The sequence below is a fragment of the Podarcis muralis genome, chromosome 7 (assembly GCF_964188315.1).
Source record: "Podarcis muralis chromosome 7, rPodMur119.hap1.1, whole genome shotgun sequence".
In the NCBI taxonomy this organism is placed as follows: Eukaryota; Metazoa; Chordata; class Lepidosauria; order Squamata; family Lacertidae; genus Podarcis; species Podarcis muralis.
In genome coordinates this window covers 83,893,217-83,952,769 of record NC_135661.1, presented here as the reverse complement: position 1 = coordinate 83,952,769, position 59,553 = coordinate 83,893,217, and the positions used below count along the sequence as shown (strand labels likewise).

The window sequence follows — 59,553 nt, the reverse complement described above, 5'->3', positions numbered from 1 at the left end:
CTGCCAAGGAGTGTGGTGGAGTCTCCTTCTTTGGAGGTCTTTAAGCAGAGGCTTGACAACCATATGTCAGGAGTGCTCTGATGGTGTTTCCTGCTTGGCAGGGGGTTGGACTCGATGGCCCTTGTGGTCTATTCCAACTCTATGATTCTATGATTCTAAACCTATCCGTTCTGAAGGAAATCAGCCCTGAGTGCTCACTGGAAGGACAGATCCTGAAGCTGATACTTTGGCCACCTCATGAGAAGAGAAAGACTCCCTGGAAAAGACCCTGATGCTGAGAAAGATGGAGGGCACAAGGAGAAGGGGACGACAGAGGACGAGATGGCTGGATAGTGTTCTCGAAGCTACCAGCATGAGTTTGACCAAACTGTGGGAGGCAGTGGAAGACAGGAGTGCTGGCGTGCTCTGGTCCATGGGGTCACAAAGAGTCGGACACGACTAAATGACTAAACAATGTAGTTGCAGCGCTCATCTCGCTTTCAGGCCGAGGGAGCCAGAGTTTGTCCACAGATAGCTTTCTGGTTGATGTGCCCAGCATGACTAAGCCGCTTCTGGCACAATGAAACACCTTGACGGAAACCAGAGCGCATGGAAACATTGTTTACCTTCCCGCCACAGCGGAACCTATTTATCTACTTGCACTGGTGGGCTTTTGAATTGCTAGGTTGACAGGAGCTGTGAGAGAGTAAGAGAGCTCATCCCGTCGTGGGGATTCGAACCGCCGACCTTCTGATTGGCAAGCCCAAGAGGCCCAGTGGTTTAGACCACAGCGCCACCCGCGTCCCACTGCCCATTAAAGTACTGTGCTGAGTTAGATGAACAAATAGACCAGGTGTAAGGCAGGTTCCCATGTTTCCTTCTTCCTAAGGTAGGAAGGCTACCTTAGGGTAGCATCACTTCCACTAAACTCAGGAACTGCAAATAAGAGTTTGGGGGGGGGGGGGAGGAAGAGGACAACCGTGCAGGCAATGGCTTATAAATTTCCCAGAGTCTGTTATTTATTTATCATGTAAGTTCCTGTAATAATAAGACAAAAAAATTGTTGGAACAATTCTCATTTTTAGTAATTTATAAGCCGTTGCTTGCAGTGGACAGCATCACTGGCAGGGGTTGCTTTTGAACTAATGGGCAGAAAAAACTATTGCGGACACCATTCTTACACACCGCCGAAGATTCGATTGACTACAGACAATGCTGCTTTGAAACCTAATTTCATCAGCAGAGGCCTGTGGAAACCTGGGAAGCTGCAGGCAACCTGCTGGCAACTGCTGCGCCACACACTACATCGGGAGCCTCAAGCGTTAAAAGTGATAACGTAATCGCCTTCCGCGGGGGAAGCGCCGCAAAAACGATTTAACATTAATGAAGAAAACAAACCGACACGCATTGCTTCCAAATCTCTTTTTATTATCTTGTGCGATGTGGCAATTGCACATTTCCTCCCCCCACCCCACCCCAAAATGCAGGAAGGAGATTGTGTGCAAATAACCACCAACCTGATTTATCACCCCCCACCCCCCAAAAATCAGTCTCGCCACCACTTTGGGGGGTCGCTAGCTCACCAGAAACACGACATTCCTTGCCTGCATCTTTTTAAGAGCAGCTTGATTTGCAGGTCCAACTTTAAAATCATGGAAAGCAGCAGCTCCCTGCAGATCAGGCTGTTACTAAGAACAGAAGAGCAGGGCATGGTTTGAAGAAATGCAAGCCCACCGCCACCCCTCTGCCCCTGCCAAAGCCCAGCAGGTTCAACATCGGAGAAAAATGCCAGTTGGCCCAACAGCCCACCTGGCTCACCTGTTCTGATATTGGGAAGGAAGTTATCATAACTGCTTCCTAGGGAAGTCAGCTCTTAACCCAGGCATCAAATACGTCCCCGACATACAGAGATGGTGCCATTCTGCACCCCTGTTGACTGTGAAACAGAAGCTAAAGCAACCCAATAACACTTAGTGGTATAGGCAGCCCCCAGGCCAGGCTCTCTTCCGTACAGGATCGGGACTGAGGGCGGGAGAACTGCAACAGCAGCATAAGCAGAAGGAACGACAGAGGGAGGCTGTGCCCATCTCCTGTTTTCACTGAGCAGCTGAGAAGACTTAGCAAGCAGACGATCCTCTCTCTGTGCAAGCAGCAAGACCAGATATCCCCGTAGGCTCCCTTCCCAAATTTTGTGGCTCAGCATCACCGAAGTGTCAGCTGTCATGTGCACCCAAACCCCTTTGCAGATGGGGGCTTAGAGAGCCCCAATGGTCGTCCGCACTTTCCCTCTTTGTGGGTTGAGGGCAATTCTGAACGGCGTTCAGCAACGGAGGGTACTTTTAAGCAACGGGAGGTTGCACCTACAGCTTACCACTTGGAACAATCCACCTGCATTGGCTCTCAACACAGCTTGTACAGTGGTGCCTCGCAAGACGAAATTAATTCGTTTTGCGAGTTTTTTCGTCTTGCGAATTTTTCGTCTTGCGAAGCATGGTCAAGTCGCAACTGCACCTCTTCAAGCGGTTTTAAGAAAAAGGAAACAAACTTGCAAGACGTTTTCATCTTGCGAAGCAAGCCCATAGGGAAATTCGTCTTGCGAAGCAACTCAAAAAACGAAAAACTCTTTCGTCTTGCGAGTTTTTCATCTTCCAAGGCATTCGTCTTGCGAGGTACCACTGTATTAGGAACTGCCACCTCCTGTCAGAATACAGAGGGTGGTATATTTGGCACTAAAACAAAACCCATGTTTATTTTGAAGTGCCAGCTGGATACCAGTCACTGGCATTTGAAGGTTTACCCAAAGTGGAATGTGGAACAAGGGGTACAGGAGCCGGCCTCCTATGATCACCCAAAGGCAGGGAATGCATGCGTTCTGCGCTAAAAGTAAAAAACCATGTACCAAGGAAAACCACATCCTATATATAAATCACGGATAAAACTGGCGCCGTTTCATGTTTTGTACCATTTATTTTGCAGTCTGTGCACAATTTCATTTTGGCTTTGCTAGCCACGGAAAGGAGGAAGACCCTGGAGCCCCACCCCTAAGGGCTGTGAACCTTAACCACTTCTCCGCTTTGAATTGTATCGTTGCAGCAATGAGGGATAGAACACGCAGCTCTTCCAGAAGTCTCTGCTTCTTTCCGCCATCCCAGAGTCCCACACTTTTCTCTCCCCGTTAAGTCACACCTGGACTTGCTAGAACCAAAAGTTCAAACCCTGAAACTTGCAGGCTCCGGGCTTTGATGTAGTACAGCCTGTGCCCCCAAAAGTGAAGGCAGATGTTTCCACCCCTCATCTGGCGATCTGATCTCAACAGGCATTATCATAAAAGTTGCTTTGGCAGGGGAAGCCTTGGCACAAACCCGTGCGGAGGTGCAATCTAGAGAGCTCCCGTTTAATGCCAGCGATCTCCGCCCACTCAGAGAACTTAAAACACCATTCCTGCCCAAACAGGTGAGGAGCTCTGTTGGCACGAAGGGAGAACTCCAGAATTCTCACCAGGAGAACTTTGCACATATTTGGACATTATGTGCTATTGCATGCAGGTGGTGAACCAGTCACAAAAGAGTAGCTTTTATTTGGGAGAAAAAGGAAGTTCCTAACTCTTATTGCTTATACAGTGGTACCTTGGGTTAAGAACTTAATCCGTTCCGGAGGTCCGTTCTTAACCTGAAACTGTTCTTAACCTGAAGCACCACTATAGCTAATGGCTGCCTCCCGCTGCCGCCGCACTACCACTGCACAATTTCTGTTCTCATCCTGAAGCAAAGTTCTTAACCCGAGGTACTATTTCTGGGTTAGCGGAGTCTGTAACCTGAAGCGTATGTAACCCGAGGTACCACTGTATAAGTATTTCAGAATCTACAACTTTCAGCAGTCAGAGGTGAAAATACCTACTTGTGCCGTCCTTGCAACATTATTATGATGTTCACAAAGTAAATACTGTATTTTTTGCTCTATAAGACTCACTTCTTCCCTCCTAAAAAGGGGAAATGTGTGTGCATCTTATGGAGCGAATGCAGGCTGCGCAGCTATCCCAGAAGCCAGAACAGCAAGAGGGATTGCTGCTTTCACTGCACAGCGATCCCTCTTGTTGTTCTGGCTTCTGAGATTCAGAATATTTTTTTCTTGTTTTCCTCCTCCAAAAACTAGGTGCATCTTATGGTCTGCTGTGTCTTATAGAGCGAAAAATATGGTACATTTAATTCACACATCGTCTACCAGTCCAGCATTTTCCGCTGTGCAGAACTGCGTTTCTCTGCAGGGTACACACAACCCTGTTGACCTCTTCCTTAAGTCTCCTTTGCACAACCACAAGAACTTCTAAAGGAGAAAGTTGCTAGATGGAGGAACATAAACCCATCAGAGATTATTACTATTATTTAAATTTGTATACTGCTCTTCATCCAAAGATCACAGGGCGGTTAACAACAGATTGATCAATTTTGCCAACAGATGGCTCTCCCTAACTTCTTATATGCTTTAGAAGAGTAACTAAAGAAGGGGACTAGGCAGCCCTTTCTCTAGCACTTCCATCAAGTAACATTCCAGCAGCAGGAGGATCTTAAAGGATCGGAATATCTGCTTCCAGTACATTGTGAGACCAAAACCTAATTGTCCCATGCAGCAATTGGTGTTTGCCTAGACCTCACTTGAAGCCTACCTCTGAATTTTGACACACAAAGCCTACTAAGGAGTCCTGCATGGCCAAAATGGAAGAGACTGCATCCAAATAATCAATAAGATCTACAGTTCAAAACACTGAAGTCGGATTTAAAAGCTCTGACATTCTACTGATTTTTTTTTTTTAAGACTGCAAAACATCTCCACTGATATGCTTCAGGCAGCTATTGGCCAGGTTATGAGCGCCTGCGGCCAAACCCACATTTTCATCAGCAAAAGGTAGTGGCGCCCGCCCTGTGGAACGCCCTCCCATCAGATGTCAAGGAAATAAACAACTCTCTGACTTTTAGAAGACATCTGAAAGCAGCCCTGTTTAGGGAAGTTTTTAATCTTTGATCTTATATGTGTTTTTAATATTCTGTTGGGAGCTGTCCAGAGTGGCTGGGGTATAAATAATAAATTATTATTAATATAGTATGCATTCTGGATCTGCACAGGGCATTGTGGAGGCATAAGGCACCAGCATCTGGAAGGTATGGCAGTAGATATGCCCCGGTAGAATCCAATGCCAATAATAATAATAATAATAATAATAATAATAATAATAATAATATATTATTTATACCCCACCCATCTTCCTGTGTTTCCCCAGCCACTCTGGGCGGCTTCCAACAGAATATTAAAATACAATAATCTATTAAACATTAAAAGCTTCCCTAAACAGGGCAGCCTTCAGACGTCTTCTAAAGTCTGGTAGTTGTTTTTCTCTTTGACATCTCGTGGTAGGGCGTTCCACAGGGTGGGCGCCACTACAGAGAAGGCCCTCTGCCTGGTTTCTTGTAACTTGGCTTCTCGCAGCGAGGGAACCGCCAGAAGGCCCTTGGCACTGGACCTCAGTGTCCGGGTAGAACAATGGAGGTGGAGACGCTCCTTCAGGTATACTGGACCGAGGCCGTATGGGAGACTCAGACGATTCTCAGCTAAGTTCCCAGTCCTCAAGATTGCAGAGACACTTGAAAAGGTACAAAAGATTCCATTGGTCAAAGTCTAAGCCTGCGTGTGAGACAAGGACAAGGCTGCAGGCCCGGCCACGGTTTCCAAGTGACCCTGTATGTGCATATGCACATATTTGCTTTAAGTTAAGGCCCTGCAGTTCTCGGTGGGGGTGCTGCCAGGCCTTTTTCAGCCACTGCAAGGAAGGCAGAAGGGCCCTGGAGATTTACCTCCTGCACGCACACCTATCCAAAGATTCCACCACTTTTCCTACTCTGTCCCATCGCCGGTGGTACTTCCTCCCTTTCTTCCTCACTGCTAATGTCTGCTTCAGCGTCTGCTGGGCTTTGGACAGGCCAGGCAGCGCTGAAAATTTGGTCCGGGGGGCCACCACTCACCAGCCCCTGCAAAGCCTGCCCACTTGCACAGCAGCGGCTGTTCGGCACAAGACTGGAATAAAGGTGATGGAAAATGGAGCCCCAGATGTTATCTCTCACCTCTGAAGCTACTCCAGTCTCGCTCACTCTCTTTGACCTCCTAACGCTGCCCTGCCCCTTTAATTCCATCGTGGAGAGAAAAAACACCATTCGGATCCTTTCAAGTCCCAGAAATAAATTAAATTGCATCGCAGCTGTTGGAACCAGGAGTTGCCACTTCAAGAGAGCACTGGAGCACTGTCTAGTTTTTGCACATGATGACCCAAGCAGGGAAGAAGGGAGGAAAATACGTAGGTTTTAAGCACTTCAAGGAAAGTTGGCTTTGCAGGGGATGGCAGAAATCCCAGCGACCCAGCGGTGACTCTCAGTGTTCAATTGCACATCGCACAGCCTTGGCATTAGGATTCGCAGAGAAATTGTAAAAGGCAGAAAGGCAGCGAAGAAATTGTAAAAGGCAGAAAGAAATTCTCTCTCCCTCCCCATTCCTGTTTGACGATAGGTATTTATAGGTTCAAGCGGTTCACTGCTCAAGTTATTGAATTGTGGGGTGGGCCAGGGGAGAATAAATCTGTCCGGAAATAAAGCAGACTGCTTCCTCTTCCTGCAATGAAATGTAACTAAAAAGGGGGGTGACGACAATGGGAGGGAGTCAAAGATACTAGACACGGAAATGACAACACCCACCCCCCTTGCTTGGTCCAAAACACAAAATAAAGTAAAAAGCAGCAAAGGTAGCTAGAGATCTGGAAGGAGGAAAAGAGTGATATTAAGAGACCTCCAGAGTCACTGCTACCAGTTTCCACGTTGCAGAGTTAAAAACTTAAGGGTTCAGCCTGGAACGTGCAAAGTATTGTGCCTCTGAGAATATACAGAGTGCCCTTTCTCCTGAGCAACAGCACACCCCACCCTCATCTCCTTAAAGAGGGAGAGGCTTCCAGCCAAGCAGAGCTATTTCCAGGCAGCATCAAGCCCCCCAACGCGACATTTTTCAGGGGGGGAAAGTCCTGTTTGAAATTTTCAAAGCACTGTGTGAAAAATCAGTCATTAAAAAAAGGTGGAAAGGAGTGTGCTGGGTGAAAATCGAAGAAGTTCCCCATCACCAAACCGCCTGCCCTTGCTTCTTATGGGAAACAGAAGTCTTTCAGAGGTGGAGCAGATTCAGGAGCTGTCCTTAAAAATGGAACCCTAACTTTATAAAAAACGAAGTCTAGCCTCTTCGTAGGCTGCTTTACATCACGGATTCTTTTTCGCAGGAGTTGATGCCCTCCAAGGGGGCAGGCCCGTCCCTCTTGATCAGTGGGGAGCCTTCTTCCGCCCCCACTTCCTTGCCGGCGTCCGTCTTGATCTCCATCAGCTCCTCTGCCTCTGCCTTGCCTTCCGTCCTTTCGGTGTACACCTGCAGGAGCCCAGCGCCAAAAGCATCGCCTTCCACGTTTAGGACGGTGCAGGTGCGATCCCTGGTGCAAATGAAAGAGGCAATGACTGAGGTGCTCAGGGTTAAGCGACAAGGGTTGTTAGCAACATTCACTGGACACAGAGCCTCCATGTTCAGGAGCAATCTATCTCTGAGAACCAGACAAACAGCAGGGAATAATAATAATAATAATAATAATAATAATAATAATAATAGAAGAGTTTGGATTTGATATCCCGCCTTTCACTCCCTTTAAGGAGTCTCAAAGCAGCTAACATTCTCCTTTCCCTTCCTCCCCCACAACAAACACTCTGTGAGGTGAGTGGGGCTGAGAGACTTCAGAGAAGTGTGACTGGCCCAAGGTCACCCAGCAGCTGCATGTGGAGGAGCAGGGAATCGAACCCGGTTCCCCAGATTACGAGACTACCGCTCTTAACCACTACACCATTGTTTATACCCCGCCCATCTGGCTGGGCTTCCCCAGCCACTCTGGGCGGCTTCCAAAAAAATATTAAAATACTGTAATACATCAAACATTAAAAGCTTCCCTAAACAGGGCTGCCTGTCTGGTAGTTGTTGTTCTCTTTGACATCTGGTGGGAGGGCGTTCCACAGGCAGGGCGCCACTACTGAGAAGGCCCTCTGCCTGGTTCCCTGTAACTCATGGAACTTTGGAGTGTCAGGCATAGCCCTACTGGCTTTAGCCCAAACGTAGCAGAGTTTTCCTGCACAGCGAAGAAGCTAGTTGCGGCGGTAATGACTAGTCAGCTAGACTCAGAAGAACTATTTACAGGATTTATTAAAAGGAAAAATAAAACCAGCAGAGTTTCTGCATATAAAACAAAGCAAAATAAATCCTCTCTTTCTCTCTCTCAAAACCATACACAGCACTTCTACTCCTAACAACACCTCACCTCAAAACTGAGCTAGCAAACCCTTGATAACAGAATTGAGTGCTGGTCGTTAACCAATCAGAGTAAGTAGTTTCTAGGTCAAGCAGACCTGGGCTTTCTGCCAAGAGTAAATTGACACCAGCTTGAGTTAATTGTGTGAAGCTAGAATCTGCAAGTTTCCCACGAGAACCAATTAACAGAAACTGAACAGTAACTTGGCTTCTCGCAGTGAGGGAAAGGCTGAGACCTTTGTGCCCCGCTTAAGAACACGCAGAGGCATGTGGCTGCTGAACCAGCCAAGACCTTTGGGCCAGATCCAGCCGGGCCCTTCCTGTATTCTTGCGCCATGTGCAGATTCCCCCAAGCGACTGGAGGAAGAGCTAAATACGCAGCTGCTTTTAACCTTTCCTCTGAGGCCCCCCGGGGACCCTCGGCACACCTGGCCCAGCCAGCCATACTGGACAAGTCAGTTGGACAAATACACCCCCTGGCCGCCACGAACAAAACGCACCGCTCAGCGGGGAAATGAGCAGCCCGGGGACATATTGGAGGAGAGTTGGAGGAGAGGCCTGCTTGATTCCTCCCCAGAGGGACTGGGTTAAAAATAAATAAATGCAAGGAAAATGGCTCGGAGTCAGAAGGTTCCCCATTCAACACTGCACCTGTGTGCTTGAAAAGACCTCACCAGGCAGCAAAGCTGGAAAAGACCCCTGCTTGAATCTTTGGAGAGCTGCTACTTCAACTCCGATTACAGGGCTGGACAGACCAACGGCCTGACTCTGGCCACATCTGCACCATCCACTGAAAGCGCAATGATACCACTTTTAAACAGGAATGGCTTCCCCTGAAGAATTCTGGGAGCTTTGGTTTGCACAGAGTGTTGCCAGGAGACTCTGTTCCCCTCCCAGAACTACAATTCCCAGAGTAGTTTAACGATCAGTCCTTCTTTACAGGCAACTCTGGGAATTGTAGCTGTGAAGGGGAATAGGAATGTCTCCTAACAACTCTCTGCACCCTGAATAAATTACGGCTCCCAGGATTTTCCGGGCAAAGCCGTTGTTTAAAGCGGAATCATCACCCTTTAAATGTATTGATTTTTATTATTTCATAAGACCTATACACAGCTTGCTTGTAATTTTTTAAAAAAAACTTCAAAGTGGTTTACAAGAAGAAGGAAACAGTAAAATTAACAGCAAAAACAGTTGAATAAACTATTTAAGAATTAAAATCAGCAATAAACTAAACACAGATCAAAACGCACATCAACGTTCTATGCATCTGGGTAGCCTTGTCTGATCAATGAAACAAAATTCGGAAGGTGACAAAAAGAGAAGAGTGTGGGAGCACGGGTGATGTCAACAGGCAGTGAGTTCAAGTTTAGGTGTTGCCATGCTAAAAGATCGAATTCTTATAAATGCGGAATGGGCATGATTTGGCATCTTTTAACAGTGTATGGTGCAAATGTGGCCTTGGTCCAAGGCAGCTTTGTCCAGCCAAACGCCCCACCCCAAAAAATTGTCCTTGGAGGATTTGCAGAAGATTCAACTGGTTACCTACCACCTCCTTTCAAGGCAATGGTTTCTGCTTTCCTATGTGAACCTGGGGCCTTTTCCTTGAGCCACTTGCTGCAAAAGTCCCTCCTCTAAGCTTGCAGAATGAGGCCAACAGAAGAGGAAGAGGACCTGAAGGGGAACTAGCAAGGAGGCGGGAGGGGAAAAGATCCTGTCTTTTGGTGGGGAAGTTGGGACTAGCCAGCCTGCCAACCCTGCGACGCTATGAACATCAGTCAGGGAAATCGCCGGTCACTCCTGGTCGCTGAGCCTCTCCCTCAAACTTTGCCCCCGCGGTACTTACACAAGCCAGTCCACTGCCAGGATGAGGGAGATGTCGTTGGTGGGCAGCCCGACAGCTTCCAAGATGATGGCGAGGGTGAGGACGCCACCCGCAGGAATCCCAGCAGCTCCGACGCTGGACGCCGTCGCAGTAATTCTGTGGGATGGAAGGGGGCAGGTTAAGAGAAGTGTCCTTCTCGATGCTCAAGTGCAGGATTTGGTCTTTATCTGGAGAGTGTGGGGGAAACCCAATGCAGGGAGAGAGGAGGGCACCATATTTTTGCTCCATAAGACGCACCTGACCATAGGACGCACCTAGTTTTAGAGTAAAACAAGAAAAAAAATATTCTGAACAAAACAATGGTTGTATGATTTTTGCGGTTCATGCTGTGGCCACAGACATGTGATCTGATGGTGAATTTGGGGTGACCCAATGCAAAAATCCTGAGGATCCATGTAGATCCGTGCTTTGTAACCACATTTTTTGCACCATTGCAGCCCCAGGAAACGGTGGATGTGTGATTTTTTTGTTGTTGCAGGCTGTAGCCATGGACATGCTATGTGGTCTGATGGTGAATTTGGGGTGACCCAATGTAAAAATCCTGAGGATCCATGGGCTTTTACCTCCCCCTCCCAGGCAGCCTCTGCTAGTGTCCCTTATCTCTCTTCCGATCCCACCGATCAGCTGTTTCCTTTCAACACTCCCTTTCCTCTTGTTTGCCTTAGTGTCTTTTCCTTAGCTAGAGCAGTTTTTTGCTCCCTTTTCTTCTAATTTCTCTCCTTATTGCTTTAGTCTTCCTGTTTTCCCCCTTTGCAAGTTTGCTGTCTTTACCTCCCCCCTCCTAGGCAGACTCCTTCATCTCTAGCATTCCTTATCTCTCTCCCCAATCGGCAAACGATCAGCGGCTTTGTTTCAACACCCACTCCCCTCTTTCAAAAAAAAAAAAGCATGATCTGCTTTTTGCCCCTGGGCAATTCGGCTCCGACGCGGGTGGCGCTGTGGGTAAAACTTCAGTGCCTAGGACTTGCCGATCGTATGGTCGGCGGTTCGAATCCCCGCGGAGGGGTGAGCTCCCGTCTTTCGGTCCCAGCTCCTGCCCACCTAGCAGTTCAAAAGCACCCCTAAGTGCAAGTAGATAAATAGGTACTGCTTTATAGCGGGAAGGTAAACAGCGTTTCCGTGTGCTGCGCTGGTGCTGGCTCGCCAGAGCAGCTTCGTCACGCTGGCCACGTGACCCGGAAGTGTCTGCGGACAGCACTGGCTCCCGGCCTATAGAGTGAGATGAGCGCACAACCCTAGAGTTGGACACAACTGGCCCGTACGGGTAGGGGTACCTTAATTCGGCTCCAGGGACCATGCATTCGCTCCATAAGACGCACAGACATTTCCCCTTACTTTTTTAGGAAGAAAAAAGTGTGTCTTATGGAGCGAAAAATATGGCATCTTTTGCAAAGCCGAAGGCACCAGCCAAATTTTGTGGCAACCGGTTTGGAAGGACATCAGAGCCCCAAGTGGGCCTGATCACCCTTCCTTCCTTCCTTCCTTCCTTCCTTCCTTCCTTCCTTCCTTCCACAGCTTAGCCAAGAGAGGTCAGAGCTCTAACTGGGAAACCCTTTCTCTAGGAAGTGGCTACTGGTTGAGAACAGGACAAGGTAGCAAGCAGATCCTAGACAGACCAGCATAAATTCAGTCAGTGATGGGTAGGGAGAGATCAGCCAACTTCTGGAAACTCAAGCATTACTCCCAATTTTAGTAACCAGTGGCAACTGGGTGCCTGGGTTTTTGGACCCTTGGCCAAAGATTTCCTCATCTCCCTCCTTCTAGGTTCCTTATTCAAACTATGACCTGTTTGTGCACCCTAGTTCCTCTCTGCACCACCCTAACCCTCACAATTTATCGTTTCTTGGCATTCTGGAGAATCATGCCTAATAATAATAATAATAATAATAATTTATACCCCGCCCATCTGGGCAGCTCCCAACAGAACACTAAAAACAGAATAAAACATCAAACATCAAACACTTCCCGAAACAGGATGTCTTCTAAAAGTCAGATACAGTGGTACCTCGGGTTACAAACGCTTCAGGTTACAGACTCCGCTAACCCAGAAATATTACCTCAGGTTAAGAACTTTGCTTCAGGATGAGAACAGAAATTGTGCTCTGGCAGTGCAGCAGCAGCAGGAGGCCCCGTTAGCTAAAGTGGTGCTTCAGGTTAAAAACAGTTTCAGGTTAAGTACGGACCTTGGGAACGAATTAAGTACTTAACCTGAGGTACCACTGTAGTTGTTTATTTCCTTGATATCTGAAGGGAGGGTGTTCCACAGGGCGGGCGCCACCACCAAGAAGGCCCTCTGCCTGGTCCCCTGTAACCTCACTAGCTCACAGGGAGAGAAACGCCAGAAGGCCCTTGGAGCTGGACCTCAGTGTCTGGGAAGAACAATAGGGGTGGAGACGCTCCTTCAGGTATTAACCAGATTAGCTGGCAATTGGGGAATACAAACACACACCACTAGGCAGGGTCAAGAATGAATCAGGCACCACACCCTGGATTAAAGAGTCCGTCTCTTCACTCTAGGCATGAGAACACCAGTGGCACTGTCTCCCCATAAAGCCACAAGCCTGGCCAAGGCTGCCTTCAGCTCTTCCCTGATGCTGCAACAAGGCAATCTGTTCTGTGGTGCCTCTTGCAGGTCTTCCTACCCAAGCCAGCTGGGTAGCAGTAGTGCGCTCTCACCCCATGCTCAATAGCCACCTTCACCAATTCAGGGCTCTCCAGATGTTATGGACTATGACTGCCATTAGCCCCCTCCAGCACAGCTGTATGATGCAGAGGTGGATGGGGCAGTGGCGTAGCGTGGGTTGTCAGCACCCGGGGCAAGGCAAGTAATTTGCGCCCCCTAACCCGTGGATTTGCGCCCCCTAACCCGTGGATTTGTGCCCCCTAACCCGTGGATTTGCGCCCCCTAACCTGGGGATTTGCCCTAACCCCAGATGTTGCGCCCGGTGCGGCCGGCACCCCCTGCACCCCCCACGCTACGCCACTGGGATGGGGGCATGGCCTTGCTGGATGGGGCTGATGAGAGCTGTAGTCCCAAACATTTGGAGGGCACCAGGTTGGCGAATGGTGACAGCAGCCACGAAATTAAAAGACGCCTGCTTCTTGGGAGAAGGGCAATGACAGGCCTAGACAGCATCTTGAGAAGTAGAGACGTCACCTTGCCAACAAAGGTCTGTATAGTTAAAGCCATGGTTTTCCCAGTAGTGATGTATGGAAGTGAGAGCTGGAGCATAAAGAAGGCTGATCGGCGAAGAATTGATGCTTTTGAATTATGGTGCTGAAGAAGACTCTTGAGAGTCCCATGGACTGCAAGAAGATCAAACATGTCCATTCTGAAGGAAATCAGCCCTGAGTGCTCACTGGAAGGACAGATCCTGAAGCTGAGGCTCCAGTACTTTGGCCACCTCATGAGAAGAGAAGACTCCCTGGAAAAGACCCTGATGCTGGGAAAGATGGAGGGCACAAGGAGAAGGGGGCGACAGAGGACGAGATGGTTGGACAGTGTTCTCGAAGCGACCAGCATGAGTTTGACCAAACTGCAGGAGGCAGTGGAGGACAGAGGTGCCTGGCGTGCTCTGGTCCATGGGGTCACGAAGAGTCGGACACAACTAAACGACTAAACAACAACAACAACAAAGGTTGGCGAAGGCTGCTCTGCAATAGCCAAACCTAAGTCCACAGAGCAGGATAAAGGAGACCCAGAGGCCTCCTCATCACCAATTTGTAATCTGCTTCTGAGAGCACTTTTCCATCCTAACAAAGACCCCTAAAGTAGTCTGCAACACAGATGAAATTTCAGTTTTAACTGCCTGCCTGCCTCAAGACCATCGGTGATGGGGCTAGTCTGGCCTGTTAAGGGAGGGAATTCCACTGCAGTTGTCTCCCTGCATCAAACGACAAATTAAAAGCCTCCCTCCCTGCATTTCTGGCACTGTACAGTGGACGCTCGGGTTGCGAACGTGATCCATGCGGGAAGCACGTTTGCAACCTGCAGCGCTGCATCTGCGCACGTGCGGGTTGCGATTCAGCGCTTCTGTGCATGCGCTGAAACCCAGAAGTAACCCATTCCGGTACTTCCGGGTTTGGCGTGGTGCGCAACCTGAAATCGCGCAACCCGAAGCGTCTGTAACCCAAGGTATGACTGTATAAAGAATGAATGAAAAAGAATGAATGAAAAAGAAAAAAGTTATGGGAAAAGTTATGGACCACCGGTGTGAAGTTTACGACATGTAATGCCTTAAAAGAAAATATTATGAAAATGATATACAGGTGGTACATGACCCCAGTCAAGCTTGCAAAAATATATCACCTGTCTGATAACAAATGTTGGAAATGTAAAGAAACTGAAGGAACGTTCTTTCACCTCTGGTGGACTTGCCCTAGGGTTAAGGCTTTCTGGGAAATGATATACAACGAGTTGAAAAAGGTATTTAAGTATACCTTCCCTAAGAAACCAGAGGCCTTGCTTCTGGGCATTGTTGGCCAGAGGGTGTTAAAGAAAGATCGAACATTTTTTATGTATGCAACAACAGCAGCAAGGATACTGATAGCTAAACATTGGAAAACCCAAGACCTGCCCACGCTGGAAGAATGGCAGACGCAACTGATAGACTATATGGAATTAGCAGAAATGACTGGCAGAATCCGTGATCTGGGAGAAGAAGCAGTGGAAGAGGATTGGAAGAAATTCAAGGACTACTTACAAAAACATTGTAAATTGTATGAGTGTTAAGAAAGATGCAAGAACAAAAATAAATGTGGCATCAGTAAGCTAGTTGAAAGGAATTTGAGAATAGGTGAAATTTGAGAAAAAGTCAAATTTTGAGTTAACATTATGCCTAAGTTAAATATTCAAGCTTTTGGTTAATGTATTTAAAACTAGAGACATAATAGGAGGAGGAGGAGGAGTTTGGATTTGATATCCTGCCTTTCACTCCCTTTAAGGAGTCTCAAAGCGGCTAACATTCTCCTTTTCCTTCCTGCCCAACAAACACTCTGTGAGGTGAGTGGGGCTGAGAGACTTCAGAGAAGTGTGACTGGCCCAAGGTCACCCAGCAGCTGCATGTGGAGGAGCGGAGACGCAAACCCGGTTCCCCAGATTATGAGACTACTGCTCTTAACCACTACACCACACTGGCTCTTTGTATTGGAAAAATACAAAATAAGTATTGAAACAAGGTGATAATTTGCTGTTTAGAACTTTATAAATTTGGAATGCAGGAACAAGAGACGTGAGGAAGTCTAAAAAGGTGAAGAAAGTATGGATATTAAGGATTTGATTTTGATGTTGTATGTTTTTCTTTTTTGTGTGTTTTTCTTTGTGTATTGTATTTTGGGGATGGGTTTATATGTGTTTGGTGATAATGTTTAAAACCTTGAATAAATATTTAAAAAAAAAATGAAAAAGAAAATCACACTGGTCTAGACTCCAAACAACTACTTTAGGGAAACACACACTATTATTATTATTTAATCTCTTAGGTATTGTGTGTCCCCCACCCCTTTCGGACAGCAGTCTTGTTAAGGGGGGGCAATACTGAGAGGCTCATCTGCTGTGGGTTCCTTTGCAATGCAACGGAGGGTGATGAGAGAGGCACAGCTCTCCCTCTACTTCCTCAGCACCCCTTAAAAAAAACACACGGCAGCCCCAAGGAATTGTTTGGGTTCCTCGTGGCTGCCACTCAGTGACACAAGCGTTCTTGAGAATCCCCTCAGGGTCCAAAAGCAGCTTGCCACATCTGCGGCACGTGATGCTGTTGACAGAGACACACAAACTGGACTGGAGCTTGGTTTGCAGAATTCAGAGCTGGATTGGGGTGGGGGGTGGGGCCTGCACTTTTAACCCAAGACAGAGGAACAAACATGGACGGATGACCAGCCAGGAGCAAAAACAGCCCCAGCTGAAATCCTGCCTCCAGCAGAGCAGAGGTCACTTGAGCAGAACCTCCCAGCTCCCTCCCGGACCCCTTCTGGTCGCAAGTTCTGCCTAAGCCTGCAGTTTTCTTACTGCCCTATGCCGCAACAAAGGGCCTCAGACACAGTTGATGATTAAGCACCTCGCGGCCAGGAGGGACAGGTCCACCTCCTGAACTGGAGAAAACAATATTTTACTTGCAATTGCTTTTTTAAAAAAATGCACCCAAAAAAACAGTCTGCAAATGTTTTCTGCCCTCGACACTTCTGCTAAAAAAGCAGAATCTTGTGCCAAGCAAAGTCTCTAGCCTTTCCTTGATCAATCTAACTGCTGACCCCTATATTTTATTCCAACCTAGATAGAGGAGTTTTTAAGAAGAGTTAGCATTCTGATAGGGGGACTGTCTTGCCAGAGTGGTGCATGCTCTAGTTATCTCCCGCTTGGACTACTGCAATGTGCTCTATGTGGGGCTACCTTTGAAGGTGACCCGGAAACTACAACTAATCCCGAATGTGGCAGCTAGACTGGTGACTGGGAGCTGCCGCCAAGACCACATAACACCGGTCTTGAAAGACCTACATTGGCTCCTGGTACGTTTCCGAGCACAATTCAAAGTGTTGGTGCTGACCTTTAAAGCCCTAAAAAGCCTTGGCCCAGTATACCTGAAGGAGCGTCTCCACCCCCATCGTTCTACCCGGACACTGAGGTCCAGCGCCGAGGGCCTTCTGGCGGTTCCCTCATTGCGAGAAGCAAAGCTACAGGGAACCAGGCAGAGGGCCTTCTCGGTAGTGGCGCCCACCCTGAGGAACACCCTCCCTTCAGATGTCAAAGAGATAAACAACTGACATTCAGAAGACATCTTAAGGCAGCCATGTTCAGGGAAGTTTTTAATGTGTGATATTTTAGTGTATTTTTGGTCTTTGTGGAAGCCACCCAGAGTGGCTGGGGAAACCCAGCCAGATGGGCGGGGTACAAATAATACATTATTATTATTATTATTAAGCACATACAGCGAAGGCAGCCTGCCAGCAGCTTGGCAAGGTGGGCTACAGTCTATGGGTGGTGGGCTTCGTCTGTTTGGGGAAAGGGGAGGGAACAGGTTGTGCAAGGTGCGTGGGCTTCTAAGGACCACCATTTGAGCCCGAAGGGAGACTGGTCGGAATACTCACAGGATGGTGATGACTTGGATGAAGTTGAGAGGCTTGTTGTTGAGCTGGGCGATGAAGACGGCAGCCACGCACTGGAAGAGGGCAGCCCCATCCATGTTGACCGTGGCCCCGATGGGCAGGATGAAGCGGCTGATGTGCTTCGAGACGCCGTTCTTCTCCTCGACACACTTCATCATCAGGGGCAGGGTGGCAGAGCTGCCAAGAGGAAGAGGCGGGTTGAGAACGTGGGCAGAGAGAGAGTGCTCCTGAAACAGCCCACAGGCACAGCACAACTCCCACCGGTTCCAACATGGAATAAATCACGGTGGAGGACCCCCTAAGGGCTGCCTCCGTCCACATGCAAAGGTGAGCCTTCTCAGTGGTGGCACCCAAGCTGCACAGTTCCTTGCCTTCAAGAGAGCTCCCACCCACCCACCTCCGTTAATTCTGTGCCCATGAGCTCATGAGCTTTCCAGGGTAGGGTTCACACAGACTTTATATGCCTTTGCTTTTTTATTATTATTGCTGAAACTGTTTCCTGACATTGTTTAGGCAGAGATATCCCAAAAAATATAAGAGAAATCTTCTTATACGGAACAGCCGCCACCCGATTACTAATTGCATCAAACTGGAAAGGGGGGAAAGTACCAACATTAAGGGAATGGCAGAACAAATTACTGGATTACGCAGAAATGGCTCTATTGACAAATAAACTAAGGGGTAATACAAAACAACCATTTATTCAAAAATGGGATATGTTCAAGAGATATTTACAATAATGTAACAGTGATATAATATCTATGGCAGCGTTTGAATGACCCTTGTGTAAAGTAAATATTAAGAAATATGGAAAAATGGTATAACATATTGTAAGAAAGTATTAGAAAATATATTAAGAGTAAGGTGGGAATTATAAGTACATTCAATATTACAAGTGTCAATTACATTGGGAAATAATGGGGTTTACTTTATTTTACTTTAGTTAGAAAATGGAAAGAGTAAATTTATGTAAGGTTATTTTTTTTCCTTTGTATATGTGGATTTAAGATACTGTATGATATCTATGAATTTCAATAAAGGATTTAATGGGGGGGGGGGAGGTGGGAAGGAAGCAGAGATTCAGCCGACCTCCCTGCCTGGCATTTGAGTACCATTCACTCCAAGCAAATCCCCCCCCTTTGGCTATGCCACAGGTGTCCTTTTAAACCCGCACCCCATTCTCCTGGCTTTCTGGAGCCGCAACCAGCTCATAAATACCTGGAGGAAGTGCCGAAGGCGGTGGCCAGGGCAGTGAAGATGCCCCAAAGGAACCGGTAAGGATTCTTGCGGGTGAAGAGGAAGTAGATGGCTGGCAGGACGATGAGACCGTGGATGGCATGGCCCACCAGGCAGCAGCAGATGTACTTGCCCAGGCTGGTGAACAGGACAACCACGTCCTCCATTTCCACAATCTTGCCAGCTACCAGGAACATGATACCCAGGGGGGCATACCTGGAAGGAGAGAGAGAGGAGGGTCAGCAAGAACAACACCGAGACCTCTGATGATGATGATGATGATAAATTTGTACTTATATCCCGCCCTCCCCAGCCAAAGCCAGGCTCAGAGCGGCCAACATCAGTAAAATAATACAACATTCTAAAATCAGTTCATTATAAAATCAGTTCAAATAAAATTAATGGCAACCATTGGGCTAGAGTTCTGTGAGGATTACCGAAAGAGGGAGTCAGGCTGTGCCCTGGCCAAAGGCCTGGTGGAACAGCTCTGTCTTGCAGGCCCTGCGGAAAAATGTCAAGTCCCGCAGGGCCCTAGTCTCTTGTGACAGAGCGTTCCACCAGATCGGAGCCACGGCCGAAAAAGCCCTGGCTCTGGTTGAGGCCAGCCTAACCTCCCTGTGGCCTGGGACCTTCAAGATGTTTTTGTTTGAAGACCGTAAGGTCCTCCGTGGGACATACCAGGAGAGGCGTTCCCGTAGGTATGAGGGTCCTAGGCCGTATAGGGCTTTAAAGGTTAAAACCAGCACCTTAAACATGATCCTGTACTCCACCAGGAGCCAGTGCTGCTGGTATAGCACTGGGTGAACGTGATGCAGAACAGCAGGCAAGACAGAAAAATAAGAAAATCTCCACGCAGCTACAACACTTGACAAGTGGTCTTTATGGCCACAAGCAGCACCTGGTAAGATTTCAGAAGCTGGAGAAGTTCTAGGAGTCATGAGGCAGGACTTCAATGCCTCTCCCTGCACTGCCACTAGCAAATACAGAATAACTGATGCATCTTTCTAATTTCCTTAGTCTGCATAACATATACACAGTCGTACCTTGGTTTTCAAACTGCTAAGCTCCCAAACATTTCGGCTCCCGAACGTCGCAAACCTGGAAGTGACTGTTCCAGTTTGCAAACTATTTTTGGAAGCTGAATATCCAACAGGGCTTCCACAGCTTCTGATTGGCTACAGGAGCTCCCTGCAGCCAATCAGAAGCCGCACTTTGGTTTTCGAACGTTTTGGAAGTGGAATGGACTTCCGGAACGGATTCCGTTCGACTTCCAAGGTATGGCTGTACAGTACAATTGCATCTTACAAGCGTTTAACTCACGAGATTTCAACCATATGCAATTGAGGGTAGACTGTTTGAAATTCCGCAAGTTAAATTCAAGCAAAGCGGAGGGCTTGAAAGTTCTTTTTGTGCCAGGTTTGCTTGGGGTTTCCCGGTGTAAAAAGAGTTTTTTAACAGTCCATCTTGCCTGGAGGGCAAAGCCTGCTTGATGTGCAGACTCTGGGAATACTGGGGCTCCCCCCCCCACCAGCTATGGGGTGGCTCCAAGGCTTTGGGTAGACGCAATTTTCATGTATACATGGAACCCTTAGAAACAAACTTCCGCGTAAGATGTGACTGCACCACATATGTGTACAGTGGTACCTCAGGTTACAGACGCTTCAGGTTACATACTCCACTAAACCAGAACTAGTACCTTGGTTTAAGAACTTTGCTGCAGGATGAGAACAGAAATTGTGTGGCAGCGATCAGATTAAAAACAGACCTCCAGAACGAATTAAGTTCTTAACCTGAGGTACCACTGTATCAGAAATCAGCTTTTGCTACATCAGTTTGGCAGAGAACTTCACAGGAATGCACAAAACCCACACCAGAGAGGCCTTGCAACCAACTCTTCTGTGTTAACATTTTATCTCCACCTCCTGGGGAAATGTGGACCGGACGGCCTCCTTACCACATGATCCAGGAGACGAGAACCATCGTGGCTTCATTGAAGGAGTTGAAGAACTTGATGAGGTTCTCGCCTTCCGGCCCGAGCTTCCGCAGAGCAATCCCAAAGACGATGGCGAAGACCACCAGGCCCAGGATGTTCATCCCTTCCACCTCTGTGCCTGTGGGGATCTAAGGGGACGGCAAGAGGGAGGAAAGGCTTCCGTCACAAAAACAGCCAGGGATTTGAAAAGCGGTCGAGGGTTTCCCTGCCCTCAAGGCAGACGTCTGCACATAACAGCCATATCCTTGAGATTATAGCAAGCGAATAATTTGCCCTTTTGTCCTGAGGATGCAGCGGTTGAGGGAAGGTTTGCAGAAATGGGAAAACAAGACGTTCTTACCAAAGTATTTTATTCAATATTCACAGAGAGATGTAGAGATGTCGCCTCTTGGACAGTGGCGTTGCTCAGAATAAAGTCCCACCCCCTCCATGTCTCTCCTATTATACACCATTCCTACATCGGCTAATCTGTGCTTTCTGCCTCTGAGCTTTCTGCTCTCCTACTCTCAATGCCCGCCAGTCTGGCGCACTTTCCAAAGACACTGAGTCTGTTAGCTGAATTTCCCCTGCTGCTGTTTCTTCCCCCTGCTCCTCTCCCAGTATTTTCCAGCTTCTCCCCTCTGCAGCCTCTGATCTGTGACCTTCTGCAAACCACTGTTCTAAATCTATACTGTCTCCCTCTTCTCTGAGAATTGTGGCAGGAGGGAGAGGCCGGTCTCCACAATTCCTCCTCAGTCCAGTCCCTGACACCGAGTCAGCAACAACTGGGGGAGAGGAGCAACTGTTACCTCCCCCAGCTGCTCCTGCCACCCTTTTCTCTATCTGTGGCACCACCGATTGAGGCGCAACAGCACCAGCTGCCACCTCACCCACAGGGAGTGCCTTTTCTGTATCCTTCCACGACAACTCCCTGGGCCACAGGAAAACAAGGCCCAGCAAGTGCTTTTCAGAAAGGGAATACTTCTCCCGGAAGAGGGAGAGCCTCTTTATTGCTGGTCAACGTCTATATACCTCCTTGCCAGAAAAAAATCTACAATTAAGGCTGCCTGGGCAGATTTAGAGTCCTATATAGTCTCTCTCAAATCCATCCATCCTGCTGCTCTGCTCTGCTCCGCTCCATTATTGGTGGAGATTTCAACATACGCATGGGTGCTAATGATGACAGCTTATACACCGACTACAACCAGTTTCTGGACTCTGACATCCATTTAGATACAGGCACTGCCCGCCTTTCTAAAGATCTTAGATGCAACTACCCAGCGCTTTGCTTAGCCCAGGCCACAAAGCGGAGGGACCTGCTGATATTAAACGACAATATAGAGGGAGATTGTCCTGGGGAATACACCCACTTCACAAAGTTTGGCGGTAGTGTCATAGATTATATCCTAATCTCAAGATTTGTCACGGAGTTCCAAGTGGGCTATAACACTGAAAGCGACCACTTACCCTTAACTCTGGCTTTTGCAGGTCTGCTCCCCAACAATTCTATCATAAAACCGCAATATATCCCTAATGCAAATCTTGGCATATCCGCAGCTAAAAGAATCAAATGGTCCCCCCTACTCAACGCAGCCCTGACTCCCCTTCTTCAAACAGCTGAGCTAAAGGACATCCATACTTCTCCTCAGAGAACCCGGCAGCACTTAAGTCATCAAGCCAGAAGAGGCCCAGTGGCAGCCGAGAGACCCAGTGGCAATGAGGGCGACAGGCCTTTGTGGCTGGCCCCATGGCCAATAGCAAAGAGGAGACCCATAAAAGGGCCTGTGTGGGAAATTCTTGTGCAGTTCAGACAAGCAGGGGTGTCACCTGCTAAAGGCACAGTGGAAACGAAAGCAAGCCAGTGTTCATCGCTAACTTTTGTGAGCCACAGGTAAATAGGAACAAGTGGAACAGCATGGCCCCATTCATACCATACTTTGAAAAGTGCTATGATACCACTTTAAACTGTCATGGTTTCCCCCCAAAGGATTCTGGGAGCTGTTGTTTGCCAAGGATGGTGCTTGAAAATGGGCCCAACATGCTTCAATTTTCTTTTCTGAGGCAACACATCCAAATATATATATATGTTCCAAGTGCATCCCATTCCTCTTACCTTCGTTTCTATGATGGTTTCACCAACTGTGGCGTTTTCACCAAACGTGATATTCTCGCTGAATCCTGTACTGTTCTTCTTCTCTATCACCAGTTTATAACTGGTTGCGTACTGGGGAGAAACACAAAGAGGGAAGGACAATGTCAGCTGTGGCTGAAAATAAATTCACTTCGTACTTATATGTTCAAATATATAAAAGGATGTCACGTAGAGGAGGGAGAAAGGTTGTTTTCTGCTGCTCCAGAGAAGCGGACACGGAGCAATGGATCCAAACTACAAGGAAGAAGATTCCACCTAAACATTAGGAAGAACTTCCTGACAGTAAGAGCTGTTCAACAGTGGAATTTGCTGCCAAGGAGTGTGGTGGAGTCTCCTTCTTTGGAGGTCTTTAAGCAGAGGCTTGACAACCATATGTCAGGAGTGCTCTGATGGTGTTTCCTGCTTGGCAGGGGGTTGGACTCGATGGCCCTTGTGGTCTATTCCAACTCTAGGATTCTATGATTCTACTTGCATGGGGTTCTGTGGATGCTTCCAACACAGACAGGAAAACCTCAGGCTGTTAAGTTCATCCACCTTCCCTTTCAGAAGGTGCAAACTCTGGTCGCTCCCCTGCGGTTGGGGAAGAACAGATTATCAATATATCCCACCGCAATCCCAATCCAACTGGCAAGATGATGGTTCGGTGGTAAGCTTGGCTTGGTAAATCAACCAACAGCGGGTGTTGATTAATTGCTCAGTGGAGCCGAGATATTAAGGGCACCCTTTGGAGACAATGGGACGCAGGTGGCGCTGTGGGTTAAACCACAGAGCCTAGGACTTGCTGATCAGAAGGTTGGCGGTTTGAATCCCCGCGACGGGGTGAGCTCCCGTTGCTCGGTCCCTGCTCCTGCCAACCTAGCAGTTCAAAAGCACCTCAAAGTGCAAGTAGATAAATAGGTACCACTCCAGCAGAAAGGTAAACGGCGTTTCCGTGCGCTGCTCTGGTTTGCCAGAAGCGGCTTAGTCATGCTGGCCACATGACCCGGGAGCTGTACACCGGCTCCCTCGGCCAATAAAGTGAGATGAGCGCCGCAACCCCAGAGTCGGTCACAACTGGACCTAATGGTCAGGGGCCCCTTTACCTTTACTTGGAGACAATGGTTCTGGGAGCGTTACTGTCCTAGGGAGTTTGGAAATGATTTCTTAAAGGGGGCTTCTCATTGAACCATACCGAGGCCACTTGGATAAAGGAGATGAACTGGCCAATTATCTCAAAAAGACACTAGTATGGAGTTTTTTGACAAGTGGGAAGATTAACCGATCAATTTATCTGTTAAGAATTCAGATTATTCATCCACTAGACATTCAGCCGTGGGTAAGCAGACCGTACAGGGATGTGCCAAGAGTTCCAAGCTGAATGGGTGGGAGATGCAGGCAGAAGCCGTCCTTCCGCATGTGCTGCCTGGATCTGTCCCCTGCGATCTGACCTGGGAATCCACCTTTGTTCCTTTAACAAGGCTATTAAAAATTAAGCCAAGCTGGCTTCGCTGCCCATACCCTGCCTGCGTCCTAAAGAGGATTAAAGCATCACAAAGAACAGTCAATAAAAAGCAGGGGAACATTAATGTAGGGTATTGTTTTGTAACCACACACAAAAGGCCTCTCTCTTTTTTTAAGCCTCTGGTAGAAAGGAAGACGTTTAATTAGCACATTGCTAAGACAGTAGCAAGTGAGAGTAAGTAGCAAGGAGCTGCTCACTGCAGCTAGGGAAACTCGTAGCTTCTCGGTCAGTGTCTTCAAAGCAACAAGCAGAGGAGCCAGAGGCATATTGATTTACAAGTCTGGGAGGGACCCCAGAGACCTCCTGCCAGACATACCAATTCTGCAATGCAGCTCGAAACGCATAACCTGCTTGCAGGCTTCCTAGAGGCATCTCCCTGGCCACTGAGAACAGGGGGCTGGACCAGAGGTGGGTTTTTAGGCTGATGTAGCTGTGGGGCTCTACTGGTGTTGTTAAAAGCATCATTGGGAGGAAGGCTAAGCCAGGAGGTAGCGACTAGGACAGATCGTGAAGCTGAGGCTCCAATACTTTGGCCACCTCATGAGAAGAGAAGACTCCCTGGAAAAGACCCTGATGTTGGGAAAGATGGAGGACACCAGGAGAAGGGGACGACAGAGGACAAGATGGTGGGACAGTGTTCTCAAAGCTACCAGCATGAGTCTGACCAAACTGCGGGAGGCAGTGGAGGACAGGAGTGCCTGGCGTGCTCTGGTCCAGGGGGTCACGAAGAGTTGGACACAACTAAATGACTGAATAACAACAACAGCAACAAAGCGACTAGCCCAAGGTCACACAGTGAGATTTGTGGCTGGAGGGGATCTGAACCGGAGTCTCTCCAGACTCACACCTGATGTTCTCTCTCCCCGTTCATGTTCCCTGCTCAAAACGCATTTGCAGTCTCGGGAATTAGGCACTCATTGCAAACCCAGATTTGAAAATCAATGTCCTCCTGCCTGCAGACTGTTTCACCAGAGTGGTCCATGCACTGGTTAGCTCCTGCTTAGACTACTGCCTTGTGCTCTATGTGGGGCTACCTTTGAAGGTGACCCAGAAACTACAACTAATCTGGAACGCGGCTGCCAGACTAGTGACCGGGAGCAGCTGCTGGGACCATTCAATGCCAGTCCTAAAGGATCTACATTGGCTCCCAGTAAGTTTCTGAGCACAATTCAAGGTGTTGGTGCTGATCTTTAAAGCCCTATACAGACTCAAAGGCCCATTATACCTGAAAGAGCGTCTCCATCGTTCAACCCGGACACAGAGGTCCAGCTCCGAGGGCCTTATGGTGGCTCCCTCACTGTGAGAAGTGAAGTTACAGGGAACCAGGCAGAGGGCCTTCTCGGTAGTGGCACCCTCCCTAAGAGTCACCCTCCTATTGGATGTCAAGGAGATAAGAACTACACAACTTTTAGAAGACATCTGAAGCTGTACAGGGAAGTTTTTAATGTTTGATGTTTTACAATGTTTTTATATCTGTTGGAAGCCGCCCAGAGCAGCTAGGGCAACCCAGTCAGATGGGTGGGGTATAAATAATAAAATTATTGCTATTGTTATTTATTATTAGTAGTAGTAGTAGCAGTCAGGGCAAGGTGTTTACAGGGAAATCATAAGAATGCAAGAAGAGTCCAGCGGGATGAGATGAGAAGGTCCATCTAGTCAAGGATACTGTTCCCCAGAGCCAACCAGGTGCCTCTTCCAAACATTAACCCCACATTTCCTGGACGGCTGCTTGCAACAGAAAGCAGTATTGGTTCATCAACCAGCCGCGTTGGCTAGGTCTGTCCGCAGGTTGGGAAAGGTTTGGTTAAGGAGTTTTATAGCTCTGTAGCAATGTCATATTATGCTGAACGCTGGGAAGGGTTCCTTTGAGATCTGGCCAGAACGTTGCACTTCTCCCTGTGGAAATTATTTCAGGTTTCCAAAGCAAAGGTACGCTTTGTGTCCCAAAGTGATTGTGTATCCTGGCAACTGAGCAGCACGGGCTGTTTTGTAACCGAAGCAGTTGCCTGTTCTAGCTTCCTCCACTCTGGAAAGAAGCAACTGCTCCCCGGTTTTCTTAGCCTCCCACTCCCTTTTCTGGAGAATCACAACTCCTGAAAGGGCTCTCTATATGGCTTTAGAAGAGGATTAGACGAATTAAGCTATCTAGGTTGGTCATCACAGAGTCAGTGAGGGCCACCAAGCGGGATGACTCTAGAAGAAGATTTGGCAAATTCATGGAGGGCTACTAGCCATGGCTAGGCTCTGCCTCCACAGCTTCTGAATACCAGTCGCAGGAAACCACCAGACGGAAGAGCGATCTGGTGCTGGAATCCTGTTTCCAGGCATCTTTTTGGCCACTGAGAACAGGATGCGGGCCTAGATGGGCGACTGGCCCCATCCAGCGAGTCCCTCTTAAGTGCTCATAATGCAAATGGTCAAGCTTTGTTAGAAAACGCCAATCAATTGATTGTGAAAGCCCCTTCTGGGATCACAAGTACCCAAATGCTTTGCTTCGTGCAATGTAGTGTTTGGCGCAAAATCCAGCACTGCCTGCCTTGGGTTCAATGGGAAGGGGGGAATTGTGGGGGAGGTTGGGAGGAGTTAAGCAACTCACCGATCGGAATGCAGCTGACACCAAGTTGGAAGGGAAGATGTTCCTGCGTGGAAAAAGAGAAAAACAAACATGAAAAACAGGGTTCCAGAGGGAAATAGCCTCTCTCAATCAACAGGGTACTCTCAACACACCCTCTTCACATTCCCCAAATCCTTGCAGCCCAAGTCCAACCTTCGCCCTCAGCAGTTTCTATTTGCAGTGTCCTGCATACACCCCAAAGTCAGCTAGGGGTTCAAGGGTGGCCCTTCTGCGGTACTCCAGATGTTGCTGGACTCATCATTCTCCCTAGCAACTGGCTATGTTGACTGTGGCTGATGGAAGCATCTGGAGCAGCGGTTCTCAACCTGTGGGTCCCCAGGTGTTGTTGGACTACGACTCCCATCATCCCTGAGCTCTGGCCTTGCTAGCTAGGGGTGATGGGAGTTGTAGTTCAACAATATCTGGGGACCCACAGGTTGAGAAAGGCCAATCTGGAGGGTCCCACAAGTTGGTCCCCCCATGCACTAGTTGCAGACCTCCAAAAATAACTTCTCCCAACTTAAAGGGCAACAGGGTGCTCCCGAAAATTTTACTGAGACCAAAGCACACAAATCAGAAGCTGCAAATCCACACAAACACACAGAAGCGTTGACTAGCTCTTGCGTATCGATGGCAAACCTTGGAAATATTGTGTGTGTGTACTCATGCATGCGTTTGGGCTTGCAGTTTTTGGAGACTCGTTTGCAAGGCTGATTTGCCTGCAAGCAAATTCCAACTCCTCACTAGAAGGTGACCACTTGCGAGCTCGATGATGGTGACAAAAACACCAGCCTCCCACAGAGCTCTCCAGGACGCTACCTCCATAACGCTTCCCAAAATGCATTTATTTTATTTCATTAGCTATATAATGACCCCTTTTCTCCCAAGGAGTTCAAGACGATGTACGTGGTTCTCCCTTCTCCTCAATGAATCCCTACAACAACCCTGTGAGGTAGGTTAGGCTGAGAGACACTGACTGGCCCAAGGTCACCCAGTGAGCTTCATGCCTGAGTGGGGATTCGAACCCTGGCCTCCTAGGTCCTAGCCCAACATTAACCACTACACCACGCTGCCTCTCACAGGAATGTCCAGGCTCCACTGGGTCAAACCAGAGCGGCTCCTTTTATTCCAGTATGCTGTTTTCATTGCTTGTTAACCAGGTCCTTCCAGGTAGCATCCCTCTGTCTTGAGACACAATGGAGTGCGCCTCTGAGGGTGAAGTCAAACTACTGCATTAGCAGCACGGAAGTGACCTCCTTGGGATTCAAGCCTGGGCAGAGTATCTGGAGGTCCTGGGCTGCCCAGACAGCAAGACTCCCCTCTCGGCCTCACTGATGTGGCCAAAGGAAAGCAGAACAAGACGTTTGGCCCCAGCCTGGCTGCACGAATTGCCTGAAGGAGGAATGCAAGGCACCATCCAACTGCCTTAGGGACTCCCCTCCGGATTTGTGCAGGGTTTGCTCCTAAGCCTTTTCTTCTCCCAAAGATTTCCCATAAGGCAGCAAAGGTATGGGATCACAGTTTCTCCTCTGTCCTACGGGACCGCCTCTCCCGGTATGCCCCGCGGAGGACCTTAAGGTCCATAAATAGCAACACCCTGGAGGTCCCAGGCCCTAAGGAAGTCAGATTAGCCTCAACCAGAGCCAGGGCTTTTTGCTACGGGGCATGAGAGATGGGCAGCCATCACTCGAGATCTGATGAGCATAAAAGCGCATCATTACTTCATAAATTGTAGGAACTTAACCCATAATTGAACAACACTGGCTCCGACCTGCTGGAACGCTCTGCCTCATGAGACCAGGGCCCTGCTGGATCTGATTTCTTTCCGCAGGACCTGTAAGACAGAGTTGTTCCGCCTGGCCTTTGGGCTTGGAATCAACTTGATCCCCTTCCCCTCTTTCCTTTCTCCTTCTGTGATGGAACTCCTATTTGGGGACTTCCCTGGCTTTTTTCTGGCCCACGTACGACCAGTCTGGATAGTCGGCCTTGGTGAAGATTTGACATTTTCATCCCCTGAAAGTTTTCGATTTGAGTTTCTACTGAAATGACACTGCATTTTAATGTTGTATTTTAATCTTGTTTTTAAGTTGTATTTCAACGAATTGTTTTTATACCTGGTGTTAGCCGCCCTGAGCCTGGTCTTGGCTGGGGAGGGTGGGGTATAAATAAAATTTATTATTATTATTATGTGCCAGTGTGCTTATTATCCCCACATTTTTTTGCCAGTGTAGGGCTACCCAGAAAGCCCATGCCCCACTTCCAGGCTCCCCACTGCTGAGTCACTCACTTTGCTCACAACCTACAGTTCATTTCAGAGCCTGTGTACCTCCGTTCCTCCCGCCTCGCTGGGTCATCTGAGCCTTGGCCGAGAATAACCTGCTCCGTTGCCGTAACTCCTGGATAGATCGGATATCACAGTCTTCACCTTTGCTCACTAGGCTCCTGAATTTCCCCACACCCTAATCCCCTCTGGTCGCCACCTTTCTCCCCGCGCCATCAATTCAGGGCTTGGAACTGCCAGAGGATTAACTGGGCAGCACAAACAAGGTTAAGACTCCAATCCCGGGAGCGAGTGGCTGGCTCCATAGAGCAGAATACTGACCCACTTTGGAGAGCGGAGACCCCGTCAGCACTTAGGGGGGCAGCCCTACTTTCTCCTCTTGCAGCACAGAAAGGGGTGGCATGCCAGATCAAGGAGAAGCCCCCCAGCCCACAGGGAGCTACGTACGTGCAGACCAGCCCCTCACTTTCCCAACTCATCCTGCAATACTACTACTAATAATAATAATTTTATTTTTTATACCCCACCCATCTGGCTGGGTTTCCCCAGCCACTCTGGGCAGCTTCCAACAGAATATTAAAATACAATAATCTATTAAACATCAAAAGCTTCCCTAAACAGGGCTGACTTCAGACGTCTTCTGCTATTTGAAACAAGTGACTTCGGATGCAGTTATTTGGATGCAGCAAATTGTTCCGTCTCCCTGCACCCCAAATTCTATTTCAGAACAAGCACCACCCCACTCACCCCGGCACAAGGAAAACAAAATCAAGGCGCAGCAATCCACATCGCCAAAATTGTTATTTCTCCGTCGTTTTTCAATAGCCACCCGACAGGCTGGAATTCAACAGGTGCGGCTCACTACAAGGAGCCAAAGCACCAACCCATCAGAAGAGGGAGAGCAATCAAATCAGCGCCCTATAATCAAATCAGGAGCGGTGGAAAGCAAACAGAAGCAGGAAACAATCCAGATCAGGACCAGAGACAGAAATAACAAGGTTAAATAGCCTCCTGTAGCCTCCATAAAGGGGTGGGCTGTTAAACCTGGCGCCCGAAGGCTATTTAGCTGTCTTTTGGGACGCCAGATGCAATAGTGGTTTGCTACGGGGTGTGAGGAGAGCTGGGCAGCCATCACTCGAGATTTGCGGAGCATAAAAGTGCATCATTACTTCATAAATTGAAGGAACCTAACCCATAATTGAACAATATTAGCATAAATTAAATTATCAGCCGTCCACAACGACCGTGCGAGGTACGCCAGGCTGGGAAACAGTGACTGGCTACTGGGGCAGACTAATTTATTGCTTCCCAGGTCAACTATGTTGGTTAAGCCATTATGTCAGATGGCTGTGGCAGTTTCTTTCAAGCTTTTAAGAGTCTCCTTTTCTCCCCCCCCCCCCATTTCCTTCTTTGCTAGATCTCTTCGTTTTCCCTCACACTGCTCTTTCCCAGCGCCAACAATCCTGCTTTTAGTGGACTTTTTCACTCCCGTGCCCTTCCAAATTTACTGCAAGGGAGGAGCAGCCCTTCCCATTTTGGGGGGCCGGTGGGAGCATTTGGAATTTTGAGAAAGTGGCAAAATGGCTGCCATTTGAGGAGGGGGCCGCTGCATGTCACAAAATGGCCACCCCATCTAAAAATGCAAAAAAAGAGGGCCGCAAAAGGATGTGGGTGCGCCCCACGCCCGTATTAAACAGTGAGCGAAACACACTTGCGTGAGCCACTGCCATGTTTGCGCATAGAGAAGCGCTCTGCAACCTCTCCTCAGCTCAGATGGGCGGGTGGGCATGTCAAATCCTGGCCTCCAGAGAAATGTGGGCATGTTTCAGGGAGAGATGTTCCTGAGAAGGAGAGGCCGAACCTCGGGAACTGAGAGGAAAGTGTGATGGACTCTTGCCTGCAGTGGATTTCAAGGGGGAGAATTTACTAAGACCTTTCACAGGACGTTCTGTCGGGTGCGCCACATTGGCGGACCCCACCCCACATGAAAAGAGCATTAGTGGGCCAAGGCCTTGCATCCGAAACATAATTTTTCAATTCTTCATGGCTGTCATGTGTAATAAACAGAAATCTGCCCTTATTTCCTTATGGGGAACACAAGAGCCCTTACAGAGTCCTTTGCAGGTTCTCCATCGGTCGGAGAAAAGAACAGAGGCCAACCAGAGAATACTGAGAAGCAAAGCAGCTCGTAAGCCTGATCTTTATTGAACTGTTGCAACAGGGTGCTCCCCTTGCACTCAGGAAAGAACCAAGGTGTGCCTGCCCTTATATAGACATTTTAAATTCCCTGCCCTGGAGCTCAAGACCACCCCTCCATACATCATACCTACATCACAGAAAAGGCGGTCTACAGCAGAAATCTGAGTGCCTTGTTTATCTCATCTGACAGGTTACCCGTTAATGGTTGGATACCCTGGGGAGCCTGGCCAGTCTTTTGTAATGATAAATACTTATTCCTGAGCCAGGTCACAGGCTCACCCTATTCATACACAGACATACCCTTAAGACAGGATTTGGGAAGGAAAAGACAATGGGGAGGCTTTTCCATTTTCCTTTGACCTAGCAGTGAAATATTTGAGGTCAATGTGGGAGGGACAAAACGCTTTCAGGACTTTTTCTGTGGGGTTTCAGACATGCGGTTTATATATGCAGTTATGAACATATTATATATATATAAAACCATAATTTTTTTTTTATTTCACATAAAAACAGAACTGCAGCATATCAACCACAGGCAAACGGGTTATCAGACTACGATCGGACTTCTCAAAACTCTGTGTACTGTTCTGCGGAACACGCGCCATTCTGTTTCATGCTTGGAAGACATAGGTGGCCACCCATGGGTGCAACACTAGATGCTAAACTTAGAGGAGCAAAAAAATTATGCAGAGAACTGTGCCGTTACATTGACTGAAAGCTGCAAAGATGCCAGGGTGAGATATCACAGTTCCTGCAAAGCACTTGACAGATGCATCCTGTGATAAGATGGATTTATTTTATTTTATTTTATTGGGGGGGGGGATATTACACAAAAGGGGAGAAACTGGATACCAGATCAGAAAGAAAACCATCTTTTGGTATCTTTTGCTGCCTCTGTGCCCAGCACACCAGCTGACTGCAACCAGGCAAAAGGCGACTGCCGCACGGCTAATTTCGAACACTGATATATGTATGTACGTCTAACATAGCTGGATACAACCCACATGGAGATTTCATCTGAACCTCTCTTACAGTGAATCTGAGCCACCACCTAAAGGAATTTGACCTTCCCGACTCATCGCTCCCTTTTATCTCATGCCTCCATTTATGAGAAATTCTTTCTTCGGAAACCCAAGGCGACTGCTCTGCACCAACCAGGCTATTTTCTACTTGCAGGTATGTCAGGTTTGAGAAAAGCAGGTTACGGCCCTGCCCTGCACAGTGCTCATTATTGAATGAAGGGTCGAGTCTCCTCTTATCTCTTTCCGAAAGGAACAATCGTATCTGAAATGTTGTCTGTTATTATAACTGAGCAGCTATTTACCCTGGGATGAAGTCTCCCATTTCCTCTTCCAGCAATCTCCTGAGCTTCTTTCTCCTCCTCAGTTATCACCCTTACAGCTTTAGGGAAGAGGACAAAACTAACTGCATTTGCTCCTGCCTAAGTCTTCCAAGCATCTTAAAAAGTAGAGACATCACCTTGCCAACAAAGGTCTGTATAGTAAAAGCTATGGTTTTCCCAGTAGTGATGTATGGAAGTGAGAGCTGGACCATAAAGAAGGCTGATCGCTGAAGAATTGATGCTTTTGAATTATGATGCTTTTGAATTCTGGTGCTGGAGGAGACTCTTGAGAGTCCCATGGACTGCAAGAAGATCAAACCTCTCCATTCTGAAGGAAATCAGCCCTGAGTGCTCACTGGAAGGACAGATCCTGAAGCTGAGACTCCAAGACTTTGGCCACCTCATGAGAAGAGAAGACTCCCTGGAAAAGACCCTGATGCTGGGAAAGATGCGAGGGCACAAGGAGAAGGGGACGGCAGAGGACGAGATGGTGGGACAGTGTTCTCGAAGCCACCAGCATGAGTCTGACCAAACTGCGGGAGACAGTGGAAGACAGAAGTGCCTGGCGTGCTCTGGTCCATGGGGTCACGAAGAGTCGGAGACGACTAAACGACTAAACAACAACAAGTCTTCCAAATTATTGCTCCCAATGCCTCCATTAACCTTTCCACATGCCTCCCAGATGTTTTAGGCTACAAACCCCTATTGGCCTTACTGACTAGGACTGGTGGGAATGGCAGTTCAAAACGTTTGGAGGGCACCAGGTTGGAGAAAGACGATTTAAAGTAGCGCCACCTGCTCCACCCCCTTTCTGTAGTTTTTATATCCTATTGAATCTCACCCATTCCACATTCTGGGATCTCAGGCATTCCAGCTCCCCCGTCCAGATTTCGACGGTCTCGATCACTAGCAAAACAGACACGGTTCCCCTTGCTTTAACCATGGTTAAGCCGTATGCCTGAACCGTGGCCAAAGGCTGGTGATCAACCGACATGGGGAACCAAAATTAAAAGCGGTTTGCATTTGACCGTGGTTATGCCTGCATAAAGCCAGCAACGTCTGAGGCAGCTTCTCTGAAGAAACTCCTGGCACATGCTCTCCAAAATCACCTCTTCCGCCCCAGCCCAGAACAGGTACATTTTTGTTAGACTGTGGCTACAAAGGACAAACAGCGGAAAGGTTTGAATTCCAAAACCTTCCAAGCACCCTCCCGTATAATGACTATCATTTTAGAAAACTCGGGAACCCAAAGACATCAATCAAGCAAGAGAGCAGAGGTCCTCATTTAAGAACCGCTGGTTTAGATCATAGAATCATCTTCTTTGGCGATCACTTGTAGCTGAGTAAGTTTGTCTTCCATAAACACGGTTTTAACAAGGAGTCCGTGAGTGACTGTAGAGGCCAATTCTGGATCCACACGTCCTTCCACAGTGGGGTCATTGGTTCCCGGGTGGAAGTTGGTCATGGTGTGGATTTGCCAAGCGTGCCTTCCTCTGAGCACGTTTCTCCCTTGCGTTCTGAGTTCGAGTGTCTTCAAAGTCCATGACACCTTTGGTAAAGGCTGTTCTCCAACTGGAGCGCTCGCAGGCCAGTGTTTCCCAGTTGTCGGTGTTTATACAGTACTACATTGTTTTAGATTTGCCTGGAGACAGTCTTTAAACCTCTTTTGTGGACCACCAGCATTACGCTTTCCATAGAATCATAGTTGGAAGGGGTCCCAAGGATCATCTAGTCCAACCCCTTTGCATGAATAAATGTCATAGCCATACTGTAAAACTGGGGTCCATGCAGCCCACAAGATAGCATCCCCCCCCCAATGTCTGTCAAGGCCTCTGTTCCCAGCCACCCCTGTTCATTTTCTTGTAACTGGGAGGTGGTTTTTATCCTAAATGTTTGAGGGTTCCCATCTCCTTTTGCACCAGGGTGGCCAGTGTAAGGCTTTTGCCTTTTTTGGGGGGGGGGGAGTCTCTAAGTCTCAACAGGTATTCATTTGCGCACAGGGTACAGTGATACCTCAGAAGTCAAACAGAATCCATTCCGGAAGTCCGTTCGACTTCCAAAACGTTCGGGAACCAAGGCGCGGCTTCCGATTGGCTGCAGGAAGCTCCTGCAGCCAACCGGAAGCCGCGACGGATGTTCAGGTTCCAAAGAACAGTTGCAAACCGGAAGAATCACTTCCGGGTTTGCGACGTTCAGGAGCCAAAACATTCGACTGGCAAGGTGTTTGACTTCCAAGGTCTGAATGCATTCTGTGGTGCACATGTAAGCTTCTTAGACTTACATATGTCAGCCTGGGGCTCCCAGGATTTTGGACCCCCGATCTAAAAAATAGGGTGCGTGTTCAACTAAATTTTACACAGAGTAAAAGGTAAAGGTAAAGGTACCCCTGCCCGTACGGGCCAGTCGTGTCCGACTCTAGGGTTGTGCACCCATCTCACTCAAGAGGCCGGGGGCCAGCGCTGTCCGGAGACACTTCCGGGTCACGTGGCCAGCGTGACGAAGCTGCTCTGGCGAGCCGGCACCAGCGCAGCACACGGAAACGCCGTTTACCTTCCCGCTATAAAGCGGTACCTATTTATCTACTTGCACTTAGGGGTGCTTTCGAACTGCTAGGTGGGTAGGACCTGGGACCGAACAGCGGGAGCTCACCCCGCCGCGGGGATTCGAACCGCTGACCATGCGATCGGCAAGTCCTAGGCACTGAGGTTTATCCACAGCGCCACCCGCGTCCCTTTACACAGAGTAGACGCTTTTAAATTCATGAGCATGACTAAGTTAGGCCCATTCATTTCAATACATAGTAAGACTTGGCTGAGTGCCACCTGGGGCTCTTGAGGATTTCCACCCACCCCTAATTCTCAGGAATTTGGAATTTTCCTTTTGCTCTCAAGCCCAGAAATAAGTCATCTTTTTAGCCTAAATGAACTGTTCTTTAGCTCTCTTTTTTTTTAGGGAGGAAACACACACAAAAAACCCAACCTCACGACATCAGCAAGGAAACTCAACACCCGACGCATGTTGCATCAGATTTCGGAGGACAAAACCATCCTTGTCCCACCCCCTTTTCAGAAAGAACCGAGTCAAAGAAACAGACGGTGTACAGAAATAACTGCACGAAAGCATCGTGGCAAACTGTCTCTCCTTCCCTACCGCGACAGTGCCCAAGTTCCATTATGAGCAGCCGAATTGCTGGAAGACCCTGCGCAAAATACCCCCTGCACGAAGCTCTCTGAATTAGCTCCTCTCTCCCATCTCTTTTCAAAGCACCTTCCCTCTAACGGCAGGCGTTTAAATGTCGGCTCTCATGACTCAGGATTCCATGCGACTCATAAACTACAGGCGCTTCTGACTCTGCGTGTAAAAATCATCGCCACCGCAAGGATCTCGTGGTAGTGAACTGTCTGCTTGGAAATAAGCAGAGAGGTTTATTCCCAGGGTTGATGAAGTTCACCAACGTGTTCTCTGCCTATCTTTTTTAAAAAGAGCCTGAAGGGCTGAAAAATCAATTTTTTGTGGGGAGGAGAGAAATGAGGGGTGATGACACATTGTGAACAACGAGAGGGAAGTGGACCATTCTGCCTTTCTTGAATTCTCAAGAACCATTTGCTGTTTGTCTAAAAAAACAAAACACCATAGGCAAAGGACGCTAGATTTATTATTGTGTTCGCAGAAGGCTAGCTGAATCTTACAATTCTAAGAAGTGGAATAGCCTGTCCTCCGATGAGCACATGGTCAGCTTCTGACTGCTTCTGTGAATGGGCCGCTATGGCTGTTATGGGCAACATAAACATAGAACTGCAGAGTTGGAAGGGACCACAAATGATCATCTAGACCAACCCCCTGCAATGCAGGAATCTTTTGCCCAACGGGGGGCTCAAACCCACAACCCTGAGACTGACAGCCTCCTGCTCTACTGAATGAGGATTAGGGGGTGCATAAACTCAGCAAGAAGAGACACAGGTGGCACTGTGGGTTAAACCACAAAGCCTAGGACTTGCCAATCAGAAGGTCGGCGGTTCGAATCCCTGCCACGGGGTGAGCTCCCGTTGCTCGGTCCCTGCTCCTGCCAACCTAGCAGTTCAAAAGCACGTCAAAGTGCAAGTAGATAAATAGGTACCGCTATGGCGGGAAGGTAAACGGCGTTTCTGTGCGCTGCTCTGGTTCACCAGAAGCGGCTTAGTCATGCCGGCCACATGACCTGGAAGCTGTACACCGGTTCCCTTGGCCAGTAAAGCGAGATGAGCACCGCAACCCCAGTCGGCCACGACTGGACCTAATGGTCAGGGGTCCCTTTACCTTTACTAAACTCAGCAAGAAAAGGACTTAGCCAATGGGGTTTTCAAAAGTCTAGTGAAATTCTAATGCAACAGATTAGGAGCACCAGCACCTAGCCTCAGACTTCCTGCTGCTCCCTTCACCCCCAAATACACTCCAGTTCAATCCAATTTCTTGGTCCGGGAAGGGAGTTTGCTGCTTGCCTCCCAAATGGAAAACGGAGGCACAATTTGCCAGCTGGAGGCCAGCCAGCTGCTCAGAGCCACTGAAGGTTGCAAGTTCAAGGCTGTTGTGCAAGAGAAGCAGTGGGAGATGCCTCTTTAGGGAAGTCCCAGAGCTCAGTGGGAGAGCAGAGAAATTAAATGCAAAAAGGTCCCAAGGTCAGTCTGTGCTATTTCCATGTAAGGATGGAGAGGGGGAAAGCTGCCAGTCAGAATAAGCAAGATGAACCAATGCCCTGGTTCCGACTTGGAGGGCAAAGCACAGCGTTGTTCGCCCAATTTGGGTGTAACAGTACAGTTTTCCGGGAGAATTGCAGCTCCAGTTCTCTGGAATCAGCTCCCGGCTGAAATTAAGCAAGCCCCAAGCATTCTTGTCTTCAGGCAGCAACCGAAAACTTATCTTCTTAAAGGGCCTTCCTTTGAGCGTGACTCAACAACTTTTGTTGTGTGGTGACTCAGCAACTCTTAAACTGGTGTGTGCATTCCATTTTCTGATACAGTCATACCTCGGGTTACAGATGCTTCAGGTTGCGTTCTTTCGGGTTACAGACCGCCAAAACCCGGAATTACCAGAATGGGTTACTTCCAGGTATCGGCGGTCATACATGTGCAGAAGCGCTAGATCACACTTTGCGCATGCGCAGAAGCGCAACCCACGCGTGCACAGACGCGACGCTGCAGGTTGCGAACGTGCATCCCGCACGGATCACGTTTGCAACCCAAGCATCCACTGTCTTTATTGTATGCAAAAAACAAACAAACCCAAAACCACGACCCTTCCAGAGACATGGGGGGAAAAGAGTTCTATCACAGTCTTCATCAACTTGTTGCTCTGCAGATGTTTTTGGGGTTGTTGTTGTTGTTGTTGTTTAGTCGTTTAGTCGTTTAGTCGTGTCCGACTCTTCGTGACCCCATGGACCAGAGCACGCCAGGCACCTCTTTCCTCCACTACTTCCCGCAGTTTGGTCAAACTCATGCTGGGAGCTTCGAGAACACTGTCCAACCATCTCGTCCTCTGTCGCCCCCTTCTCCTTGTGCCCTCCATCTATCCCAACATCAGGGTCTTTTCCAGGGAGTCTTCTCTTCTCATGAGGTGGCCAAAGTCTTGGAGCCTCAGCTTCACGATCTGTCCTTCCAGTGAGCACTCAGGGCTGATTTCCTTAAAAATGGAGAGGTTTGATCTTCTTGCAGTCCATGGGACTCTCAAGAGTCTCCTCCAGCACCATAATTCAATAGCATCCATTCGTTGGTGATCTTTATGGTCCAGCTCTCACTTCCATACATCACTACTGGGAAAACCATGGCTTTAACAAACTATAATTCTCAGCCAGCTGCGCCAGAGGGCACTAGGCTGCGTTAGGATCTCCAAATAGCATTCCTGCTCCCAGGAATGCCTGGCAAAACCCACCCCTTTCGCTGAGCGGTCTTCTCTGCCCCCGGAAAGATCCTGTTTCTCTGCAGCCAGAGCCTTTACGTAACCACTGCCAGCTTCCTCCATCCATCCACAATGGCTCGATTCAGAGTCGCTCAGCATTACCCCAGGTTCTGGAAGGTCACAGCAGAAAACTGGATTTCCACTGGTAGGTCACAGCGGAAAACTGGATTTCCACCCACAGCAGTAATCAGTCGATACAGCTCCACCCACAAACGGGGAGCCCCAGATTGAGGTCAACCTGAAAGACACCCTCTTTGTTCCCCCAGAGTGGCAGAGGCAGAGGACTAACCTGGCTCAAGCTCAATGTCAGCATTAATAAAAGCTCTCCCTCCCATCTCTGCCTCGTATAGCAAGGGGTTTAGCTCTCCTGCAGCTCAAGCTTATCAAAAGCACAAGTGACAATTCTATTATTCTGCTTTATCACCAGCTTAGACCAAAAGTGAACCCAAGGCCAAAGTAACTTCATTTGCAGAAATTTAACTCCATGCATCTCTTAACTCCACCGCTTCTGACGCAACGGACTACAGCTGTAGCTTGGAAGTTGAACGGAATCTGTTCCAGAAGTCCATTTGACTTCCAAATTGTTCGGAAACCAAAGTGTGGCTTCTGATTCACTGCAGGAAGCTTCGGCAGCCAATCGGAAGCCCCGCTGGGATGTTTGGCTTCCCAAAATAGTTCGCAAACCGGAACAGTCACTTCCGGGTTTGCGGCGTTTGGAAGCCAAAATGTTTGAGAACTGCGGTGTTTGAAAACCAAGGTACGACTGCATCGGGGCGCCTCTTCTGGAAGCTCTTAAAGGACAAGTTTCCAAATTTGATGGCGGCAAATTATTTTGAAAGAGCTGCAGCGTTCGAGCTCAGAAACAGCAGGGGCTACGCAGAAATGGCAAAGCTGACGGGGAAATTAAGAGATCAAAATGATGAACATTTCACAAAAGAATGGAGGCCTTTCTCGGACTATTAAAAAAAATATACTATAGTCAAACGAAATCGCGGTCAGGGTAGGAGATAGAAGCAACGGAAGCAAAATGACAAAACAACTGTAATAGAGAAACTTTGTGTAATAAAGATATAGTGCCGTAGAAAAGTTTTGAGTAAGAACACTGCTGAAGTGGGGAGTGGGAAGTCAATTTACAAAACTATTTGATGTGAAAACGTTAGGGGAAAGTTAATTTAAAAAAAGTATTAAAAAAAGAAATGGGGAGCAGAGCTTTCCCCATACAGAATTTTGGCAAAATTCTGAACAAAACTGGTTTTCTGGGCTTATCACCGGAGTGATGCAAGCAGCTGTTTTGGAGGGTGGACACACCAATCGGATTGTGGCCAATATAACAATTGAAACTGCATGACCTCTCTGGTCTTAAGGCAGGGCGACGTCAATAGCCTATTTGCAAGCAGGCAGGGCAACCGTCTTTATGAGATCGTCTCTCCTTCAACTGGAAATAGTCCAAAGGGAAAAAGCTGGACATGGGTCACATCTTTGACTCAGCAAAGGTGAGCAAAGGTAGAGAGAGGAAGCTACCCCACTTGTGTGAAATGCCAGGTAAATTGATAAAAGCAGGGGAACTGCCCCCCTCAAGGCTTGTGCTTGCTAGAGCATTAGAAATGGTGCAATTTTTTTAAGCGGGGGGAGGGGGGAGAAGCATACACAGTAAAGAATGCAGTTGAGCTCCCACCCAGGCACCCTCAACCTGGTGCCCTCCAAGTGTTGCTGGACTCCAATTGATGGGACTTGTAATACCCAGAGGGCACCAAGTTGGCAAAGGCAGAGTTCACATGTATCATATGCAGTGTTAGAAACTCAGATATATAAACCAATGGCCAAACGGCACCTTAAACCTAGGTTACAGTCACCACAACCAAACGTCTGGGCGTCCTTCGTTTTTAAAAGACAGTGGAATTTATTCTTATTCTTAACTCCATTTCTATGCAGCTTTGTATTGTAAAGAACAGATCTCGAAGAGACTTACAGCACATTGAAACGTCAAGCCAAACAATCCAGAACAAAACAAAGTCAAGCTTCGAGGGAAATATTTCAGATCCTTTTCTATGTGACGGTTGGCTTTCCCCAGTCCAGAGACCTCCACGTGGTCTCAATGGGACCCGCGCCAGTCGCAAAACGCGTCTGCCTAATTTCTAACACTTGTTGTATGTGGGAGCGGCAAAATGCTTCTGTGTATGAGACCCTAAAGAGGTGCAACCAAGGTTAACTGGTAGCCGAGGTACAATTTTATTAGATTTTCTCTCTTCAGCATTAAGACACTGCTTGTGGAGGCAATAGCTTGATGCTGTAGATCACCCTGCTAATGCTTTTGTGCCTTCCAGATGCTCCACCCCCATCGTTCTGCCCGGACGCTGAGGTCCAGCGCCAAGGGCCTTCTGGCGGTTCCCTCATTGCGAGAAGCAAAGCTACAGGGAACCAGGCAGAGGGCCTTCTTGGTAGTGGCGCCCGCCCTGTGGAACGCCCTCCCATCAGATGTCAAAGCGATAAATAACTACCTGACATTCAGAAGACATCTTAAGGCAGCCCTGTTCAGGGAAGTTTTTAATCTGTGATATTTTACTGTATCTTTGGTTTCTATGGAAGCCGCCCAGAGTGGCTGGGGAAACCCAGCCAGATGGGCGGGGTACAAATAATAAATTATTATTATTATTATTTTGGAATCCAGAGCCCATCTGCCCCTGCCCAAAGGACCAACGGTTGTGGAAAATGAGCTGAAACCCCATTATCCTGGAGGTTAAGGAAGGCAATTCAACCAGTCCACGTTCTCCTGCAACAGTCTAGTTTGTGGTTGTTGTTACATGCACAGAGGGGTTTTTTGGGGAGGAGGTGGAAGAAAGTAGGGGGCAAGGGTTACCAGAATACCAAATTTGGTAATGGGCAGGTGGTATAAAAAGGCTTCTATACCCCCCCCCCGGGGGGGGGGATGTTAAAACCCAGCCAGCCCTGAAATTAAAGATTCCCATCTTGGAGAGGGTAGAAATTATCTCTACGTGGCACCCACAACTCCAAGCTATGCGGAAAAACGGTCTTGCAACAGATCCTGGACTGGGAGCATGTGTCCGGGCAGAGGAAGTGGGGGAACTGGTTCTTGTTATTTCTTAGCTTTCCCCAGCTCCTTGGAACTTTGTGTCTCCGGGGCACAGCGCCCGGGCAAGTGCTTTGCCGTGGCAGGTGCCCAGAGGTTGCAACAGTGCGAGGAAAACTGGAAGAGAACAACCCACACGATCACAAAACATTGGGCCATCTATTGTGCATGCATCACATGGGGTGTCAGTTCCAGCTGGTAGTCTGGGCTGGGAGCAGGGATTTCTACACAAGTTCTCAAGTACTCTGTAGCCAAAAAAATCTGTTATATAAATACTGTATTAGCTTATGGTCTGGGTAACTACAATAACCTTTTCTTGTAATATATACATTTGTTGCTGTGCTGTTCTGTTTTCTACTACGTATTTCTTTTCTTCCTTTCTTCTTTTTTGTATCTTATCTTACCCTGTCTGCATGTCATTATGTATTCTTTTATCTTTCAATAAAGAATATGAGATAAAAAATAAATCTGTTTTACGCATGGACAGGATGTTCCAGTGCCTCCAAGATCCAGGTCAGATAAAGAAAAAGAAGGTGGTTCTCGTAATTTTCTATCTGGCGTGGTGACACAAACACACCATTATTGCAGCTCTTCGGGCTCTCGGGCAGAAAACATCTTCATCACCTGATGCTCGATTCTATTTTTAACCAGCGATACAAAGACTGAACTTGGGTCCTTTTGTGAAAGACTGTTCTATTCCATTGAGGATCTGTGCTTCCTCAAAACAATTCTAACCTGGCCTGTGTATGACCAGAATGAGGTGGTGGAACAGACTGCAGCAATTGCACATTTATGGGGCTTTTTGTTGTTGTTAAATCCCTCTGCGACAGAAAGCCAGCCCAGTTGGCAAAGGTCTTGGACACGCCACAACTACCTGCCAGGTGAGTGTTAATGTCGGCAAGCATCCCAGGAGATGCTCGCCCCTCTGCCTGTCAGGTTCCCACAAGAGGAAATCTGTCTAGAGGACCTGGAGATTAGTCCCGTATTATCTTTGCACAGCTATCATTAAACCTGCGGAAATGAGCGTTGCATGGTTGCCACAGCAACCAGCAGCACAACTAGCATTGGGCAGCGGGGGGGGGGGGGGCGAGGAGGGGAGAGCATTTTCAATGAAAGGCGACCTGCAACGTAAACCAGAATCGCCTCCCCAGGGGAGACGCATTCAAAGAAAGCACTGCTTCGGCAGAATGAGCCCAGAATGAGCTTTTGGGTGATTGCTATTACTCCTAGGAGGCATTTAACCAGTCGATGGATCTTTGGACTAACCCCGCAAGGCACTCAGTACAAAGCTGGCATGCTCTGGGTGATGACATCTTCAGTCCACCAGCTCTCCTGACCTGCAGATGAGCAGCAGTGATGGAGACGTAGGACTTTTAAACCAGGCGCATTTTGCGTCTGGCTTTCAACTAAAGTGGTACCTCGGGTTACAGACGCTTCAGGTTACAGACTCCGCTAACCCAGAAATAGTACCTTGGGTTAAGAACTTGGCCTCAGGATGAGAACAGAAATAGCACGGCAGAAGGAGCCCCATTAGCTAAAGTGGTACCTCAGGTTAAGAACACAGTTTCAGGTTAAGAATGGACCTCCAGAACGAATTAAGTTCTTAACCCGAGGTACCACTGTACTTGCGACCAAGTGAAGATGCCTGGGTGCCAGGAGCAGTCACTATTAAGAAGAAGAGATCAGGAATAGGCCAATATATACGTAGATTATCTCGGGATCAAGTGACTTTTCTTCTTTTAAGTTCTCGAAGTTCTTAACCCAAGGTTGTCCTCTGAACTAGCCAGATGTTTAACTGAGAATCAACCGCAGTCTGGCTTTCCTTGGAAAAATAAGACTTAAGAGCCGCCCAAAAATGGCAGCTAGACATTCCATTTTGGTGACTGTAACCTTAGTCTAAGGCACCTAGCTTATATATCCGAGTTTCTTTCTAACAGGCGCACCGTATGCTAAAAGAATAAGGATGGGGTCCACAAATACAAGGCCTGCATCTGTTGAAGACTACTAATCTAAGACCGCCATCCAGTTTTGCCGAAGTGGCCCGTAATCAGAAATGGCAATTCGATACCTTCAAGTTCCTTTTCCAAGTGGGGCTACCAGCCAATTGTGTATAATGAGATGTTTTCTGCCACCAAATAAAACAGTATACCAGCAGTCTCTTAAGCTGGTGCTACTCCAGATGTTTTGGACTCACTGTGCTGGTTGAGGCCTCAAAGGGAGTTGTAGATGAAAACATCTGGAGGGCATGAGGGGAAGAGAAACCTGGCGCAAGGTCTCCGCATCCCTCTGCAACGGAAGCAGCTGTTCTTTGCCACAGCCATCTCTGCCCTGACAACGTGTTTTTCACACTTTTCACACTGCCCAGAGAAGGCCCACCACAACCACCCTGGATTCAGCAAGAAGATGCAGACGCCACCCTAATCCCGGCACATTCCAGGCCTCCCACTCCTGCACCCGTCCAAAATTTCCATTTTCGTCAGAAAGGATGACATTATTTCAAAAACTGCCAGGAAGGGAGCGGGAAAAGAGCCACGACGGAGAAGGATGACCATCTTAGAACATTCTGTACCCCCATCGGTGGGGGGGGGGGGGTACTCTACACCCTGTGACCAATGGCCTTTCTGGAAGGGCGTATTTTAGCCCAGATTGAGACATTTCGGCCCTTTCCTCTGGTTCTCTGGAGGGGGCAGGGAGGTTTTCCCGTTGGTTGGGAGAAATGCGATCCTCTTACACCGGATTATATTCCAGCTCATAAAGGCATGCGTGACACGGAGGGTGGAATAAACAGATCCAAGAAAATGCGAGAAGACAGAGAGGCAATGTTTGTCCTCGCATGACACACCATCCCAGGGTTTTTTTTTAAAAAGAAGCATTCCAGGGCCATGTCCCACAAACAAGAGGGAGGAGACGCATGAACACATGCTCCTTGTGTTTCCACTAATGTAATGCATATTTTGGCCAACAGGAATACAGTGGTACCTCGGGTTAAGTACTTAATTCGATCCGGAGGTCCGTTCTTAACCTGAACTTCTTAACCTGTAGCACCACTTTAGCTAATGGGGACTCCCGCTGCTGCCGCACCACCAGAGCACGATTTCTGTTCTCATCCTGAAGCAAAGTTCTTAACCTGAAGCACTATTTCTGGGTTAGCGGAGTATGTAACCTGAAGCGTATGTAACCTGAAGTGTATGTAACCCGAGTACCACTGTAGTTGGAATACAGTACCCTTTTTTTTTTAACTGATTGAGAATTGGTGCATTTTAAGCAATAAAGAGACAGCGCCCTGAACGCATCCAAATTACAAATTGTATAACTAGCAACCCACTGTAAGGCTTGATGGCTCTTGGTTAAGTGCACGAGCTACTATATGGTCAAGATTTTATGGCTAGTGATTAACATGCAAAGCCCTAAAAAAAACCCTTTGATATTCACACGCACCGCAGCCTGCAAAGCAACCACGACTATCCGCTTTCAGAATACACTACCCATGGGGCATGGCTTTCTCAGGAGGATCCGCCTAGGTGGCAAGTAACAAACCACGTCACATTAAAATGCAGTTAACTGCTCCTGCCACGTGTGGCTTTAACCCCCGGGTTCAGCCTTGACGGCGTTCCTCCTGGACGGTGGACGACAGCACCAACACTGGACAAACAGGAGTGCCAATGGGGAAGCGCTATCCCGTTCCTCACACTGGGTTTTCGTCGCTGCCTTCTGGCCATAGATGTACAGGCGATATTCCCTTTAAAATTAATTGCTCCTTTCCAGAGTTAGATGACTGCTTTGGTTTGCTGAAATGTGCAATTGTACAAAGTATAAAATGCAGTGTAAGCTATACAGTGGTACCTCCGGCTAAGTACTTAATTCGTTCCGGAGGTCCGTACTTAGCCTGAAACTGTTCTTAACCTGAAGCACCGCTTTAGCTAATGGGGCCTCCTGCTGCCGCCACACTGCCGGAGCCCGATTTCTGTTCTTATCCTGAAGCAAAGTTCTTAACCTGAAGCACTATTTCTAGGTTAGCGGAGTGTGTAACCTGAAGCATATGTAACCTGAAGCGTATGTAACCCGAGGTACCACTGTACTTTGTTAACCAGAAGGTTGACGGATCGAGCCCAGCCAGGGGCGGTTGTTCGCAGGGTTCCTGTTTTGCAGGGGATCCCTTCCACCTCTACGATTCCAAGAGTGCCTCTGAGCATGCGACGCCTGCAGAAACCCGAATCCCCCTTCCCCGCTCACCTGATGAGGTCGAGGAAGGAGTCGACCACTTGCTTGGCCTCGGGCACGGCCGCCTCGTCGCCGAAGAGCTTGGGGGCCGACGCCCCCTCTCCGGGCTTGATGATGAAGGCCAGGGCGACGCCGATGGAGGACGCCAGCAGGGTGGTGAGCAGGAAGAAGAGCATCGCCCAGCCGCCCAAGCGCCCCAAGGCAGCCGGGTCCAGGCTGGCGGCGCCCGCCACCAGGCTGCAGACCACCAGCGGCAAGATGATCATCTTCAGCAAGCGCAGCAGCAGCTCCCCGGGGAAGGAGAAGAGCAGGATGTCCACGCGGCTCAGCCCGCCGCCCGGCAGCTGCCGCACCCCGAGCCCCACCACCACGCCCGCCACCACCCCGGCCACCGTCAGCAGCACCAGCAGGTTGGCCCGCAGGCAGCTCCGCAGGCGGGACGCGCCCAGGCTGCTCTTGCCGCCGCCCTCGGGGACCTCCACTCCGACGTGCGCCGGAGCCCCGATGCTCCCGTTGGAGGCGCCGGGGAATTTCTCCGCCGCCATCGCGGGGCAATTAAAAGCACGCACAAAAAAAATAAAATAAGGCGGAAATGGAAAGAGATCTGGTAAAATGCACCAAATAAGGAATTTCTTGAGAAAGAAGCTGCAGCTGCGGCCAAGTTCCCACGGATAAACTTCCCAAAATCAGGGTGCGATTTGGTGCACAATGGAATAAGCGCCACGCGGAACCAGGTGGGGGGTTCCCTCGGCCAGATCAGGTGGGTCAAGCGGGATCCAGTGGATTCCTCGTGCTGCTGCTGCTTCAGTCTCCTCCCCAGGGAAGTTCCTTTAAACCACTGCGGGTCCGATTTCCACGTGGCCGCCCAGATCCCCCGCTGAACGGACCCGGCTCCGCTCTCCGCCACGCGGGAAGTGCCGGGGCAGTGCCCATGCGGCTCTTCTCTTTGCTGGGAGGACACGCCCCTTCTGGGCGGGGACGTGGGCGGTGGCTCCTGAAATTCGGCACCGGGTTGGATGAAGGGGATATACGTCATGAAGGGCGGGGCGCGATCGATATAAAGTGTTCCCTACCAGCGACGAGGGGGGAAAGGGGGCGGAGTCTCTTTGACGTCATATTCTTTAGGAGGGGAAAAATGGGCGGGGATTGGTGGGGATGGGCGGCCCAATGAGCCTCTGACGAGGTTTCCCGCCCAACAGGCCTTTTGCGCTTCTTTTTACCTCAGGGATGTTGCCTCAGCCGGTGGTTAGACCGCGCAAAAAAGGAGGCCCCTCCCCGCAGCTCTGAGTTAATTAACTTAGGCTAACTAACTACCTGGCCTACCCACCCTGCATACCAGAAAGTCATTAATGTGAACAACAACATTTCTATAAACATATTATTCAAAGGGTGAGGGAAGCTCCCTCTTCCATGGGCAGGTTTATCAGTTGCACACTTAGCATAAGGGCAGCCATGTTGGATCAGGTCAAAAACCTGCCTAGACCAGCATCCTGAGCCAACCAGATGCGTGTGTGAAACCCGTAAGCAGGACCTGAGTGCAACACTAACACTTCCTCACTTGTAGTTCCCAGCAACTTGTATTCAGGGGCGTAATGCATACCCATGGCTAGTAACTGTTATATACTGAAGTTCTCACCCTGGGCCAGCAGGGGGATACTGTAGATAGTTTTCACTCAGGTCCACATATGCAAATGAGGGATTGAAAGTGACGTTCAGTGATTGGATAGTTACAGAAAGTGGTTACTGTTGCGTTGTAGTGGAGCTCTATATAAGCAGGCTGGCTGCTTATATAGCAGTTCTGTTCTGGCCTGTGAATAAACAAGAGCTGTTTGAAGAATCGCTGTGTCGTCTGATATGTTCACCCACAACTTAACAGTAACCATTGTGGATGGGATATAAATGTAATAAATAAAAACAGAATATCATAGCAAGGATTTTGTATACTGATTTTCCAGCCTCTCCGGTATACAGAGAGTCCAACAAGCGAGTTGGAAAAGCAGCTCACCGGAAATTATTGAAACTTTGTCTAGTGGCAATACTAGCCCACCCACAGATTTTGTGGACTACAACTCCCATCGTCCCTGACTGCTGGCCACACAAGCTGCACCAGACCCTGCTGAAGTTAGAGGAGAGCCAGACAGTCTGACGTAGGAGAGTGACCATGCGGATGAGGTCACCCTGGGTGGGATCCCCAGGGCAGAGCGAAGCTGTGGAATAGCCATCAATGCCAGCGGTCAGGGATGATGGGAACTGTAGTCCCAAAGCAGCCAGATACCCTGTGAGAAGCGGGTCCTAAAACCTTTAATCCCGCTCCTTAAAATGCAATCTGAACAAAACGGCTGAAGCAGCAAAGAGTTTATTGACTACAATACGTTCTCCCTTCTCAAACTTCCCCCGTTGAGTTTTCTGGAAGGTCAGCGCTGACGTGGGCAGGAGCTGCTGTCCGGCCTCCTCCCACAGGATTGCCCAGAACATCTTGCTTCACCTGGCTCCCAGACACCAAAGGAAAGAGCAGCCCCATGGCAGCGCCTCTGTTGCAATGCAAGAGCCCGACTTCAATGCTCCAGGCTATGCTTGCTGTTCTCCTCCTACATTGCAACATTTTCATTCAGCCCTTCTTCCTCGGTTTCTGCAGAAACAACGGGCGTGAAACTGCACGGGTTCATATTTTCCCCGTGTTACCCTTTGCCTCTCTCCCCCTGCCTCTTGGTGAAATTTGGGTTGTAAGCTTTTGGAGGCAGAGGCCTGTCTTTCAAGCCAGCCTGGATAAGTTGGGGGTGATTGTTATGTACTGAAGTTCTCACCCTGGGCTAGCAGGGGGATAGTGTAGATAGTTTTCACTCAGGTCCACATATGCAAATAAGGGATTGAAAGTGACATTTAGGGATTGGATAGTTACGGAAAATTGTTACAGTTGTGTTGTACTGGAGCTCTATATAAGCAGGCTGGCTGAACACTTCAGTTCAGTTCTGGCCTGTGAATAAACAAGAGCTGTTTCAAGAATTGCTGTGTCGTCTGATATGTTCACCCACAACTTAACAGTGATAATGCCAAAGTTGCAGGTTTGATCGCCATATGGGACAGCTGCATACTCCTGCATTTCAGGGGGTTGGACTGGATCAGGGGTCCCCAAACTAAGGTCTCTGGGCCGGAGAAGGCCCGAGGGACTTGTTTATCTGGCCTGCAGCGATGCCCGCTGCCACCGCCCACTCTTACCGGCACTACGCTGTGCGGCTGCCCACTTCCGGGTTGGAGGAACACTGGAATAGCTTATGCGCATGCACAGGCGTTATTTCTGGTGCACATCCGGGTCGGAGGAGGCCTGTGCACATGCACACAAGCTATCTCTGGTGCTCCTCTGACCTGGAAGTGTGCCAGAAATAGCGTGTGCACATGCGTTTGGGCGCGCGCTCCCCCGCCCTCCGGCCCGCTGCGCGATTGGCGCTGGAGACACCAGTCTGAGGTGCAGTAAGTTTGCTGACCCCTGGACTGGGTCCCCTCGGGGTCCCTCCAAACTCTACAATTCTATGATTCTAAGTGTCATGTCCTTAATCGATCATGGCAATGATCCAGGCAAGGTGAGGCTGACTCAGGTGGAGTTGGGGTATAATTAAGGGCAATAGGAACACCCAGTTCGGAGACTACCATTATGGTGCCCACGGGTGCCCTGAGAGGACTTTCCTGGTGAGTTAAGCTTGAAAGAAGCATTCTGTTGTAACCCAGAGAATAGGACGTGCTTTGATGTGATATGTATGTTTCTGTGGTACCCACAAGAGTGTCTCTGGTTTGCGTATCTGCACACAAGCCCAGAAAAGTTGGCTCTTGTTTATGTGGCATGTTGTTGTTGTTTAGTCGTGTCCGACTCTTCGTGACCCCCTGGACCAGAGCACGCCAGGCACTCCTGTCTTCCACTGCCTCCCACAGTTTGGTCAAACTCATGCTGGTAGCTTCAAAAACACTGTCCAACCATCTCGTCCTCTGTCCTCCCCTTCTCCTTGTGCCCTCCATCTTTCCCAGCATCAGGGTCTTTTCCAGGGAGTCTTCTCTTCTCATGAGGTGGCCAAAGTCTTGGAGCCTCAGCTTCATGATCTGTCCTTCCAGTGAGCACTCAGGGCTGATTTCCTTCAGAATGGAGAGGTTTGATCTTCTTGCAGTCCATGGGACTCTCAAGAGTCTCCTCCAGCACCATAAAACAAAAGCATCAATTCTTCGGCGATCAGCCTTCTTCTTCCTTCATGGATCACTGCCTTGTCGTGGCGAAGGGGCCTGAACAACTCAGAGAAGCTATGAGCTATGCCGTGCAAGGCCGCCCAAGATGGACAGGTCATAGTGGAGAGTTTTGACTAAACGTGATCCACCTGGAGCAGGAACCGGCAAGCCACTCCATTATCCCTGCCAAGAAAACTCCATGGACAAAGACAACAGGCATATGGGGCATGTACCATCCCACAAAGTGCAAAGCCCACTGATAATTTATAGGAGATGCACAAAAGCACATGAAGGCCCCATCGTGCCACTTTAAACAGTTGCAGCTCCCCCCACCCCAGAGAATCCTGGGAAATGTAGTTTGTTAAGGGTGCTGAGAGTTGTAAGGAGGCTCCCTCCCCCTCCTCACAGAGCTACAATTCCCAGAGTGGTTTCACTCTGGGAATTGTAGTTCTGTGGGGAGATGTATCAAAAAAAGATGTAGGAGGTGGAACCTAACTGCCTGTGGAGTTCTAGCCAATCAGGAACCAAAATGGGCCGGAACTTTTTGATAGGCTGCCGTCTAGCATCATGATGATGCTAATGAAATTTCTTATTATAAATTCTCATTGGGGGTGGAAACCACACACACTTATGGACTGTTAGAGACTCTTATTGTTGTAGCGGAACAAGACTGAATCATATGGATGAGTTTGTCAATAAGTACTGTGCTAAACATTGTATAATCTATTTTCTACCTGCTCCCTTTCTGAAAAATTATTTGCATATATACTTGGCATATACAGTGGTACCTCGGGTTAAGTACTTAATTCGTTCCGAGGTCCGTACTTAACCTGAAACTGTTCTTAACCTGAAGCACCACTTTAGCTAATGGGGTCTCCTGTTGCTGCCGTGCCGCCGGAGCACGATTTCTGTTCTCACCCTGAAGCAAAGTTCTTAACCTGAAGCACTATTTCTGGGTTAGCGGAGTCTGTAACCTGAAGCGTATGTAACCTGAAGCGTCTGTAACCCGAGGTACCACTGTATATAGTAAAACTAAAAAATAATAATTCTAATTCCCTATATACATCTTGCACAGGTTAAATCATATTGAAGCCATGTGCTTCGGCTAGGACTCATTTCCCTTCCACGTATTACGCAACCACCTCCTTTATATAGCTGGTAATCTTAGACCCTGACTTCTTGGTTATCTATATCCTTCCGAAGAGGAGTTTACTTGTGAACTCAGCAAGAGGTGCTGGAAAATACTCCCCAAGAGCACAAGGCTGCAATAACCTCCCTTCTGTCAACCCAGCCCGAACACTCCAATGACAGCTTTCAGTTCTGCATTCTTCTCAAAAAAATTCCCATTTTGAATTGTTGAGGCCATCAGAAAGGAACACACCTGTGAGTTCTGGAGAAAAACATGAGCAATTTGGGAGACTGAGAAGCAACTGTTTAGAGGAGTGATGAAGAGCTGGCAGCAGTGGCGTAGCGTGGGGGGTGCAGGGGGGGCCGGCCGCACCGGGCGCAACATCTGGGGGGGGGCGTGCTCGCCGCCTCCGGAGTCGCCGAAGAGCCTCAGGCGCAGGCTGTAGCAGAGCCCCATGTCACGTGGAACCGACGAGCTGGCAGCGGCTCTCAGCGCTCGCCGCGGTCCCCGCGCGTCAGGGCCGGGGAGGGCGCGCCAGGCAGCCCCTCCTCACAGCCCCGCCGCCGCTGCAGCTGCTGGGCCATGTTGCATTTTCCTCGCCTCTCTGCCCTCCTCCTCCTCCGGGCAAGCGGCATCGTTTGGGCGGCAGCGCCAGTGGCAACTCGCCTCAGATCACCTGACACGGACCCGCCACCGCCGCCGCCGTGGCTACCTTACCGTAAATACCCCAGCCCAGGCGGCAGCAAGAAGAAGCTGGCAGCGGCGGCAGGTTAGGGGTTAGGGGGCGCAAATTACTTGCCTTGCCCCGGGTTAGGGGGCGCAAATTACTTGCCTTGCCCCGGGTGCTGACAACCCACGCTACACCGCTGGCTGGCAGAAGAGAGGGACAGCAGCAGCATCGTGAATATTACAGATCCTGGGTTCCAACACATATGGCCATGTCTAAAGTACACATCTAAACTGAATGAATAAGCATTCCTCTCCCTAGGAAATTCTGGGAACCATATTTCAAGGAGGAAGCATTAGTGTCTCTTTTTAGAGCCTTCACCACATTACATTAAACTAGCATTCAAATGAAATAATTTGACCTGGATATGCCTCAAGTCAGGGTTAGCCAATGTGGTACCCTCCAGATGTGTTGGGACTACAGTCGTGGCCGGGCTACCTAAGGCAGCCATCTAAGGCAGTGGAAGCCCAAGAGGCAGCCCCCTTGAGAGCCAGTGTGGTGTAGTGGTTAAGAGCGGTGGACTCGTAATCTGGTGAACTGGGTTTGCTTCCCCGCTCCTCCACATGCAGCTGCTGGGTGACCTAGGGCTAGGTCTCTGAAGTCTCTCAGCCTCACTCACCTCACAGAGTGTTTGTTGTGGGTGAGGAAGGGAAAGGAGATTGTTAGCCGGTTTGAGACTCCTTAGGGTAGTGAGAGGGACGCGGGTGGCGCTGTGGGTAAAAGCCTCAGTGCCTAGGGCTTGCCGATCGAAAGGTCGGCGGTTCGAATCCCCGCGGCGGGGTGCACTCCCGTTGCTCGGTCCCAGCGCCTGCCAACCTAGCAGTTCGAAAGCACCCCCGGCTGCAAGTAGATAAATAGGGACCGCTTACTAGCGGGAAGGTAAACGGCGTTTCCGTGTGCTGCGCTGGCTTGCCAGATGCAGCTTGTCACGCTGGCCACGTGACCCGGAAGTGTCTCTGGACAGCGCTGGCCCCCGGCCTCTTAAGTGAGATGGGCACACAACCCCAGAGTCTGTCAAGACTGGCCCGTACGGGCAGGGGTACCTTTAGGGTAGTGAGAAAGCGGGATATCAAATCCAAACTCTTCTTCTTCCTGTGGGCACCTCCCAAGGGAAGAGGAGTGAGAAGCTTTTCTGGTAGCGTTATTCCATCTCTCTTTTCCACTCTGCCCCATTTTCCTGCAGAAGAAAATGTTGTTTGGTTCTGGGATTCCTGCTCTCTCAGCAGTATGGATGAACTATGTCTTCAGTCAGCAAGTCTCCTCCCCTTAATCCTGCGAAAAATTATCACAGAACGGTGGGGTGTGCTGGGTGCACTTTCTGAAAACGGCCTCGCAGAACACCGACAGGTCAGCCTTCTGATTTGTTATTAACGAGAAACATCCGTTGCTTGTTAATTAAAAGCTGCAGAGCCCTTGCCAGGTGGATGTATTCCACGCACGTAGCTTTTGCACGGCGACCTTTTCTGTCCTCCAGGCTTGGCCAAATCCAGGGTCACTCACAGAAGACACTGGACCTTGTGAACCCCAGCCTGTAAATGAGAAATTGGAAGGGTGAACTGGCAACCTCATACCTCATTAAGCGACACGTTAAGAGGCTTACAAGTGCCTTCGTTATTCTCTCCAGAAGGAGTTCCCCAGCATGGCAGCTTCTGATCTTGCAAAGAGGTCTCTTGTGCTAAATCCAGGCACCTGGTTGGCCACACTGAGAGCAGGATCCTGGACTACTTGGGCCATTGGCCTGATTGAGCAGGGATGGTCTTCTGTTAAGAAAATATGGTTTTGGTTCCCTCCAGATTGGTGAATTTTTGGGTGGGTGCGTTATGCAACATGTCATTATGCTGGACCAGGCATCCCCAAACTCAGCCCTCCAGATGATTTTGGGACTACAATTCCCATCACCCCTGACCACTGGTCCTGTTAGCTAGGGATCATCATGGGAGTTGTGCAGAGTGGTGCATGCTCTGGTTATCTCCCGCTTGGACTACTGCCATGCGCTCTACGTGGGGCTACCTTTGAAGGTGACCCGGAAACTACAACTAATCCAGAACGCGGCAGCTAGACTGGTTACTGGGAGAGGCCACCGAGACCACATAACACTGGTCTTGAAAGACCTACTTTGGCTCCCAGTACTTTTCCGAGCACAATACAAAGTGTTGGTGCTGACCTTTAAAGCCCTAAACGGCCTCGGTCCTGTATACCTGAAGGAGCGTCTCCACCCCCATCATTCTACCTGGACACTGAGGTCTAGCGCCGAGGGCCTTCTGGCGGTTCCCTCACTGCGAGAAGCCAAGTTACAGGGAACCAGGCAGAGGGCCTTCTCGGTAGTGGCGCCCGGCCTGAGGAATGCCCTCCCACCAGATGTCAAGGAGAACAACAACTACCAGACTTTTAGAAGACATCTGAAGGCAGCCCTGTTCAGGGAAGCTTTTAATGTTTGATGTATTAGAGTGTTTTAATATTTTTTTGGGAAGCCGCCCAGAGTGGCTGGGGAAACCCAGCCAGATGGGCGGGGTACAAATAATAAATTATTATTATTGTAGTCCCCAAACATCTGGAGGGCTGAGTTTGGGGTGCTTGTGCTGGACCGTCCACACATCATTAGCTGTTCTTCAATGCTTCACCAGTGTTACTGCATTATTGCCATCCAGAGGAGCACCCTTGCGCTACAGCACAACAAAAGCAAGAAGAAGAAGAAGAGTTTGGGTTTGATATCCCGCTTTATAACGACCCTGAGGAGTCTCAAAGCGGCTAACATTCTCCTTTCCCTTCCTCCCCCACAACAAACACTCTGTGAGGTGAGTGAGGCTGAGAGACTTCAGAGAAGTGTGACTGGCCCAAGGTCACCCAGAAGCTGCATGTGGAGGAGCGGAGACGCGAACCCGGTTCCCCAGATTACGAGACTACCGCTCTTAACCACTACACCACACTGGCAAGACCAAGAAAACCCCGGGAATATTTATATAAGGCTTCCTCAGCCTTGGCCCTCCAGATGTTTTTGGCCTACAACTCCCATGATCCCTAGCTAGCAGGACCAGTGGTCAGGGATGATGGGAATTGTAGTTTAAAATCATCTGGAGGAATGAGGTTGAGGAAGTCTGATTTATAGTATAAAAAGTTTCAGGAGGAAGTCGCAGGGCACACACTTGATGGAAACATTTGCAGGTGCAAAGAAGATTGAAAGTGAGACTGCATATGACATACGGAACACCATCATGAACACATCATCACGAAGGCCCAAGAGAAAGGATGCCTGGATGGGATTTTTTTTCCACATTTAGCTCAAGGAGACTCCAGGCTTTGGTACTGGTTGGATCTCCTTCTCTCCTGATTCACCTGCTGAGCACTTAAAGGGCTTTGTTGGAAGAGCCCTGAAATGTGAAGCATTCATTCAAGCAGAGAGAGGAAGAGGAGGAGGAGGAGGAGAGGTTTATTTGGGACATCTTCTCCCCAGGCCATGGTCAGCCTTGCCAGATCATTCCGTCGAGGCGTGAATGTCAGGAGCTCCAGAAAGGCCTGCGCTTGCCTAATTGCCCACATTCTCACGATAATTACACCATAGCTTCATAATTACCGGCTCTGCCCTAGCTCCGGGGACAAGGAAATTTTCTCCGCAAGAAGAACATTCATCTCAATTATGCCTTGTTTAAACAGGAGAGGCGTTTTTTTTGGGGGGGGGGTGCCCACCACTAGTCACACAACAGTGGCAAAGCTCCTTCCCTGATAGGACGCCTCTCCTTCTGCAACTGATTCTTGTTCTTCATGGCCTTCTGCCTTCCCAGTGCTATGGCACCCACAGGGATGGAGAGATAGAGGAAATTAAACCTCAGACATGCCCTTTCATCATCACCTCAACTGTACGTTTTGCCCCTCTCTTATAAAGCTATTATGCTAGGGTGCATGCTCTTGCAAGATTCCTCTTGAAAAACACGGGCGCTGAGGATCCTTTATCACTTGAGAACATCAGTCTCATCATGCCCCGCTTGCCAAGCCGTGACTTGCAGCGCTTTGGAGCGGTGGGGTGAAGGAGGTGGATAATGATCCACAGGACCTAAATGTCTGGGAGGCCTTGGAACGGACGCTGATACAATTAAGAACAGAAGAGCTCCATTCAGGGCTTAATTTTGAAGGAAGCGTCAGCTCTGGATCACGCTGAAGGCATGCTTCTGAGCGCGTGCAGGGTTCCTGTCCCATTCCGAGCAATAACAGCAAACTTGTGTGCCCCACATGCTACCGTATTTTTTGCTCTAGAAGACTCACTTTTTCCTTCCTAAAAAGTAAGGGGAAATGTGTGTGTGCATCTTATGGAGCGAATGCAGGCTGCGCAGGTATCCCAGAAGCCAGAACAGCAAGAGGGATTGCTGCTTTCACTGCGCAGCGATCCCTCTTGCTGTTCTGGCTTCTGAGATTCAGAATATTTTTGTTCTTGTTTTCCTCCTCCAAAAACTAGGTGCGTCTTGTGGTCTGGTGCGTCTTATAGAGCGAAAAATACGGTATATATCAGAGTTTCCACAACGGCCAGCATGGCTAAGCACAGGATGACTCCTGTTGGCCAAACCCCCAGAAGAACTGAAGCAAATAACAAAGTGGCGTCAATGTGCTTTAATCGCATGGTGCAAATGTGCCCCAAGAGCTTTTCACCACCACTGATAACGCTACCGAACCAGCAGGGAAGGGGGGAACTTTGCCCAGCTTCCTTCCTCTGGTGGCTTCCTACAAACACCAGTGCACAACATGTTGCAGCTGAGCTGCCTTGACCTCTCTACTGCTCTGGTGTAAAAATGTCAGCCTCCTGCGCACTGTTGTCAGCGCACTGTTTGCTCAGTTGCCTTTGTTTTCATAATGACTCAGGTTCTTTTGTCTTTGACTTTGTTTGACTTTGGCTCCGAGCTGCAGAAAAGATGTTCGTCACCTTGGCGCTTTCCTCCGCGGGGTCTCGGTTTTCCATTGCACACGCATTTATCTGCCTGATAAAGGGGCCAGGCGCTGGGCTCAGTTTGTAGGGTGCGCAGCGAAGTACCTGCCTCTGTCTGCTGCTACTGCAGAGGCTGCTGGCTGTGCAAGCAGCGGCTTAGTGCCCATTGGAACAGGTAAGGTGGAAAGCAGAGAGAGGCTAACAGCAAGCAGAGCTGGAGTCAATGACAGGCAGGGCCAGAGTCAATGGTAGGGTGGAGCCACCTAACTCTCCCTCCCTGCTGAGCACAAGGGCAAAACTAAGACAAAAGGGGAGGAAGCAACTGGGATTGAGAAGCTTTTCTGCCTCCAGCTATGGCGGCAGAGCACAGCCATTGTGGCTAGTAGCCATCTTGTTACCATAGGACAGGGGTCAGCAACCTTTTTCAGCCGTGGACCGGTCCACCAGACCATGTGGGGGGCCAGACTATACAGTGGTGCCTCGCAAGACGAAAAGAATCCGTTCCGCGATTCTCTTCGTCTAGCGGTTTTTTCGTCTTGCGAAGCAACCCCATTAGCGGCTAAGCGGATTAGCGCTATTAGCGGTTTAGCGGCTATTAAAGGCTTAGCGGCTTAGCTGCTAAAAGGCTATTAGCGGCTTAGCAGCTTAGAAAAAGGGGGGGAAGTGGGGGGAATGGCGAGACACGCAAGACATTTTCGTCTTGCGAAGCAAGCCCATAGGGAAATTCGTCTTGCGAAGCGCATCGCAAACGGAAAACCCTTTCGTCTAGCGGGTTTTCCGTCTTGCGAGGCATTCGTCTTGCGGGGCACCACTGTATTTTGGAAAGGAAAAAAATGAACGAATTCCTATGCCCCACAAATAACCCAGAGATGCATTTTAAATAAAAGCACACATTCTGCTCATGTAAAAACACACTGATTGCCGCACCGTCTGCAGGCAGGATTGAGAAGGTGATTGGGCCGCATCCGGCCCCCGGGGCCTTAGGTTGCCTACTCCTGCTATAGGAGCATAGGAAACTTCCTTATATAGAGTCCATTAAGCTCAGTATTATCTGCATTGACTGGGAGCAGCAGGAAGCATTCCCTGCCCTATCCAGAGTTGCCAGGGGTTGATGATGGGACCTTCTGCACAGCAGGTGCTCTGAGCTACGGTACCCTCCTTCCTGCAAGGAACTCAGAGCGGTTTAGTCATGCCGGCCACATAACCCGGAAAGCTGTCTGTGGACAAACGCCGGCTCTCTCGGCCTGAAAGCGAGATGAGCGCCACAACCCCATAATCGCCTTTGACTGGACTTAACCATCCAGGGGTCCCTTAATTATTTTTTCTATTATGCAGTAGTGTAGATCGTCATGCAGCAGGGCCATGAGTTAATACTTCAAGATCCTGTATTCTGTCCATGTAAATATTTGCCCTTCACTGCCTCTCTTGCTGCTGCTTCTGCTGCTGTTAATTCGCACACATGTTGCATCAGCCAGTCGAGGAAGTGAGAGATCCGGTAGTGATGGTGGGGTTGGGCTACTTGAAAGCAGAACGAATGAGGAGTGGAAAGCCACCAGTGGCAGAGGGAAGATGAAATAGCTGGCCCAGTTGCGTCAGATTTTAGGACAGTATTTTAGATACTAAAATGCATGCCTATTACATGCATTCCTATTATAGCTGCATGCACAGGGTGGCGCATCTTACGGTGGCACAATGTGTTGCCATTTGTGGAACAGAATTTCATTCAAAACGCAGTCATCTCCAATGGCCTTGGTGTTGAAGAGCAGCACTCACTGAGACTAGGAGACTTACATGGAAGTCCGTTTCTGTAGGAAATGGTGCAAATTCAGCATGTAGGTAATTACGCACAATGAGGCTACATGGGTGCAGATCTCTGCAGACACACATTTTCCTGCCTGGAAAGCGAATTCCATGCAAAAGCTTTGTAGTGCGTTAACGCTTCTTTAGTCCGAAGAAGAAGATAGAAGCTTTCTCCGATGAAAATAGGGATGTCCTAAGGGAAGTTAGGACATTTTGGGATCAAATCGGAAACCGGGATGGCTTTTGTAAATCTGGGACTGTCGCTGGGAAATAGGGGCATTTGGAAGGTCTGGACTGGTATTTGCAGTGTCTATGAATGTGGTAGTTAGCTCTGCATCCTCTCCCATGTGCTAATTCATTCCAGCTCCTCCTACCACTTGCATTGCCAGCACTGTAACCTAATCCTTCCTTCTTGCACGATCCCACACTAAAATCTATACCACAGATTCGAAAAATCAATGTCAACATAGTGGAGCCGGGCAGAAACATTCCTCTTCACCCAGGCCTTTACTGATTAAACGATCTACGGCCTTTTAAATGGGCTGGTTGGTTTTTTTGTTTAATAATAAAAATAATAATAATAATTTATATCCCGATCTCCCCAGCTGAAGCCAGGCTCAGAGCGGCTAACAACAATAAAAGTAGCACAATTTACATAAAATCACAATCAATTAATTGAAATGCATTCTAAAATCAATTCATTCTAAAATCAATTAAATTCAAAATCAAATTAAGGGCAACCATTGGGCTAGAGTTCTATGAGGATTACAGAAGGAGGGGGTCAGACAGAGCTCTGTCTTTTAGGCCCTGTGGAAAAATGTCAAGTCCCGCAGGGCCCTAGTCTCTTGTGACAGAGCGTTCCACCAGATCGGGGCCACGGCCGAAAAAGCCCTGGCTCTGGTTGAGG

General features: G+C 48.9%; 1 protein-coding gene across 1 annotated transcript; it reads right to left on the bottom strand.

Moving 5' to 3' along the window:
- Positions 1 to 2,926: 2,926 nt before the first annotated feature.
- Positions 2,927 to 46,823, bottom strand: SLC1A5 (solute carrier family 1 member 5). The gene is made up of 8 exons (XM_028742150.2): positions 45,882 to 46,823; positions 26,790 to 26,832; positions 22,654 to 22,764; positions 20,523 to 20,689; positions 18,551 to 18,784; positions 17,315 to 17,509; positions 10,193 to 10,327; positions 2,927 to 7,489 (listed from the first exon to the last, which is right to left on the bottom strand). Exons 1-8 carry the CDS (start codon positions 46,412 to 46,414, stop codon positions 7,261 to 7,263), a joined length of 1,647 nt encoding a protein of 548 aa, XP_028597983.2. The 5' UTR covers positions 46,415 to 46,823; the 3' UTR covers positions 2,927 to 7,260.
- Between the last annotated feature and the right edge of the window lie 12,730 nt (positions 46,824 to 59,553).

Coding starts and splice junctions, on each gene's coding strand:
- SLC1A5 (XM_028742150.2), bottom strand. CDS start 46,414: ATGGCGGCGGAGAAATTCCCCGGCGCCTCCAACGGGAGCATCGGGGCT. Junction 18,785..20,522: donor CTCGTCTCCTGGATCATGTG/GTAAGGAGGCCG, acceptor CTCTCCTTCCAG/GTATGCCCCCCTGGGTATCA. Junction 10,328..17,314: donor ATCCAAGTCATCACCATCCT/GTGAGTATTCCG, acceptor TCCATCCCACAG/AATTACTGCGACGGCGTCCA.